Below are 70,456 nucleotides of genomic sequence, written 5' to 3'. Positions count from 1 at the left end.
ATTATGGATGTGCCTCCTTTATCTACCTAAGGCCTAAGTCCAACTACTCCTCAAGCCAGGATGCGCTGATATCAGTGTCCTACACTATCCTAACCCCACTATTCAACCCAGTCATCTACAGCTTAAGAAACAAGGAATTCAGATCAGCTCTTCATAGGGTTATAGGAAGAACGGTTAGCCTAAGACAGTGTTGATCTGGATAAGGTTCTCTTTTTTTTTTTTTTTTTTTCTCTCAAATAACTAAGAATAACGGACTGAGAGGGAAATTCTCAGAATGGGAATAAGTAAGCAATCGAGCCTCATGGTCAGAATAGAGAATTTTAAGTTACAATTTTAATGAACTAATTGAACAAAACTACCAGTATACAAAATTTGGTGTATCTGATATCGCCAGTTAATGCTCTCATGAGAAAGTCAGGAAACATCTACCTTGGTGTTTCTTTTTTAATTAATTATTTTTAAGTTTTTATTCAGCTATACTGTATGCTGATAATATCAGGGTATCTGATGAATACGACTGTCTCATGCACTGGGACAAATATAAGTTTAAAGCCTATTTTACTCAACATTCACCATGTGGAAAAGTCTGCATCTGACCTTCATGTGACTCGGGAGTCCACACGTGTTTCGGGCCAGAGCTAGAGAGAGCCGCTCTGTTTGTCTCTTTAGGAATGACTAGGAAACAAATGGAACACTGCAGTCCAGACGCCTGCCCATGGTTCCTCCCAGGATCTGCCTGTGAATTACAGTTTCTGAATTCAATTTTTAATTCTTCTTTTCCTTTTCTTCCACACATTACTTCTTTATTGATGAACACTGGCAGAATAGACCTTCCAGGGACTGAAATAAGAGAAAAAGAAGAGGGATCTCCCATCCTGACACCTGCTTGTTTTACAGAGTAAAGCCCATCCGTAACTCTGGTTCTAGCAGGCTCAATGCCCTAGCCTGACTCCCTCGGGTGCTGGGCACGCATACTCATAACATAAAATAAATAAAACTTAGAGTGTCAGTCTACTTCATTTCTTCCGTAGCTTTAGAGCTTGAGGCATTATGGGGATGGGGCTTGAAGAAAACTAAATATTAAAGCAAACCCGGTTTCATTTATGTAGCCACTCGATTACGTTTTTCATTTGCCTGACAATTACCTCAGTCTTCTGGCCTATCAGGTTGACTCATGAAAAGGAAATGGACTCATAGGCCCTAATATGAATCTGTTTAATGTCAATTGCTTAAGTCTGTACTGCATGGTATTTCTTTAAAATGTTGCTTCGTGTATACCATAAAGCAGCCGTGAGAAGTTGCATCTTGTAGATGACAAACTGATACTAAGAATTGAGATGGTTTCCCTACTGATACACAGAACTGTGTTGGCTGAACAGCACCCTCCTGCGACCCTCATCGCACTGACTGCTCTCACTAACAGGGTAGAACACGTAAGTATGGCACCTTAACTGTAAGGGCAAGTCCCCTGACGTCTGTAGAAGACACATCAGCCTTGGTAAGTAGCCTTCAAACCTTGTTCTTTTCCAAGGATACTGGACATGATCAGCTTGGGGTCAGATTGCAGAGGACTAACAAGCAGAAAGATCATTGGGTATCGAAAGGTCACGAGTATAAAAGTCAGCAAGGCGACTCGGCAGGCACAGGTGCGAGCTGCCAAGCCTGGACCCCTGAGTGTGAGCCCTAGAACAAGCATGGTGGAAAGGGAATCATCATTTGACCTCCACAAGCATACAATGACATGTCCACGCCAACGTGCATGTGCACACATACACACACAATTGATAAATAATATAAAAACCTTAAAATAGAAAATGAACAGTGCCCCGTCCAACTCAAACAATCAAAAAGGTCATGAATCTTGGGTTGCATTTCCAAGCATTTGATTCTTCCTCTTACGTTTTTTTCCATATGACTAAAGAGTTAATATATCTCTGTCTCTCAAGTTTAAACTGAAGGTCTTGGTCATTCCAGTCACACACGCATGCGCACGCACACACACACACCTTGATAACTTTATCTCTAAACCCTAAATCTGACTTGAAGTGGTCCAGTTCTGAGATTTGAAGTTTGCTTTTGAAGAGTCCAGAATCCTGCAGGCCTCTGCCTAGGCTACAAATTACAGCTGAGTGTCCTGAGACCCCAGCCTTTGAGTTTCTGGCATAAACTCAACTCGTAGTAATAATGTGTGGAATTATGGTGACACAGAGAGGAAATGGCTAGGGAGGAAGGAAGTTCGGCTCCCAGCTGATACACTTTTACTGCTGAATAAGACGAGGCAACAGACTCCATGGGAAACAGCCTAATGGTTCACCAACACAGTATGTGTTTCCTAAAAGACATCCTGGAAAAGGCACTAAGTAAACCAATGTCACAGGATGATGCACCCAAGAAATACCTCCATCAAGAATGCCAAAGGCAGGCTGGAGAGATGGCTCAGAGGTTAAGAGCACTGTCTGCTCTTCCAGAGGTCCTGAGTTCAAATCCCAGCAACCACATGGTGGCTTACAACCACCTATAATCAGGTCTGGTGCCTTCTTCTGGCCTGTAGTTGCATACATGCAGGCAGAAAGCTGTATGATGTATACATAATAAATAAATAAATGTTTAAAAAAAAAAAAAGAATGCCAAAGGCAATAGCCTGGGCTTATGTAAGCACTAAGTAATGAGCTAGGATTCCAGTACCAGGCCTGGTTTCCCTCTCACTGAGGGTCATAAGGCCAATTGGAGAGCTGTTGGTGACTGCTAAGGCACGTGTGTCACTACTGCGCCCTTGGGGTTCTCGTGCCCTGTTGGTCACTGATGTGGTTCGTAGGCATCATAGCTGGGGACGACTGTTGGTTCTTTCCCTCCTTTGTACCATGAAAGCTAGTCCGCTGGGAGGAGTATTCAGGTCAGTTCCAGCTCGGGGCCTCCCGGGCCTGTTTATGAAGTGCATGGTGTCTTCAGCAGTAAGGACTAACCTTCCCCCTGTGGGAGGCAGCAGCTACAGGCTGTGTGTTTTAGTGGTCTCCTGAGCAACCCTGGCCAACAACTCAAAACAGGGGGTTTCTCATGCCTGGTATTTGGGTTTGTTTGTTTGTTTGTTTGTTTGTTTGTTTTAAGGTGGTACGTTGAATAGTTTTATGTCACCTTGACACAAGTTAAAGTCATCTGAGAGGAAAGAACTTCAATTAAGGAGATCCCTCCACAAGAACAGGTTGTAGACAGGCCTATAAGGCATTTTCTTAGTTAGTGATTGATTGATGGGGGAAGGCACAGCATATGGTGAGTGATGGTTCTGGGTTCAAGTAAAAAGCAGACTGAACAAGTCATAAGGAGCAAGCCAGGTAGCAGGAACAATCCCATGGCTTCTGTGTCAACTCCTGACACCAGGTTGCTGCCCTGTTTGAGTCCTTGAGCTGACTTACTTCAATGCTGAACAGTGATATGGAAGCATAAGTTAAACAAACCCTTTCCTCCCCAACTTGCTTTTTAGTCATGGTGTTTCATCACAGCAATAAAAACCCTAATCAATCACACACCTATAATCCTTCTGGCTGTAATACAGACACACCTTTATTAGATACCTTTAATCCAAACAATGAAGATAAAGTTAGTTTGTAGAAGGAAGCAGCCATGCTTGAAGTGAAATCTAACTGAGGGGCAGACAAAGTGATGAATCAGGGAAAGATTTGACAGAATGAGTCAGAGATAGGATATGCCCAACTCTTACAAAAACAGACAGGAAAGAGAGGCAACGTAGGAAGGGCGGAGAGAAAGAGGCAACAGTTTTACCAGGACCGTTTCACAGAGACAGGTTGCAGATGAAGACAGGACAAGCCAGAAAATGAGAAGCTCAAAGATTAGAACAGATTGCCAGAGTTAATTTTAGGCCAAGCAGACCAATTCAGGCCAGAGGCCAAGAGAAGCCAGTTTGAAAGGATCAGTTTGGAGCAGAGTTTTGGACCAGAACAGCTAAGTGGTAACAGCCAGCTAGAATTCAGAAAGAACTAGAAAGGGTGAGCTTATTCATCGGTAAACCCCCAAGATGACAATTAATTACATCAGGCAAATAAACATTATATTTATGAAAGACAGCCCAAATGTCTGCTAATAAAGTACAAAACTGTTAAGATGTTATAACAGGCTTCTTCTTCTGGAAAACACCCAATGACAGATGACACTTGCAGCAGGAGAGCCAGGAGGACCAGTATTAGGAGGCCACAGCAACTTCTACGGAGGATTTGGTAGCAGTCATAGGCACTTCTATCATGGTCAAGGCCGTGGCCACGGTCGAAGCTGTCATCTCCGTCTCTGTCCCGCAGAAAGGAGCGACACCACGACTTTCTTCTCAAAGCAGTTTATTCAGGAACCTTTCTCTCTGCATGCAAGCAGCAATCTCTTACCCCCAAGCACACTCCCTCCTAAAAAACCCGTAACCGGGGCTGGGGATTTAGCTCAGTGGTAGAGCGCTTACCTAGGAAGCGCAAGGCCCTGGGTTCGGTCCCCAGCTCTGAAAAAAAGAACCAAAAAAAAAAAAAAAAACCCGTAACCACACCCCATCAGTCCAGTCTACGTAGTCTCAGTTCATAGGTCCATGCCAAATGGCCTGATCTTGTGTCACGGTGCGCCTGTGCAGCTCTCACGATGGGCGTGGCTTACTTTTGGGCATATGAGGAAGTCAGGTGCTAGTCATAAGACTTGGCAGCGGTCCCGGGCGCCATCTTGGGATTGCCGCCACACCCGCTCCCCACACGAAGCCACAGGGATGGTGGAGGAAAAGCGGAAGACATGTGTAACTTTAATTTTTTTCAAACCTTATTTTTAATGACGCTTCTTAAGCAATTTAACCTCCCTTGTAGCCCACCACCCACCAGAGGTAGTGGAGAAGAAAGGATACAGGCGGAGGAGGGAACCTGTTTAGAAAGGGTCTTTGGAGCCATCCTGTCTGTGTGTCGGCACTTCGGTTCAGAGGTCAGCAGGCCGTGGCAGCTCTGTCCACTCACAGATACTTCACATAGCAGCCCAGTCCAGTAGAGGAGAGTTAGCAACAGCAGCGGCATCACCTAGCAGAGACAGCCAGGCCTCAGCCTTAGCTCAAGTCAACAGGAGGGACCGACAGGAACACCAAGACAAGTTCTCGGCTGTGCCTATCTAAGGAAGCAAAGACTCGAGACCCACGCGCGATGCACAGCTAGCTGTGTCAGCAAGCCAAGCTCTGTCTTCGTCACTCCAGACATCATGCGTCCTCCATGTGCCTGGCCTCAGCACGTGCATCCAGTCAGCATGAGGCCCTGGGAGAGGCATGAGGCTGCAGCACACCCCCAGAGGCTTTTTTGGTGTGCGTCCCTCTCTATGGAAACCCAACAAATGTTCAACTACGCAGTGTGAGGCAGACCAATACATGCATGTTGTTAGCAAAGAACCTTTTTACGTGCTTACGTTAGCAGAGCATCCTCGCTCCTGTGCTTCAGCGAAACGTTCCTTCATGAGTCGGCCTTAGCCTTTCACAGCTGCGTCCACTTTAATGAAACATCCATTCACATGTTTCTCCCAGCAAAACACCATCCAATGGACTTTTTTTTTTTTTTTTTTTCATATATAACTAAACTTTAGCTGTCTTCAGACACACCAGAAGAGGGTGTTGTAGAGAGCGGCGCGGCGGAACATAGATGGCGCCGACATCCAGCCTCGTCTGGATGTCGACAACTTACCGCGCATGTGCAGGCTTGTCCCTTTGCTAGGGCGGCCATACGATAATGAGATGTAGGGCGCCCTCCAGTGGTGAACAACGGTACTGCACATTGCGTTTTTTGCACCTGGTGTCAGTTGGCCGTTAATATGCTAATGAGGGGCGGTACCATGCTAGTGGGGTGATTCATTCTCCGCCAATCCCTGGAGAACAAGTAGTGGGGTGATAGTGGGGTGATCTGTGCCCCACCAATCCCTGAGAGATTATTAGCATACTGTTGTGTATATAAGGCGAGCGACTTTGCCGCTCGGGGTCCCTGTTCAAGAGAGCTGTACCACAGTAAAGGTTTGTTCGCAGAAGAATCCTGTTGCCGCGCGTCGTTCTTGCTGGCGGGACGTTGGGTGCGCGACAGGGTGTCAGATATCGTTACAGATGATTGTGAGCCACCATGTGGTTGCTGGGATTTGAACTCAGGACCTCTGGGAGAGCAGGCAGTGCTCTTAACCACTGAGCCATCTCTCCAGCCCCCCCCAATAGACTTTCTACAGAACCCTTAAAGTTTCTGCTTCAGACAGGGAATGTGGATTCATTGCTTGTGATTACAGGTGTGTGAAGACAAGGTGATTGATCCCCATCACTAAGCTGGGCCGCCTGTTTAGGGACATGAAGATCAAGTCCCTGCAGGAGATCTACCTGTTCTCCCTGCCCATTATGGAGTCTGAGATTATTGACTTTTTCCTGGATGCATCTAAAGGATGAGGTTCTGAAGGTCCTGCCAGTGCAGCTGGACAAAGGACCAGATTCAAGACTTTTGTCAATATTGGGGACTACAGTGGTCACGTTGGTGTTGTGTTAAGTGCCCCAAGCAGGTAACCACTGCCATCTGAGGGGCCAAGAGTTCCATGGTCCGGGGTTGGGGATTTAGCTCAGTGGTAGAGAGCTTGCCTAGGAAGCGCAAGGCCCTGGGTTCGGTCCCCAGCTCCGAAAAAAAGAAAAAAGAAAAAAAAAAAAAAAGAGTTCCATGGTCCCTGTGCAGACAGACTACTGAGGGAACAAGACTGGCAAGTCCCACACTGTGCCATGCAAGGTGACAGGCCACTGTGGCTCTGTGCTGGTGCGTCTCATCCCTGCACCCAGAGGCACTGGCATTGTCTCTGCTCCTGTGCCCAAGAAGCTGCTGCTGCTGGCCGGTATAGATGACTGCTACACTTCAGCCAGAGGCTACACTGCCACCCTGAGCAACTTGGCCGAGGCCAGCATTGATGCCACCTCCAAGACCCACAGATACCTGACCCCTGACCTCTGGAAAGAGACTGTTAACCAAGTCTTCCTATCAGGAATTCATGACCATACTGTGAAAACCCACACTAGCCTGATCAGAGGAGCCAGGCTCCGGCTGTGGCTACCATATAAGGGTAAAAATAAAGCAAATTAAGTCTGTTTTTTAAAAGATGTAATGGTATTTTAAATAAAGCTTTCTGTATTTTTATTACAGAGCAAATTCATCTTAAGAAGATGTTTACCGGGTGCTGGAGAAACGACGTGGTGGGTGGAGAGAGTACTTGCTACTCTTTCACCAGATGAGGGTTTACTTTCCAATGCTCATACTGATAACGACATCACATGTTCTCCAGTTCCAGATATCATCACGCCCTCTTCCATCACACCCTCCTCCATCACACCCTCCTCCATCACACCCTCCTCCATCACACCCTCCTCCACACCTCCCTCTCATCACACCCTCCTCCATCACACCCTCCTCCATCACACCTTCCTCCATCACACCCTCCTCCATCACACCCTCCACCATCCTCACACCCTCCTCCATCACACCCTCCTCCATCATCACACCCTCCTCCATCACACCTTCCTCCATCACACCCTCCATCCATCACACCCTCCACCATCCTCACACCCTCCTCCATCACACCCTCCTCCATCATCACACCCTCCTCCATCACACCCTCCTCCATCATCACACCCTCCTCCATCACACCCTCCTCCATCATCACACCCTCCTCCATCATCACACCCTCCTCCATCCATCACACCCTCCTCATCACACCCTCCTCCATCATCACACCCTCCTCCATCATCACACCCTCCTCCATCATCACACCCTCCTCCATCATCACACCCTCCTCCATCATCACACCCTCCTCCATCACACCTTCCTCCATCACACCCTCCTCCATCACACCCTCCTCCATCACACCCTCCTCCAATACCCTCCACCATCATCACCCCCTCCTCCATCACACCCTCCTCCATCACCCCCTCCTCCATCACACCCTCCTCCATCATCACACCCTCCTATCACACCCTCCTCCATCACACCCTCCTCCATCACACCTTCCTCCATCACACCCTCCTCCATCACACCCTCCACCATCCTCACGCCCCCTCCATCCACCTTCCTTATCACACCTCCTCCATCACACCTTCCTTATCACACCCTCCTCCATCACACCTTCCTCCATCACACCCTCCTCCATCACACCTTCCTCCATCACACCCCCTCCATCCTCCTCATCACACCCTCCTCCATCATCAAACCCTCCTCCATCACACCCTCCTTCATCACACCCTCCTCCATCACACCCTCCTCCATCACACCCTCCTCCATCATCACACCCTCCTCATCACACCCTCCTCCATCACACCCTCCTCCATCACACCCTCCTCCATCACACCCTCCACTCGTCTCTGTAGACATCTACAGTCATGCCACAATACCCACACAAGTAAATGATAAATGGGAAAATCAGCATGCAGGAGGCTGGCCAATTCCCAAGGGATAGTGGACTTCAGCTCCATGAATGGCTGCTCTTAGAACTATGCTCAAGGTTCCCCATAACATCTGCACCCAAATGATGTTGATGTGCAATAATTATGTTCATTTGCAGTCTATGAGAAATGACAAGGACAACTGTCATAGAAGTTCAGATGGCCATGACATGTGAACAGCAATGCAAAGAGAACAGGTATCATTCTTGAAGTAGAGTGTCATGGTTATCCCTGATATCTGGCATGTGTTCTCAGTCTTCCAGTACTTAGCACTCAAATTAAATCTATATCAGATTTTGATTTGTGCCTTAATGGCTTGTTGTGACCCTCATGACTCCTGGGGACCTCCTGGTGTTAAAAGCCCTGCCTGACATTTGGGGCATAAACTTTATGACAGGGCATAACAATTTGTTGCATGATTTATTGATTGTTTTGATATCCTGATTCATGATACCTTTCATCTAGAATTCCCTCAAGTAATGATCCTGTGTGCTCTTGGCTTCCCATTTTTTCCCATGGCTCCCTTAGAGAAGTTGAGACTGTTAAAAGATATTAATCTTCATATGTGAGAACATCTCCTAGAATAAGTGCAGAAACAAGGAAAGTAAAAAGGGACCAAATTGGGGTAGGAGACCAATAAAGAAGCTGAGACTTTTTAAAAAGAATTTGATTTGGGGGGATTATAATGGAATTACATCATTTCTTCCCTTCCTTCTCCTCCTTCCAAACCTTCCCAAGTACTCACATACACTTTCTTTCAAATTCAAGACTTCTTTTTCTTTAATGGATGACACACACACACACACACACACACACACACACACACACACACACTCCTAAAACTATACATGGAGCCTGCTCAGTGTGTGTAATATTGCTTGTATGTTGTTTTCAATGTTGACCCTTTGGTGTTGAGTAACCAGTTAGCAAGCTCTCCCCTGGGGCAGACTAGTGCCCCCTGTTTCAGCAGATACACAATTTTGTTTTGCATTTGGCTTGTTCAGAAAGTCCATTCATTTTTCTTTCTTAAGATTTATTTGTTTGTTTATAAGATTTATTTATTTATAAGTACATACCAGAAGAGAGCATCAGATCTCACTACAGATGGTTGTGAGCCCCCATGTGGTTGCTGGGATTTGAACTCAGGACCTCTGGAAGAGCAGTCAGTGCTCTTAACCACTGAGCCATCTCTCCAGCCCATCCATTCATTTCTTTGTTAAGTTACAGAATTTGGTTTTGCCTGGCTGGAGGGCTCTGTGGAAAAGAACTCCTCAGGAGGTGTGGTGTGGAGCTCTGTGCCTAGCACCCGTGACATCCTGTTTAGATATTCATCGTCTTCCACTATGGATATATCACTTTTATATATAGAACATGAAAAGAAAGGGCTAAACTGAGGTAGAATTATGGCACTTCTGTTACTTTGGCCACAAAGTTAATCAGACAAGTAAATGTATGTGCCCTATCATGCAGGCCTTATGTCCTAGGGGAGATTGTTAGGACACCATTTAACCCTGAGCACAGTGATTACAGGAGTTGTCATGGGAGAGACCCAGAGCAAATGTGTCGTGTGTTTTGATCAGCAAGCAAGTCCTACTTTAAGCTGTGAAAACAGCTGGTGTTTAGTTACCACCAGGTCCCTATAAACCCAATGTTTGTGTCACCAAAGAAATATTTATTTAAAAACCACTGGATAAGAACAAGACCCAGTAACAATAACACACAATATATTATATGTGGAAATAATTTATCTCCTATAAATATTACTTCACATATTTCTTCATTTCTTTATAGACAACCAGTCTCTGATCTCTCGGCCTAACGTGAGTTTATTTTCTCGATAAATCCCTACATTTACCGCTCACATTGCCTTAGAGTGAGTCTTTTATCTGTCTCGTAAGATGGGAGAAATCTCAAATATTTACTCAAGTGTCCATGTAGTGTTATCTTCTGGTATGTTGTTGGCTGTTATAATCAGAATTCAGCTAAGAAAGCCACGCGTTCCGAGCAGCTACTTGGAACAAACAGTTGGTTCTGGGAAATGCTTGTGTGGCTGTGCAGGAACAAGGAAGAGCTGTGTTATTTACATCAAAAAGATCCCCCGTGATGCTCACACTTGCAATGTGGAAATGAGGGTTAGAAACTCATAGTTCAGAGGAAAGACTCTAGACTAGAAGATTCCCACAAGGGGAAAGAGCTTGGAAATTGACCAAGTTGATTAAATGATAAATGGGGTATACCCAGTGGGGTCAGGAATGGGCGTAATTGCCTAGAAGAATGGTGTGGGTGTAGTTTTTACCTCTGAGGAGATACAGAAAGGCTATGTTGACACAAACACAGCTCTCACTGCAGAAGAATGAAATAGTTTATCCTGGAGCAACTACAAGTCAGCATAGCCCAGGAACACAGATTTACAGATCTGTGTTTTCAGTTTTAGATATACCAGATATACGATATTCACAAAATTTAAATATCAAAACAATAAAAAACCCAGAAAAATGAGCTATGGAGAAGAACAGAACGTTCTCAAAAGATGAAAACTAAATGGCTAAATAACATCTTTTTAAAGTGTTCAACATCTTTAGCCATCAGGGAAACCCAGGTTAAAATTATACTGAGATTTAATCTAAACTAATCAGACTGCTCATCACTGGGAATACAAATGGTAACGTACTGGGGTGGATCTGAGGACATGGCCGTGTTTCACGCTGCTGGGGAGAAATGTACACTAGTGTAGACACTTTGGAAATCGATCTGTGTTTCCCCAAAAACTAGAGAAAAAAAACCTGCCACAGGACCATACACCACCCCTGGGCACATAGAGGAAGCACTTTAGATCATACTAAGAAAAAGAAATTTATTTTTAAGAGATATTAAAGGGCCTCTTCTACACCCAATCTGTCCACCTGGCCAGATCTCACATCCTTCTGAAGAGTCTAGCCTGGACTCCCTGATGCTCTCCTATCCATCCCTTCTGCCAAACCCACATCTACCTCAGATCCCACACCAAATGCCCCAGTCTAGTTTGGTTACCCAGTCAATCACTAGCTACCTGCCACCACCCGCAAGTCCCTTCTGAAGCACACCAAACACTCCACCCAGCCAGATCTCCCATGTAACTCTCAAGGATCTAGGCTTGTGAGACTTAACACCCACACTTTCTCTCCAACCCTCCAGATCTACCCTGGAACCCATATTTAGTGTTCGAGCCTTGCGTTGTCATCCTTGTGTACTGCAACCTACCTTTTGCCAAGACCCTCCCTCTCTCTCCAAAACATCAGGCCAATCCCATGACACATCTGACCTGTCCACCTAGCCAGGTCCACTCCACACTACAGGCTTGGACAAGGAAGCACATCAGCCCTGTCCCCTCTGTCCACCTGACTTCATGCCACCCAAGTTACTTCCAACAGTTAGGCCCAACCCACCCTCACATCCTCATTTCTGTCTCAACCAGCTCCATCTATATCAGACTGAGAACAAAAAAAAAAGTCCTCGTGCCCTATCTCATCGCAATAATATAATACCAACAAGATGAAAGATCAAGTCAGTATCTTCTGCTAAAATCCACCAGTCCTGTAGAAAAGCATCACAGTGAGAATTCCTAGTTGAACCCCAAGACACAAAATGTAATAGAACAATTATTAAAAATTTGTCATTTTAAAAAGACAAAAAAAAAAAGTGGGTGGAATTAAGGAGAAAGACATTAAGGAGAATAATCCCCAGAGTGACGCCCACAAAAACACAAGCGTGAAGTGGGTGGACGTGACAGCGACAAGCTAAGCCTTGAGAACAGAATTCACGCAGGAGACATAAATGCTGACGAGGACTCCAGATCAAACAAAGATGTGATTTAAAAACCCGATGGCTCAACTCTAAAACCCAAAGGAAACCTTACAAGTAAAATCAATCAGGCTAAAGACTGAATGTCACGACTTGAACATAAAGTAGACCAAATAAGTAAGGAATATAAAACACATTTAAACACACGAAGTGAATATATAGGAACTGTAGAACACTGTGGAAAAAAGACAAACCTTCAAATTATTGCCACAAATTACGGAGAATTATCCCAAGCCAATGGCATAGACCAGATCTTCAATAAGATCATAGGAGAAACGTCCCCAAACTAGGGAAGGACACACCACACCAATACAAAAGGCACACAGGGCACCAAATAGACAAGACTGGATTAAAAAGTCCCCATGGCATGTCACGGTGAAAACATGAAGTATGCATAACACATACAGTGAATGGGAATTTTTTAAAAAGACACCCGAAAGATAGCTGACTTCTCAATGGAAACTCTGAAAGCCAGAAGATACTGGAGCAGTTCTCAAGGCCTAAGGACCACCTGAAACACCAGACCCAAAAAAGCACCCGCCATAATTGAAAGAGAAGGAAAAGCTTTCCACTCTATAAACAGTCTAAAAAATTATATCCAAAAACATCAAACCTGAAGGGAAATAAGAAGCACTGTTCCAAGCTGGAGAGAGAATGTGCAGACGCCATGGAAAGAATCATGGTTATCAAACCATACGTGCTACTGTGAACACAAGCAACACCAGAAGTGGTGACATGATGGCTACAACCGCACTTCAATCATAACACTAAATGTCAATGACCTCGGTTCTCCAATCAAAAGGCTCCGGTTCACTGAATGGATCAAAAAAACAAAATCCATCCCGCTGTTGTCTATGAAAGACACATCTTAGCTTTACATATAGGTACCTCCTTGATACCAAATGATGCTCAAAAACACTCCAATCAAATGGGACCTGCAGGCAAGCAGGCATCATTGATCTAATATCCGGGGAGAAATAGACTTTGAACTAAAAGTAATCAGGAGAAATAGGAAGGATACGTCATTCTAATCAGGACAACAGTTAACCAAGAAAGCATTACTCTCTAAACATACATGCACAAAACTCTGGCGCACTCCATTTCATAAAAAAATCTTCTACTAGATTTAAAGACACAGATCAACACCAAGCCATTTATTGATGATTTCAATAAGTCAGTTTCTCCAATGGGTATGTCATCTGCATGAAAAATAAACCAGTAAACATAAAAAACAATTGGCATCATACTTGAAATGGATTCAAAAGAGAGCTACAGAGTACTATGCCCAAACACCAAAAAATGCTATTTTAGCTTTTCTAAAATAGACCATGTTTTGGAATACAAAACAAATCTTTAAAAATTAAAAAGATGGGGGTTAGGGATTTAGCTCAGCGGTAGAGCGCTTGCCTAGCAAGCACAAGGCCCTGGGTTTGGTCCTCAGCTCCGGAAAAAAAAAAAATTAAAAAGATGGGCTGAGAGAGATGGCTTAGTGGTTAAGAGCACTGGCTGCTCTTCTGAAGACCCTGAGTTCAATTCCCCTTCTGGCTGTACAGGCAGAACATTTTATACCTAATAAATAAATAAAAACAATCTAATTTGAAAAGATTGAAATCACTCCTTGTATCTTACCTGTCCACAATTGAATAAAACTTTAAATTGACACTAAATGAATCTCTAGTAAGTACACAAACTCACAGAGATTAAACAACTTATTACTGAATGATGAATAAGTCAAAGGAAAAATAAAAAATAAAATAAAGTTTTAAAAAATTTCTGGAACTAAATGAAAATGAAAACAAGACAATAGAACCCCTGAGATGCATAGAAAGCAACCCTGCCAGGGGAATTTACAGCTCCAAGGACAAGAAATAACTGTCTTATGATGCAAAACAAAAGCTCAGAAAAACAAGAACAAACCAAATTCAAACCCAGTTGATGGAAAGAAATCATGAAAATCAGAATAGAAATTACAGAAGAGAAACAAAGAAAACAATACAAAGAATCTTCTAATCTAAGAGCTTGTTCTTAGAGAAGATAAAAGAAATCGAAGGACCCTTGATCCAACTAACCAAAACAGAGAGAGGACCCAAATTAAAAGACTCATGTAAGCTTAGATTTTTCAAGACCTACTTCATTTAGGGTTCTTAAATGCTCCAATCTCCCTTCTAGCCCACCGGCCAGAGGTAGGGGAGAAAAGGGTTAATAGGAAAAGGGGTTGTGGACCTGTTTAGAAGTAGTTCTTTGAGGCGATTTCATTCTTCGTTATCAGAATGCCAGCGGTTCAATAGCAAACACCCAACACAGATCAGCGATGCCGGCTCCATCCAACAGAAACAGCAAGGCTACACAGACTCTGCATAACTAAGTGGGAGTGGTCAGAATCAGCCAGATTACCACAAGAAGCTCTGGCGCATCTCTCTCTATGAAGTGAAAACAAATGGCTATTAGCAGAGACCAGAAGAATTAAGACTGTGAAGACAGTAATGAAGCGAACCTTGAAGGGCGTATCGATGCAAAAGCTTCCTCTCACTGCTTGTGGGGTTCCATTTATACTCTTTCTAAGGGTCATGTGCCCTCTCACAAGACAGCTTCCAGAAAAACATCACGTGGCACAGCTGACTTGTTAAAGACACCAGAAACTTCCACTTCGGGTCCCCCTTTCTGTTAAAAAAAAAAAAAAAAAAAAAAGCTTTTATTTCTCTAACATTAACAATCTCCACAAAATAAAAATAATTATGAGAGCCATAAAACTGGGACTTTATATCACATTTTAAATAAACTGCTTGTGTACAACATATCAAATAAAAGTCAAACAAAACAACCTTACATTTCTATCAAGATATATTAATCTATGCCAAAGGAAAATATGCAAGACTAGTATTCTTATTTATCATTGTTTATTTGTTGTTATTATTAGTCCCTTTTTCCCTCTTCTCCCCCATTATTAGAGGAGGAAGATCCCTGATTTAAACTTTGTTTTGTTTTCTCCCTGACCATAGTCAATAACAGCCAACCACTTCAGACGATAACAGTCATAACCAAAACCATCCATCCCACCTTTCGGGAATGCGGGAGTCATGTTCTTCCTTGTCTTTTTGGGTACCCTGTGAAAATTGTGATATTGGCCAAATCCCGGGAGAGCTAGCTGTATGTTTTCCGTCCAGACTCTGCATTGTCTGTCCAGTCTCTGTGTTGTCCAGTCTCTGTGTGCTTGATCATTAGGGCTGGCCCTTTTGAAGTTGATTTGCATGCATGTTTTGGGAGAGATCAGTAACTGAGGCAGTCTGAGAGTGAATCACCTGGGCTATTTGCTTTGTGAAGACATTCATGTCTCAGCCCATAAGAAGTTTTCCCTGGTCAGATCTAATCTTTATAAGTTTTGTTGGGGGCTATATTTTTTATTCCCTGTAGATGCATAAGCATAGCCATGTCCCCATCTTAAAACTACGGCCAGTTTCCCTTCTCTTGTCAACACATCCGTAGGGCATATTGGCTGGCCTAGTTCCTCAGTTGTTTCAATAACCCAGTGTCTCTCAACTGCTGTTGTTCCTTTGTCACCAAAATTAAGAAAATTTAGAGTTAACAAAGCATTATTTAGTAAAAACCTAGGGACTTTTTTACTCTTCCTTTTTGTTTAATAAGCGTCTACTTTGAGGAACAATTGGCTCTTTCTACAGTTGCTTGTCCTGGGGGATTGTGTGGTATATCAGTAATATATTGTATGTTGTAATATGCAAAGAATTGCTTCATCCTATTGAACACGTGTGCTGGGGGGTTGTTGGTTTAAATTTGCACAGGCATCCCCATCATGGCCATTATTCCCAATAACTGTGTTGTTACATATTCAGCCTTTTCAGAACCTAAGCCCTGCGTATGTATCAATAGCATGATACATGCCAGGAGCCATCTAGGAGAAGCTATCAGCTAGCAGGTGATCTTCCTGAGATTGTTCCGCCATGGATTAAAATCTACAATGGATTTGCTCCTTTAGGCAAGGCTGAGGAGAAATCCATTTTAGGAAAGATTCCTGCAATTAATATTCTTTTTCTGTTATTATTAAATATATATAACAACCACTATGCATTAGTCCACCGTTTTGAGCAGATCTCTGCAGAACCACAAAGATGTGCTGTCTTGTGGTGATGCTATACAGACAAATAGGTGATTTCTTAATCTTAATGATGATCGTGTAAGAATTCCTAAAATTCTATGGATAATCATTAAGCTCCTTTATAATAGGACTGCTGTTAAATCCTTTGTGATGGCAAAGCTGCAATGAGAACTCTGCCAGTCTTCAAAGGTCACCAGTTAATGGCTTCTAAGATAGCAAGCGGCATCTGCATCTTAAGAGCCGTTCCAAGAGTTTGTAAAACCATTAACCAACGGCCAGAAAAAGGGAATGAACAATTTACTATAGATACAAGGACAGAAGATAAACTATTTACTGGGTTTATCCATACAAAACTTCACTAATACCTTAGTCACAAAAGTTATGGTTTTTAACTGTCCATAAACTTGTAGAAACCGGTGACAGATAATGTTTAGCCAGATAATTACTCTTAATGGATATGCATGTAAACACTCTGCGTTGTAAACTTCTTATTCAATTTGTATTTGAACTTTCAGTGAATTTTTATAAAAGAAAAAAAGGGAGGGATGCTTGGAAAACCAATGTGATCTCTTCTCTAAGAAAAAGTACAAAAGACTAGAAAAAAATCACATTGGAAGATAGAACATTGGAGAGAAAGCGTTGGGAACATAGCATCTGGAGTAAAGGCTTTGGGAGTAAAGCATTGTTACATCAGAGCAGGAGGAGAGAGCAAGATTAGAAGGAGAATGCAGAGTGGTATAACTTAGAAACTATAAGGCAACTAAAAATATTAAGAGAGCAACGTGCAGAATGCATAGGGGAAGAGAAAATAAAAAAGAGCTGCAGAGAGAGCGGAAGGAGCAGAAAGGTCTCTCCTCACCATGGGACAGAACAGATCGTTCCTTAATAACAAGGCAGGCCTAGTCGCTTTCTTCTTACAGACTTGGTTTTAATTCATTTAGCAATAAAGGTAGAAGCGTTTTCTTTCTCTATGCAATAAAGATTGGAGTTCATTTTTCATCCAGAATGAGTGAGTTCTTTCTGCACTGGTGCTTGGTCTTTTGCTCCATATACATATGTAAAGATACTGGGCCCAACTAGTGTAAATGGAGATTTATGAATATGTATGCATGAATCTGTATAAAATTTATGAGTTGAATCCGTATTTGCTTGTGTAAAGGTTTTTCCTTCGCAAGCATGATTCTCTTCTTCTGGTTCAATAGAAGTTTATTGCTCCAAACTTCCCCTGACAAGGAGAGGCATTTGACAAGAGGGAGAAGGCTCTAGTTTAATCCTTTACTTAATTCCCTGCTGTTTTATGATGAGGTGCCAATTACCAGAGGCTGCAGTTTCTGGCCCAAAAGGAACTCAGGCTGGTCACCTATAAAGTGACTTAGACTTAAAAATGGGTAAATGTTTTGTTATTAAACAGTAACCCTAAATATCTCACCCCTGCTGATGCTCTTCCTTACTTTCAAGAGAGAACCCTGCTCCTCCTCCTCCTTCTTCTTCTTCTTCCTTCTCCTCCTCCTCCTCCTTCTTCCTTCTTCTCCTTCTCTCTTTCCCTCTCCCTCTCCTTCTTCCTTCTCCTTCTCTTCTCCTCCTTCTTCCTTCTCCTCTTCCTCCTCCTCCTCCTTCTTCCTTCTTCTCCTTCTCTCTCTCCCTCTCCCTCTCCTTCTTCCTTCTCCTTCTCCTTCTCCTCCTTCTTCCTTCTCCTCTTCCTCCTCCCCCTCCTCCTCCTCCTCCTCCTCCTCCTCCTCTTCCTTCTTCTCTTCTTCTTCTGGAAAACACCAAATGCAGGTGATGCCCATGCAGTGGCCCTGGGGGCCCAGGATTAGGAGGCTGCAGAGCTTCCGAGGAGGATTTGGCAGGGCAGCTGTCTTAAGGGGCTGTAGTCGTAGCCGAGGCCGCGGTGGTGGAGGTAAAGCTGAAGACAAGGAGTGGATCTCTGTCACCAATCTGGGCCGCCTGGTTAAGGACATGAAGATCAAGTCCTTGGAGGAGATCTACCTGTTCTCCCTGCCCATTAAGGCGTCTGAGATTATTGACTTTTTCCTGGGTGCATCTCTAAAGGATGAGGTTCTGAAAATCATGCCAGTGCAGAAGCAGGCTCGGGCTGGCCAGCGAACCAGATTCAAGGCTTTTGTCACTATTGGGGACTACAACGGCCACGTTGGTCTTGGTGTTAAGAGCTCCAAGGAGGTAGCCACTGCCATCCGAGGGGCCATCATCCTGGCCAAGCTTTCAATCGTCCCAGTGCGGAGAGGCTACTGGGGGAACAAGATTGGCAAGCCCTACACTGTGCCATGCAAGGTGACAGGCCGCTGTGGCTCTGTGCTGGTGCGTCTCATCCCCGCCCCCAGAGGCACTGGCATTGTCTCTGCTCCTGTGCTCAAGAAGCTACTGATGATGGCTGGTATGGATGACTGCTACATTTCATCCAGGGGCTGCAATACCACCCTGGGCAACTTTGCCAAGACCACGTTTGATGAGATCTCCAAGACCTCTAGCTACTTGACCCCTGACTTCTGGAAAGAAACTGTGTTCACCAAGTCTCCTTATCAGGAATTCACTGACCCTCTGTGAAAACCCATACCAGAGTCTCTGTTCAGAGGACCCATGCTCCAGCTGTGGTTACAACATATGGGTTTTTATACAAGAAAAATAAATGAATTAAGTCTGTTTGAGAGAGAGAGAGAGAGAGAGAGAGAGAGAGAGAGAGCGCCAAGAAGGGAGAAAAACTGGAGCATGCCCCTCCCCTGCTGCAGATATAAATACCTTTGTTTTCCAAATTCTGCAAAATGAAAAACATCCATCTTCCAGATGCCATTTCTTTTGGTAACTCTAGGGTTACTACCAGCAGGAAACAGAGTTTGGTTGTATAGAGAGCACATAGAACATTTTTTATTATTTCTTTGGCTTGTTGCCAAGTGATCGATTTTTTTTTTCCTCAAACCTTTCCTGTTAGTATGATGTTTCTCATGAAACTTTGAGGCTTCTAATCCATTTCTTATTAGTAATTGATAAACTTCCCCATCTCCTTGAACTAATGGAGCTGGGAAACCTGTATGAGATCAAATATGAGTAATATATAATGGATAGTTTCTATTTCTGATAACCTGTTGCAACTGTATAAATAACAAAGTTAATTCTGTTATCAGGTACATATTCAGTAGTCTCTACATGCAAAACAACTCTTTCTGCTTTTAAAGAATCAGTAATTAATTAGGAAATTCAGGATAACCCAATAATACCATAAGTTGCATACAACTCTAATTTTTAAACTGAGGTATATGGACTTTTGATCACCTTGCTTATTTTATCTGACTTATAACATGCCATCCCCATCTTGTTTGCAACTGTGGTGCCTCTGGAATTGGTGTTCTCTTTACTGTATATGGAAGGATTGATTAGTTCTTTTTATAAACTGTTACATTTGCTTTTCAGGTTTGTTAGTAGCTTCTCACAAGTAGTTACTACAAGATCCTTGCCAATATTCATTGATCATAATCTCAGCATTGGTCAGAGGTATTACAATTTCAGCCAGATCTGCCCCTAACCAATGATGTAATCTTATTCCACCTTTTATAATTAATTCAGAAATCTTTTCTATTTTTTACTTTGTTTATGAGCTAAGAAAATCCATTCCATGATACTATTTTCCCTTTGCATAATGAGCCCAGTAGGAGAATGAGTCGAGGGTAAAATGACCAAAATACAATCAAGTCTAGGATCGATTCTACCCATGCATGCTTCTTGCAGTCTTTGTTCTACAGGAGTTAATCTTCTTGGGGTTGGGGATTTAGCTCAGTGGTAGAGCACTTGCCTAGCAAGCGCAAGGTCCTGGGTTCAGTCCCCAGCTCCAAAAAAAAAATCTTAAAAAAAAAATGTTAATCTTCTTGTAATGTTGAAACAAATTTTTTAACTCATATGTACTCCAACTGTAGGCCTCAGTCAGTTAAAATCTCCCATTAACTTTTGAAAATCCTTAAGAGTTTGCAATTGGTCCCTATGACTCTTTATATTTTGTGGTTGACTCTGTTGACTGATTTTATAATCCAGATAACTAAGTGAATCTCCTCTTTGCATTTTTTCTAGAGCAATCTGTAACCCCTAGCATGGCAGAATTTTTCGATTTCTTAAATATTTCATCTAAAATGTCTAGAATCAGCCAACAAAATGTCATCCATGACATTGAGGAAATTGCCATTTTAATTGTTTCTAATGGTTGTTGCTCAAAATATTGACATAAAGTTGGACTATTTAACATTCCCTGTGGTAGTACCTTCCAATGGTGTAACTTTATTTTTTTTCAAAGCCTACTTTTAAAGATGGTTCTTAACCTCCCTTCTAGCCCACCAGAGGTAGTGGAAAAGAAAGGTTATTGGGTTATGAGGAAAGTGGACCTGTTTAGAAAGGGTTCTTTGGAGCAAATCCCATCTGTGTTGGAAGGGGATCAGCAGTTTAGTTCACAAGTCAGCAGCAGCAGCTCAATCCACTTGCAAACACTTCATGGATCACCATCAGTCCAGTTCAGTAGTGTCAGGATAGACGCAATGGTAGTGCGACCTAGCAGGGACAGCCAGGTCTCAGTCAAATCAGCATGAGTCAGCAGGAGAGAAGAGGGTCAACAGGAATGCCAGGAGAAGTTCTTTGCTGTGCCTCTCTGAGCCAAGTGAAGATCAGCAAAAACAGGAGACCAAGAAGTATTGCAGAGATAGCTTTACCAGCAAGCAATCCAAGACTCCATCACTGCCCATTGAGTCCTATTTACCCTCCCTCCAATCATCATGTATCCTCCACAGGCCTTGCCTCACCACATGAGTCTGACTCAGCTGACATCACTCTGTCATGACTCCATGGAAACACCAAGGAGCCACGACATACCACTAGAAGTTTCTATGGAGACACAACAAATGGAGCTCAACTGTACAATATAAGGTGGACGAGTACATGTGTGTCACTAGCACAGAACCCTTCATCACGTGTCCTTTCATGCGCTTGCTTTAGCGAAACAGCCTTTCATCTGAGTCTGCTTCAGGGAAACATTCCTTCACCTGTTCGCCCCAGCAAAACACCATCCAACACAAGTGACTTTCCAAAGAACCCTTAAGCTTCCACTTCACAATGGTATCTTTTTATTGGGCCACTGTTGTTCAGAGTGGGTACTGAGAAAGCAAACCTTTCCCTATTCTGCTCATGCAAGGGTATTGTGAAAAGGCAATCTTTCATGTCAATTATTAATATAGGCCATGATCTAGGTAACAAAAAAGTAAAGCAAGTCCAGGCTGTAAAGGACCCATTGGTTGAATTACTCTACTAACTGCTCTTAAATCTGTTATCATTCTCCATTTTCCTGATTTCTTTTTTACAACACACACAGGGGAATCCCATGGACTGGTGGACTCTTCTGCTTGTTGAACTCCAGCTGCTATTGTACCAGTTGTTCAAGTGCCTACAATTTGATTTGGTTATGGGTGACTGCTCTTTCCACACAGGTCTGTTTGATAACCATTTCATGAGCAAAGCTGTTGGTACGTCAGCAGTGGCCCCTTTTATAAATTTGGAAACTCAGTCCCTGCGATGTCCTGTTTGTCAACCATGGACACGGCTTGTGATTGTTCTCTATCTCCTGCATCAATACCTTCCTGAGGAGCATCTACCATATCACCTCCATTGCCTCATTTCCTGTTCCTGGAACTGCAGGAATATTAATTTCATTACCCATTGTTGTAAAAGATCCCCTCCCCATAAGTTTATAGGTAGGTCAGTCACATAAGGTCTCAATTTCCCTGTTTGCCCTTCTCTTCCCACACAGTTAATCCATTGACCACTTTGTCTTATTTGTGATAACTTACCAATTCCTATTAACTGTGAGTAAATCTTCTGAAGTGACCAATCTGGACTTCCAAGACTTTTGGCAAAGTATACTAACACCAGATCCTGGATCCACCATTCATTTGTACCATTAATTGTGTCTCTGATCATTAACCACTCTTTGCCAGAACACCCTTTTTCCAGTACTCCCAGAAGCTCCTGTCCTTTCTACCAGAGCAGCCTTGCCCTTGATGTAAGGGAACAACAACAGTTGAGCGATTCTATCCCCTGCATCAATTTGCATCTCCTTTTTCACACATGCCATAATTTTTATTTCTTCCTCGCTATTCCCTTGCTATTATACCTGGATGCACAATAAATCCTTGAGAAGTTAATCCAATTCTTCCCAAGATTATTCCCACTGTCCCTGAAGGTAAAGGACCATAAACACCAGTGGTTAACTTATAGCATTCAACGTTTAGGAAGAAGGTAAGAGGTATATCTGTGGTCAGATTCAAAGCTGCACTCCCTTCTGTAGCATGTATAAGATCAGAAAAATGTTTAAGATCTTGTATTTTATTTTCTGGCCTTTGTTTCTGGGTAACTAGAAAAGCTAGTGGAAATGTTTTGCCTTTCCTCAATGTCATTGAGATGTGGGAACACAGGTACTGTCTATCTTGAGTCTCAATTTCATTAGGTACAATAGATTCACAATGAGGCCATTCCTGTTCTCTTACTTCCTTTGTCTCTTGTCAGTGAAGTCTTCGTACTACCATAGCTATCTTTTCTTATTGTATGGTTATTTTTTTTCTTATTGTACAACTAATTTTAGTTGTTGTACAGTTATTTTTCAACCTTTTTTGAGAGAAAATATATAAAGACTGTACTTGAAAATAGGGAGGTGTTTACTCCAGTGGTTTTCTTTTTTTCAAGTAACATTCCTATCCCCTTAATCCCTACCCTTGGTCTTAAGGGATATGAAATTGGGTTTTCCATTTTTTTAATGCAGAAAAAGTCAAAAAGTCTATCTATTTAATTAAAATTGCCTTTGGGGGGGTGGCTTGCTATAATTCACTGTCTCAAAGGCTCCTGTGTAGTTCCTGGCTCTGGGCTTGAAGTTCCCATCACTTTGGAGTCTCCTGAGTCTCTCTGGGCATCCAGCCAAACTCGAAGAACTGATGCTTCCTCTAGTGATGCTCCCAGGAGAATTTCTCTTCTGCTGCTTTCCGTTACATGTCTCCTGTCCTCTGCAACGTTTCTGCCAGATGTCCTCTGCTTCTGCAACATTGGTGGCCTTTCTTCTTCTCCAACAATGTTGGGCACCAGGTGTAAAAATAACTTTTATTCACCAGATGTAATTGTTGTCTTGGAGGCTTACTGCTGAATGAGCTCACCCTTTCTAGCTCTTTCTGAGCTACGGCTGGCTGGTTCAATTTATCTGTTCTGGTTTAGATTCCTCTCTAAGCTGACTGATTCAAATCAGCTTCTCTTGACTTCTGACTGAATTGCTTTGCTTGGAAAAACTGCTTCTGAACTCCATGAACTGAACTGCACTGACTGCCTGAACCAAACAGAAATACAATAACTCAATTGTACTGCACCAAACTGAACTGTCTCTCTCTGCACTGCTCTCAAGTAGCCTCTCTTTCCTGTCTGCCCTCATGAGACTTGGGTATATCCTGTCACTGACTCATTCTGTCAAATCTTTCTCTGACTCAACACTTTTTTCTGCCCTACAGTCAGATGCTATTGTCTAGGATTAAAGGGATGTACTAAAGATGTGCCTACATTCCAGACAGAGGGATTAAAGGTGTATACATTCTAATGCCAGCAAGGGAATACCTCACAAACAGGGCAGATAAATGTGCCAGCCTGAGTAAGAGTAATCAGGCAAAAACCAAAAGCTCCTTTCCTCCATATTCTTTCACATGGGCTTCCACCAAAACATTGCCTCAAATGATCAATCAGGAAAAACCCCTCACATTCTCATCTGCATGGGTTTTAGCTGATTCCAGTTGTGATGTAGCTGACAACTAAGATGGACCATTAAAGACTTTGTGTGTGACAGAGAGAGAGAGAGAGAGAGAGAGAGAGAGAGAGAGAGAGAGAGAGGAGCTTGAGTGTATGTGAGACACAGAAAGAGTTAGAAAGTGTGTGTGTCAGAGAGACAGTGTAATACAGAGACCAGGGGAATGTGTTCGTGTGTGACAGAGAGAAGTGCGTCTGTGACTGAGAGAGTGTACATGTGACAAAAAGAAGCAAAGACACACAGGGAGAGTCAAAGAGAGTGTGTGTGTCATGGAGGAATAAAGTGTGTAAGTGTCACTGAGAGAGACAGGGAGCAAGGTATGTGACAGAGAGAGACAGAGTGTGTAACACTGAGGGATAGGCAGAGGAAGATAGAAAGTAAGTGTGTTTAAATGTGACAGAGGCAGAGTATATGTGAGAGGGTGTGTGCGTGTGTGCATGTATGAGAGGGTGTGTTTATGTGTGCATGTGTGCATGTGTGTGTGCCTATGTGAGAGGGTTTGTGCATGTGTGCATGTGTGCATGTATGAGAGGGTGTGTTTATGTGTGCATGTGTGCATGTGCGTGTACCTGTGTGAGAGGGTTGTGTGTGTGTCCATGTGAGTATCTGTGTGGGTGAGACAAAAAGACAGTATATCTATGTGAGACACAGAGACATGTGGGAGACAAAAAGAGACAGAGAAGTGTGTGGACACAGACAGACAGTGTATTTGTGTGTGATAAGAGACAAAGAGACAGTGTGTATAACAGAGAGAAATAATGGCAGAGAGTATATACATGAGACATGGAGAGAGAGACAGAGTGCGTGTGACACAGACGGACAGACAGAAGTAGGCAGAGACACAGGAAGAGTGGGTGTTTGAGAGACAGAGTAACCTGGGCAGAGACAGAGAGTGTGTGTGACACAGAGACAGACAGACAGTCAGGAGAGAGACAGAGACAGAGAGACAGAGAGATGGAAAATTAGTGTATATTTGTGTGAGGCGCGGAGATGCAGACATTGGAAGAGACAGAGACAAGGAGATACAAAGAGGGGGTGTGTGTGACAGAGAGATGGTGTGCATGACACAGACACAGACAGAGGAAACCCTACTTCTGAAAACACGCACTTCAAACACAGAACGGGAGAAATGGAGCTAGAGACGGCGTGAGGTGTCTTCCCTGAGGACTCTCTCCCTTGTACCTAGAGAGGCTGTGTAAGCTCACAAGCCAGAGGAGCAGAGAATGGCTGCCGTCCAGCTGGAAAGCCTGTGAGGCACAGCACCATCCTGACAAGAATCACGCTATACCGTGGGGGTGACCAACAGCCGTCTAATGGACGTTAGGTGTGCTCAGTAGGAGGGAATCCATGTCTTGTAGACCTGGCCCCCACCCACAGAGGAGAACCTACCACTGAGAGTTTCCTAAGCTAGTACAATGTTAACTGCATCTTAAATACTTGTCCTAAGGTGAGTTAAGCTCTCGCCCCTCAGCAGTGCTTGTTCTTGAAGCAGACAGAGACCATTACGGTCAACATGCAGAGAACACCTGACTGCAGGATGCCCAATCTAAACGGATGCATCTACCATGCAACCTGTATACCTGAGGCTCAGGGAACACTGTGGAAGAGATGGACAAAGGTGTGCGAGAGCCAGAGATGGTGTCTCCTGCATATGACAAGGAAGCTACACACGAGACCTGCACAACAACACTAGTTAGTACCTGGTAGAGGGAAATCACACAAGGCCTCAACCCTACACAAAGAACTACAGGCAACTGAGAAATCTGAGGGCGGGAGAGGCGGCCTTCCCCTGGGAGGAGCTCACTGACTGGTTGTCTACAGGCAAAAAGTCAGCCCTGAAAACAGACAGACAAGTAACATTATACAGACTGAGCAGGCTATATTTAGGAATATATATGTATATGCATATATGCTTGCAATAATAATAATGAAAAAAAGAGACCATTGATTTGAAATACAGCATGGAAGAGTATATGGAAGGATTTAGAGGGAGAAAGGAAAGGAAGAAATGTAATTATATTATAAACTCAGAAATTAAAAAGACCTAGGAGGTGGGCTGGAGAGATGGCTTAGTGGTTAAGAGCACTGACTGCTCTTCCAGAGGTCCTGAGTTCAATTCCCAGACACCATATGGCAGCTCACAATCATCTGTAATGAGATCTGATGCCCTCTTCTGGTGTGTCTGAGGACAGCTACAGTGTGCTTAATAAATCCTTAAAAAAAAAATAAGAAGAAGCTGGCAGGTAGTGTCACACCCCTTTAATCCCAGCACTCAGGAGGCAGAGGCGGGCAGATGTCTAAGTTTGAGCCAGGCTGGTCTGCAGAGTGAGTTCCAGGACAGCCAAAGCTACACAGAGAAACCCTGTCTTGAAGGAAAAAAAAACCTAACTAAAAAAAAAAAGGAAGGGAGAACATAGAGATACAAAAAGATTGTAGGGGGGAAGCAGAGAGAGACTGGGAGGAGGGGTCAGAGACTGGAGGATAGACAGAGTGTGTATATGTGTGACATGTTCAGACAGACAGAGTGTGAATAAGTATGTGTGGGACACAGAAAGTGTATGTGTGAAGCAGAAACAGTGTATGTGACAGTGACAGAATGAGACATGGGGTGTGTGTGAGAGAGAAACTGAGAAAGACAGAGTTTTGTGTATTAGACATAGAGAGGCAGACACATGAGTTGTGTGTGATGCACATGGAGACAGAGAAACAGAGACAATACACAATGTGTTGTGAGACAGAGACACAGAGTACATGTTTGATACAAAGGCATAGGCAAGAAACAGACGGGGGTCTCTTCTGGTTCCAGGTGCTGCGGGAGCCACGCTTACCGTGCAGACATGGCCAAGTCCAAGAACCACCACACCTCACACAACAAGTCCCTCAAATGGCACAGAAATGGCATCAAGAAACCCTGGTCACAAAGATACGAATCTCTTAAGGGGTCAACCTCAAGATCACGCACTTTGCCAAGAAGCACAACAGGAAAGGCCTGAGGAAGACGCAGGCCAACAACGCCAAGGCCGTGAGCGCACGCGCAGAGGCCACCAAGGCCCTCGTGAAGCCTCAGGCCGTCAAGCCCAAGATACCAAAGGGCTCCAGCCGCAAACTCAGCGTCTGGCTTTCACCGCTCACCCCAAGCTCGGGAAGAGGATTCGAAGCTACATGGCCAAGGGTCGTAGGCTCTGCCAACCAAAGCCCAAGGTTCAAACCAAGGCAGAGGCCAAAGCTCCAGCCCGGGCTCCCAAGGTGCCCAGGCCCCTGTGCAGGCCCCATAGAAAAGGCGCCTGTCAGTGTGAAGGCAGACGGACCGCTGTGCACACCGACCTACACACTATTGCAGATGACAGTGTCCTGCGCTGTTTTTACAAACTTGAGACAAGAAAAAAAAAAAGAAACAGACAGGGAGAAAGACAACGTGTATGTGAAACAGACACAGAATATATGAGACACAGAGAAAAATACAGACTGTGTGTGACACAGCTAAGGGAGGAAGAGAGAGACAGAGTATCTGTGTGAGCCACAGAAACACAATGTATGTGTGACACAGGAAGAGAAACAGTATGTGTATGAGCAAGAATACAAACACAGAGAGAGAAAACATGGGACACTCAGAGTGAGAGAGAGCGAGAGAGAGAGAGAGAGAGAGAGAGAGAGAGAGAGAGAGAGAGAGAGAGAAAAAGAGAGAGAGGGAGAGAGAGCAAGAGAGAGAGAGAGTGAGAGAGAGAGCACGAACAAGAGCAAGAGAGTGAGAGAGAGAGAGAAAGAGAGGAGAGAGCGAAAGATAGAGAGAGTGAGAGAGAGCAAGAGACAGAGAGAGAAAGAGTGAGAGAGAGAGCAAGAGAGAGAGGAAGAAAGAAAGCGAAAGAGAGAGTGAAAGAGAGCGTGAGAGAGAAAGTGTGTGTGTGAGAGAGAGAGAGAGAGCAAGAGCGAGAGAGTGAGAGAGAGCAAGAGAGAGAGGAAGAAAGAGAGAGCGAAAGAGAGAGAGAGAGGAAGAGAGAGAGAGAGAGAGAGAGAGAGAGAGCAAGAGAGAGAGCGAGCTCAGTGTGGTGGTTTGAATAGGTTTGTCCCCCATGTGTTTGAATGCTTGGCCCACAGGGAGTAGCACTTAGGTGTGGCCTTTCTGGAGGAAGTGTGTCACTGTGTACACAGACTTTGCGGTCTCCTATGCTCAAGCTCTGCCCACCTCCTGGCTGCCTTCAGATCAAGATGCAGAGATCTCAGCTCCTCGTCCAGCACCTCGTCCTGCACGCCGCCTTGCTTCCCACCATGACGATAACAGACTGAACCTCTGAAACGTAAGCCAGCCCCAGTTAAATGTTTGCTTTGTTTCTTCCCAGCAGGGAAGCCCTAAGAGACTCAGTTTTAAAGTACTATCTTGCAAACACAAGGACCTATGCTTGAACTCCAGAAGCCATACTGGGCTACCTGGCTTTTATGTGAACTTGACACGAGTTAGAGTCATTTTGGAACAGAGAACCTCAATTGAGAGAACACCCCCACCAGACTGGCCAATGGGCAAGCCTGGAGGACATTTTCTTATTTAGTGGCTGATATGGGACAGCCCAACCCACTGCATGTGGTGTCACCCCTGAGGTGGTGGCCATGGGAACTAAAAGAAAGCAGTCTAAGAAAGCCAGTAAGCAGCACCCTCCAGTGGCCCCTGTGTCGGTTCTCGCCTCCAGGTTTTTGCCCTGTCTGTGTTCCTGTCCTGACTTCCCTGGATGATGTATTAAAAACTGTAAAATAAAACACTTCCTTCCCCAAATTGCTGCTGGTGGTATTTCATCACAGCAATGGAAACCCTAAATACTACGTAAAACACGTGCTGGGCATGGAGGAGGAAAGACGAGAGATCCCTGGGGATTCCAGACCAGCCAGCCTGGGGGAGCTCTGAACAGAGAGGCTTCCCTGGTTGAGGACTTCACTTTAGTCTGAGTCAAATAAGCTGCCCTGGATGAGAGGAGAGAACAAGCCAAGGGAAGACACACCCTGACAGATACTTAGGAACAAGGATGAGAGCGGTTCCTTCACAAGCTCTGGGAAGATCCTGGACCAAAAACTTCCAAAACCAACAGGTTGGATCCACCCTCTCTGGTCAGGATTTGGCCCTAAGGGTGGACTTCAGTAAAGCATTCATTTACCATGTTCTAGCCCAGGATCACAAAGGTATTAATTTTAGAAGAACTACTGGGAGGAGGGCTCAGTCATTACTGTGTTTGCTTTACAAACATAAACAAATAAATTCAGTCCCCAAACCCCACGTAAGAAAAATCCTGGTGTGGTAACACATGCTTGTAATTCCAGAGCCACAGACAGGGTGCTCGGTTAAATCTCTCGGACCTCCTGGACAGCCGGCCTTGCCAATGGGAGACGGTGTCTCAAACAAGATGGACAGTGCCACAATAATGACCCCCCAAAATGACTTTGACCACCAAACAGACTCATACACACCTACACATGTGCATGCACACCGACAAACCTAAGGAAAGTGTTTGGAGGTTGGAGAGTTGAAAGTGGCAGTGTATATCCGTGGGAGAGCACTTATCTACCATGTGCTAGGCCTTGGGTGTCTATCCCAACGCCATTTATTATTATTATTATTATTATTATTATTATTATTATTATTATTATTATTATTATTTTAGAAGAAAGGAGGGGAAGGGGGAGGAACGTGGGAGATGGTTCAGTTTGTAAAATGCCTGCCATGCGATCATGCTAGTCAGTGTCCACAGTACCCATGTAAACAGCAGGCTTGGTGGCACACATTTGTAATCCTAGGACTGGGCAGAGCATAGGGAACGCCCCCTGCAGATCCCTGGCCTGCCTGGCTTTCTAGCCAACTGGCGTTCGCCGCAGCCGCCCTGTCTCCTCCACGCCACCAAGAGGTGCCAGCGGGCCAGGAAATCTTCCGCCGTTCGTCTCTATGACCCCCGCTGCGGGCTAGATGACCCGGAAGTCACTGAAGGGGCAGTGCTTCCAGGTGGGAGCGAGGTGACCCCGGCTGCTAAAGAAAGGTAGGGCAGAGTAGCCATGGGGGCGCACCTGACCCGGCGCTATCTGTGGGATGCCTCGGTGGAGCCTGACCCTGAGAAGATGCCCAGCTTCCCGCCGAACTACGGTCTTCCGGAGCGCAAGGAGCGAGGTGAGTTTGCGCAGGCGCGACCGCCGATCCCTCGGAACTCGGCTGCAGAGGGGTCGGGTCGCGAGGGCGCCTGAGATAAGGCTGGGACAGACAGCAGAGAACGGGGAAGACGAGACTGCCCCGGTGCACTTCGTCCTGGACACAGCGCGGAGCCTAGGGACATGTTCTTTGCATCTCCATACTGTGTCACTCGTATTTGGTTATGTACAATAATACAAGGTCGGCGGGGGGTGGGGCGGTCCTGCAGTGCACTTGTCCTGTCTAGTGTGATGGTGCTGGGGATGGAACCCAAGGCCTGTGTGTACTCGCACGGTTCTTGTTCTTCCCGTGTAGGAAAATCACAGGCTTACAGGCTTACAGAGTGACGGCTCTGGACAAAGTCCTAGTTTGGCACTTGAGATGCCCCAGGGTATCAGAGGACACTGGCACTGTCTTCAGGGAGCCCATTGAACAAAGCAGCGTTTCCAGGAAGATCTAGGAAGCAAATTTAAGAGTGTGGAAGCAAAGGCTAAAAGAGGCGGAAATGATGAGACCGATCATACTGGTTCCAAGGAAGGATAGAGCCCCGCTTGTAAGCAGGGGAGAGACAAATTTCTTGCTTTACCAAAAGGTTATAGTGTAGGCCAAAAGATGGCTCAGTCGCTACTGAACCTGCAGTCATTTGCATATTGGAAATACAGCACTCCCTGGCCCTCTCTCTTGCTTGGCTAAACCAGAACCTTGGTAAGACTCAGCGAGCCCTGCTGACTTGGTCTCCAAGTTGCTTTCTCACTGGACCCCTTCTTATTTTGGAGTCAGACTAGTCTCTAACTCGCAATCCTTCCCCTTTGGCCTGTGGAGCACAGAAATCACAGATCCAGTGTGCTCAGGGATGCTAGCTTGCATGTTACAGGCCCAGTGTGCTCACAGATGCTAGCCTGCATGTTCCTTCTGTAGTTCTTCGCTTCCTCTCCCTACATCTTAGACAAGCTCTTGTGAGAGAGCAGCAGCAGCTTCTGCTTCCACTCCCATGCATCTTCAAACTCCTTCCAAATGACTTGTCCCTAGCCTAGCAGAGTCCCCATTCCAGGTGAGCCCCCCTTATATACTCCATTCACCCTCTACAATGAAAGAACTCTGCTTCAGAACCTCTCCTCAGGCTCCTGTCTGTAGACGGACAGACTGCACCCCAACAGGGACATCATGGGTTCCTGGGATGCACAGATCCTGTCTCAGAAACAAGTATAAAAGCCCATCTGGCCTCACCTTCCCAACTAACCCTTCCCTGAAGGGCTTCTCTCAAAGCTCCCAACCCAGCCCAGCTCTGTTTGCCATTCCTCAGTTCTGTCTTGCTCACTTCCGTTTCACTGGGCGCTCTTACTGATTCCTCAGCTCCCTTGAAACTGAGGCCTGCTCTGTTCTGCCCTGGGGGCAGCTCACAACTGCCTGGTATACACAAGTGCTGTTCAGTTTATCTCCAAGGGAAGCCTTAACCTTGAACCTATGAATGACATTGCTGACTTGTTTTCATATAGTTTTGGGGCTTTATTAGTGGTGTGCGCGCACGAGTATGCATGTGTTGACCAGAAGTCTGCACTCAGAGTGTCTTCCTCAAGTCACTCCCCTTTTCTCTCCCAGGAACCACCACCACCCTCCGCTACCACCTTAATTTTTGAGACAGGGTTTCACTCTGTAGCATAGGCTGGCCAGCCTCTGAGTTATGAGATCACAGGAGTAAGCCAACAGGCCCAGCCTGGGTTTTATTTTCCTTTTGAGACAAGATCTTGTTGTGTAGCACAGGCTAGCCTCAAACTTAAAACCCTCTTACCTCAGCCTCCTGAGTGCCGAGATTGTTGGCTTGTACCCCTCTGCCTTCCATGTCTGCCTTGTACCCTTGAGTCTCAGCTCTGCCCGCCACTTAAGCCTACAGTCCTTACCTTCCTAGTCACTGTAAAGAACTGTCTACCTTGTACTTAGGTCAAAACCCAGGAGGCAGGAAAGGTGCCTGTTGCCTCAAGGCTTCAGCCCTGTTCAACCTGCAATGTTCTTGCCACAGGCATCTACCCGGCTCACCCCTTGCCTCTTCATGACCCTGTTTCCAGCACTTCTTAACCCTAGTTTTGGTTAGGTTTGGGTTTGGTTTGCCCTCTGCAGTCAGTAAGGCTACCAGCCACTCAATGACAGTGTTCAGTCTGCTTTGTGTCCCTCTGAAGATGGGGACCATCTATCCGCCTGGCTCCCTGCTACATTCCTGCAACTTAGCAGGCAGCAGTGTGCTGGAGGCTTGCCGCCCACCTCTTGTAAACTGGACATAAGAGGCCAGAGCCTGAGTTGCTAACCTGAGCTCTTGCTGAGCCTGCCTGTGAAGTGAGCCATGGGCCTGGAGTGCAAAGCCGAAGGACCGAGTTGGCCTCATCAGCATATTGGGGCAACAGCAGTCAGAAGTATGGTCAAGGCTGTAGGGAAGTAGGTGGGCTCAGGAGATCCAGGGAGAGTGCAACACAGGAGGCAGAGAAAGCCTATCTGGGTGACATGCAGCCCTGGTGAGTCACATCTGGACACCAGGACCTAAGACCATGTGAGAAAGGACAGTAGCCAAGAGAGGAAGGCCAGCAGATGGTTGGACATGCAGTACTAAAGTTTTCCCAAGGCCTCACACAAGTAACACTACAACCGGTTTCTGTATATTTTAAGGTTTTTTTTTTTTTTTTTTTTTTTTTTTTTTTAACTGTATAGACATTTGGACACAAGGGTTCAGGTACCAGGTAAGGCCAGAGAGGTCACTGGGTCACTGGAATGGGAGTTATAGGCAGTGGTTGTGAGCTGCCCAACCTGGGGGTTGGGAACCACTGAGCCATCTCTAGCCAACTTGTCTGGTTTTTCGAGACAGGGTTTCTGTGTAGTCCTTGTTGTCCTGTAGACCTGGCTGGCCTTGAACTCGGAGATCTGCCTCCTAAGTGCTGAGATCAAAGGTGTATACCACCACCATCTCTAATGAAATGTTTTAATGCACTGAAATAGGGTTAGGACTGAGGCCCAGATGGAGAGGTAGGCCTACAGACCCAGCAAGGCCAGATATGTGATTGGGAGCCACAGTGGGTCCAGGCTGGGGAGTTTCTATTCCTAACCACCTCCTGAAGGGTCAGGTTTGCCAGTGATGGGACATCCCAGCCCAGAGCTAGGTCATCCAGCCAAGGCTTACTTAACACCCACATGCTACATAGTGGCCTTATGTCAACATCAGACTTCATACAGTAACAGTTGCAAAGTCCTATAAGCTAGTGATGAACCTGTCTGAGTTTGTGTAAGCACGTGCTGTGCTGGTCCCACTGGCTTAGCTGACAGCCTGGCCCTCCATACTGGGACTGGCATCTCTGCTGTGGGGAGCCAAGGCTGAGAGGTCCCAGTACCCACTGAAGAGCTGAAATTCAGGTCCTGTGTGGCATAGGGGCTGGGGAAGGTGAGCTGGGCTTTCTGGAAGAAGGGATGTGAGGTCTTTGTTGCTATTTAGGACAAAGGGGACAAGGAGTCACCCTTCCTGTCAGGGTGAGGCCATAAACCCAGTGGGTTCTGCTAAGCCATACTCTGTGGCTTCTGTTTGCCATGTGCACACTGTGGGTCAGTGGATTGGGGCTGGCTGCAATGTTGAGCCTCACCACTCCCCACAGTGATGGTGGCCACACAGCAGGAGATGATGGATGCCCAGCTGACACTACAGCAACGTGACTACTGTGCGCACTACCTCATCCGGCTGCTGAAGTGCAAACGCGACAGCTTTCCCAACTTTGTGGCCTGCAAGCATGAGCAGCATGACTGGGACTACTGCGAGCACCAGGAGTGAGCCTACCCCGCCCCGCCCACACCCACACCCACAGGGCAGAGGGGCTGAGCCAGAATTCCTGGGGGAGGCTCACCCCTAGCAAGGGCTTCCTAGTGGCTGGGAATGGAACCAAGCCAGAGCCCGTGGCACTGAGACCCTCTGTGTGTTCTGCCCACAGCTACGTGAAGCGCATGAAGGAGTTTGAACGTGAGCGGCGACTGCTCCGAAGGAAGAAGCGGAGGGAACAGAGGGAGAAACGGGTAGCCCAAGGCCAGGGAGAAGGAGAGGTGGGCCCTGAGATGGCCCTGTAGGGATTGACCGCCAGCCTCTGGACCATCAGTAAAATAAAAGCTTTAGGTCACCTGCCTAGCCTTCGTCTGTGCTCCTTCAAGGATGGGAAGAAATGGTGTGGCCCCTGAACCCCTAAAGAACACAAAGCCATTTGGGTAAGCAGGTTTTATTGTTGCTGCTGGAGAGCCTTGGCCAGCCACATCAGGACAGGGGTAGTAGGTGGAGGGCATTACTGGGCTGAGCTCGGGAGGAGCTGCTCAGAGCAGGAAGGGGATTATGGGCATGCGCAGGGGTGGGTAGTCACGGAACTCCTTCAGGTAGCTGCGATGCTTGCCCTTGGCCCAGATAGTCATCTGGGTGAAGCCCACCAGGGAGAAGAGGGCCACTGTGGGCAGAATGGGGTATCAGAATGAGGCTGCCTGGCTGGAAGGGCAGGGCACCACACAGGGACAAGAGACTCACCTGGGACACACTGTGTCATAATGGCAAAGCCAATCCAGGAGCCGACCTGCGAACAGCACAAGAAGGATGAGGGCACAGAGGGACGCCCAGCATCACATACATCCCCGGGAAGGAGGCAACTGCCTCACCAGGTCCAAGATCTCTTACTCCCCACAACCCACTCCTACACTTTACCACATGTAGGGCCTCAGACCTGGAGGAAAAATGCAGTCCCTCACCTCGTAAGTGTAGTTGGGACAGGACACCAACAGAAACAGCCAGGTGAAGGGGTTCTTGGTGGGGTATGGGATCTTCCTGGTTTTCGACCCTGGCATGCAGGACAAGAGTAAGTCAGACCCCTCACCCAGCTCACTCAACCCCGGCCCTGGCCCCGGCCCCGGCCCCGGCCCTAGCAAGCCACTCACTCACCCGCTGGCCGAAGATCCCGGAGAGCCATGTGGATAGAGAAGTTCCCAAGCTGACAGATCTATCAAGGAGAAAAGCATCAATCCACAGCCAGAGGCCTCACCCCACCCAGCCACCGCACCTCACCACATTTGGTTGCTGCCCCAGCCTCTTTACCACAAAAATGGCCAGTGCCAGCTTAACCTGCTGAACTCCATAGGCTGTAGAAAAAGCAGGAAAGAGAGCCCCGTAAGAAGGAGCCTCACACTGGGGTCACACAGGGTAAGGGCACCGTCTGGGCCCACTTACTAGGGGGTGTGTAGAGAGGGTGGTTGATGTAATAAGCCATCCACGCAGCAAAGCCCCAGTAGTAGGTGCAGTTCTGGAAGAGCAGATGAGTTAGCCTGGGGCAGGGGGGGCACTGCTGCTGGTGAGAGGGCAGGACAAGAATAAGGTGCTCACTTTGAAGATGTTTCGCAGAGGCATGGTTCCGTGAGAGAATCGGTGCACGAAGAGAGTCTCCAGCAGGCGCTTGATGTAGTGGAAGGAGTGGCACATGCAGGCGAGGCTGGTGGGGTAGCAGACTCAGCCAGGGCCAGTCCAGCCTCCCCCACCTCCCCCCCCCCACCTCCCCTTCCCCCGGGCCCACTCACTGCACCACCGTATGCCGACTGGATGTAAAGTCGTATTTGCGGCCATAAATGAAGGGCACCCGGAAGTAGAAGAGCAGGTAGATGAAAAGGGGCCCAGCATACTCCGTCAGGAAGACCTGGGAGTACCCAGAGACAGGTGAGTGGCCCGGGTGGCTGAAGGCAGAGACCAGGAAAGGAGTCAGAGCTCACCGTCACCCAGCTGATCTGGGCCCCGAGGTCCCGGAAGTAGAGCGTGGCTGTGGTGCCCACAGGAAGCTTCTGCAACACATCTTCATCTTTCAAGGACTTCCCCTCTACAGAGATAAGTCAGCATTTGGTTACTGCCCTGGTTTCCTGACCCCAAGAGCCCAAGGGATAGGCTGGTGGACAGCTGTACTCACTGGGGTCCAGGCGGAGGGACTGGCGGGCAGGATACCACTGCGGGTCTGCCAGGAGAAGGTCAGGGGTTGCAGCACCTAATCTGGCAAGGTTCAGCCTACCCACGCCCCAAACTTGGCCTGCCTCTCAAGGCTTCCAGAACTCTAGGACCCCCCAGCTCCTCCCACCCTGTGCAAGGACACACAGGATAGGCAGCAACAGATTTTCTTCCCCTTTGGATAGCACAAGAGCATTCCTGCTGGTGACCACACAGGGGCAGCCTGCCCAGTCAGCCGGGCCTCACTCACAGTTCCAGTGTGCTGAGAGGCTACAAGCCGATGAGGAAGAGGCATGCGGAGGCATGCGGGCCCAGGTCACATCCAAGGGGAGGCAGGAGTGGAGGTAGATGTGTCGGGAGCGGGGGTAATGTATCGGGAGCGTGGGGGTGGGGGGAGGATAGGTGTGTCAGGAGACTCACGTGTCTTGGTGAAAAGGGTCTTGATTTCAGAAATGGTGGCCTGAGGCTCTACCTGAGGGGAAAAACAGGGTATCAGTCCTGAGGGAGCCAGACCCAGGATTGGGGGAGAGGTTCCAGGTACGGGCAGGTCAGGATCAAGCTGGCTGACTTCATGGGGCACATCCATCCCCCACTCCTTTCCAGACACAGCTCTCCCAGGCTACCTTGTCCCTTCTCATACCAGGCTGCCTGCTGGCTTCCAGCCCCAAACAGGGGCCACAGCTGCTCACTCTAGCAGTGATTCTCAGCCTTCCTAAAGCTGCCACCCTTTAATACAGTTCCTCATGGTGTGCTGACCCCAACCATAAAATTATTTCATTTCTATGTCATACCTGTAATTTTGCTGTTATGAGTTATAATGTAAATATCTGATATGCAGGATGTCTGATAAGCAACCCCAATGGGGTCTCTGCCCACAGGTTGAGAACCGCTGCTCTAGATGAATACCCCTTGTATGTCCTCTGAAGGACAGGGAGGGCCATCAATGCCTACATAGCCCTACAGGAGCTATAAGGAACAGGGACCCAGACTTCCTGGCACTTCACTCCCAGGGGCGCAGTCCTACCTTGTCCAGGAAGCACAGCTTCTCCCTCGTCTTTGCATCCCGAATCTCCACCTCGAAGAAGAGAACCGCCTTTTTATGCTTCTTGGCTGCTTTGTGGGGCATGGGCATGGGAAGGCCATCGAGGCCTTGGTGGGCCTCTTTGGCTGCCATGCTCAAGCTTATATCCATGCCACCGCCGGCCCTCCTGCTCTGCCTTCCTGGCTGCAGTGCCCGCTGCCAGCCGCCAGCCCCAACCTCCGACCTCTCCTCACAAAGTTGCTCTGAGCTGGGCTAGGCATGATCAAATTCTGCCTCGGTGCTGGAAGGGAGCCCGTGTCTGACCAGGCCCAGCCAGCTTCAACGCCACATGTAACCTGAGTGGCACCAGGGCCTGGCCTGGCTAAATATAAAACCGTCTCAGCCCGAGTCCCCCCCAAAGGAGCCACAGTCCTCCCCTGAGAGCTACCCTCATACAGGCAATGGGTGGGCACAGGCCCTCAGAAGTGCCAGGGGCAAGAAGATCCCCCAGAGATGGAAAAAGCCCACAGCCATAGGTGTGGCTAGCCCGCCCCAGTGTGCAGCTCTAGCTGACAGGCTACTGAGCCTGGGGAAATGCCAGCTATCTGGAGAATCTGCGAGACAGATCATCCATTTCCACTTCTAAGCTGTAAGGGACACTGGATTATTTCCCTTGTGCATTTGTGTTCCCAGGGAGGTGACAAATTCCAGAGGTATTGATGCAGAGTACCCAAGGCTCTCCGCCTCCCTCTCTACCAGCCTCTCACTGGTTCCTACCACATCAGACCAGGCAATGTGCTCACACATGGATGAGCCTTCTAAAGCCCAACACACCCTGCCTGCAACCCTGGGGTCCACAGCCTCTGCCTGCACCCCTGGAGGCTGGGGCTGTCAGGTATGCACAGGGCCAGAGGAAGAAGGCAGGAGCCCCAAGGATCCGATCCATCAGGCCAAGAAGGTCAGAGAAGGCTACAGCATGATGCTTAACACTGCCCATGCTGGCTGGTAGAGGCCCAAGGGCTCTGTAGGGATCTGCCACCTTTTCTGCCAATGAAGGGGACATCACAGACCAGAGAAGCTGACTTGCCACCTGCATGCTCCCAACAGCAGAGGCCGTGGCACAATCCCAGAGCTGCTAGGGGTCCCTGAGAGGACATGGGTGAACCAACATGGTGCTAGCCCATGGTAAGTGTATGCATATATGTGTGCAGGTACAGGTCGGGAACCCCATGGAGGTGACCCTACAGCCCTGCAGGGCTTGAGTTCAGGGCAAGGCTCCTATGCCAGGCAGTGGCATCCAGGCCTACCTGCCCATATGTGCCAGAGCCTACATCATGGACACAGCATAGGAGAAAGCACAGATTATGTGGGTCAGCAGCGTGCTCTGCTTCACCCTGTGGCCTGGGGGCAGATGGCTGAACCCACACACAAGGACAATCAGTGCCAGACTGAGCAGTCATGCACTGGGACCCCTCCTGCTGAAGAGGGCTGAGAGGGATGGGCACAGAGAAATGTGCTAGAGGGCAGGGTGGCAGGGCTCTGGGCTGAGGGTGTATTAATAGTTGCTGGGCCCCATGAGCACTGTCCACATGCTCAGAGTCCATGTGGATCGCAGGAGGGCGGCACAGTGTGCACTGGGAGAGAAGGCCATGGAGTTCCTGCTGAACCACTCAATAGCTTAAAATACAACCAGCCCCTCTCCCTCCTGGGCCCGCTGCCGGGGAGGGCTGAAACCCTAGCCTCTCCCCGGGCTGGGGCTCTGCAGCCAGGCCAGGAGTCGTGGTGCACCAACTGGCTATGAGTGGGCAGCAAGCATGGAGAGGGGCCACAGCAAAGAGTGATCCCAAGCCACAAGGAGAGGAGCTGCCTGAACCAGAGGTAAGCCGGGGGCCTCCCACGGCCCGCCCGAGCCCCAAATCCCCACAGCCGTCAACCCCCAGGCAGAGGTCTAAAGAGGCCCAGTGGGCCAGAGGCCATTCTAGAATTATTTCAAAATCAAGTTCAGTGTTAAGTGTAGCAAGGAGGCTGGCTAGGTGAAAGAAACCAGACTTTCAGGTTCAGAGTGCCCAGGACGGGACCAGGACAGACAGACAGCAGCCCGCTGGTAACCAGGAGTGGGGTGGGGGTGGATGCTAAAAGACACATGCTCTTTGTGGGTAAGACAAAGGTGCCAGTGACAGAGGTGGGGGGCACCCCACTGAAAGGTGACGAAATCTACCAGGCTGTGTACCTTTTTGGGAGGAGGGGTACCACTCAGAGGTGAGACAGGGTCCGCCTGTCTCCATGCTCCAAGTGCTGAGGAGTGCAGCTGTCTGCAGCACGCAGCTGAACTGTGTGTGCACTTTATTTAGTCACAGGAACTGCACCGCAAAGCTCTGGCTTCGGGGGATTCTATACAGGGACTGTCACACTGCAAGGCAGATACCCATACCACCAAGTTACACCGCAGCCCCAACAGGGAACAAACAAACAAACAACAGGCAAAGTGTCCATCAAAAGAGCAAAGACAAAACAGCTCCAGGGAACAGGTGGGGTCTCCCCTCTCCAGGCTAAGGAGACTGAGGGGGATCAATTCGCATCTTAGACCTTGGTCCCCACCCCCCTCCTCAACCACTGCCACGCCTCATCCCATCCACACTGAAGCCAGCCCAAAGTACACCAGGAGGGGCACCTCGGTCAGGGGTCAGAGGGCACAGATAGCTACAGAAAGGTGCCCCAGCCAGGGTGAACCATGAGGGCGAGCAACCAGCAGGCTCTGCCCATCCTCAGGGGAAAGCACGGCTGAGCTAAGGAAGGGCCCCTACCGTGCCGTGAGATAGGTGTCTATCTATATAAGGGTGGCCCATGAGGGTAACCCGAACTCTGGGGGGTGGGGGAGTCCTGTTGAAAGCACAATAGACAGGGGTCAAACACAAGCACAAGGGCAGGAGCCCTGGCAGGGCACATGTGCTGCTTCTGCGATGACAGTCCCACTAGTCTGTGAAGAATTCTCACCCAGAGGTTGAGATAACAAGGCCTGGCCACAGCCAACAGCAACTCCAAGGTCAAGGACAGCAAAGCAGTCTAAGAAACGGAAGTCCACCCTCGGGCTGTACAGGGGTGCTGGCCTCGGCATGCCACTGTGTGGCGAGACCAGGGTTGGCCAACAGAGGTGCCTGCTCCTTGTCCTAAGACACAAAGGCAGCACTCTTGAGGCTGTCCCAGCCTGGCAGGGCAACAAAAAGACAGAGAGGCAGGCCCTGTGTCACTGTCACACAGGAGGCTCACACCTCCTGCCTCAGGCTCCCGGATACCTCCTCACAGCACCAATTACAACAGTCACCCACCTGGCAGGGTGGCATACGCTTGTGATCCCAGCAATCTGCAGTCAGTTCAGAGGCAATCCTAGCAACATACCAAGTTTGAGGCCAACCTGAGCTATATGAGACCCTGCCTCATGAAAGAAAAAAAAAAAAGACTCCAGGTAGCGGTCTCCTTACTGCCTGATCCCCTGCCCCTGGCTCACTAAGCTTTCCCTTAAAAAAAAAAAAAAAAAGAAGAAGAAGAAGAAAGACAGGAGACCTTCTACCTGTCCTGGGCCTGGCGGTTTTCTAACACCCAAAGTGGTCCCAGGTAGAGCCCAGCTCAGTATTACCCCTTGGGAAAAGGTCACCAGGATCTGGCCTGAGGTCCCCTCCCAATTTCCCCCACCCTTTCCTGCTGCTCCTAAACCACATCAAAGGCAGTCATCTGGTGCTCCTGGGAAACTTCAGAGCCTACCCCGCTCCCTAGGCTGCCAGGTCTCACAGCCCTGGTTCTGAAGCACCCACCCCATACTGAGAGAGTGGATCAGCTCACCAGGATCCAGCCCCGGAGAAACTGGGGTGTCCCTCAATGGTGACCAAAGCTGACAGGTTCTACAGGGCATAGTGGGGGAAACACACATTCCCTGGACACTAAGTTTAAAAAGACCTGTGTGGGGGGTGATGGGTTCTTCACCTCCTCAGCTGCCAGGGAGACTCTCCTACTGCAGCCTCTCTGCTTAGTGTAGGAATTAGACAACAAAAGGCAGAAAGCAAGCCACCTGAGCATTCCAACAGCGCCCATCTAGAATAAATGCTTAGCATGGGCCAGGCGGAGGAGTGCCATGTGCTGGGAACCCAGCTCTGGGAGTGAAGAAAGGCAGGTCAGAAAACAGGGAGGCCCACCTTGTCTTGGCCTTGGCTACGGACTAAGACTGTCTCAGAGGAGAGAGCACAGGACTATCACACACTGGCTGACTGTCTCAGAGGAGAGAGCACAGGACTATCACACACTGGCTGACTGTCTCAGAGGAGAGAGCACAGGACTATCACACACTGGCTGACTGTGGCAGAGGAGAGAGCACAGGACTATCACACACTGGCTGACTGTGGCAGAGGAGAGAGCACAGGACTATCACACACTGGCTGACTGTCTCAGAGGAGAGAGCACAGGACTATCACACACTGGCTGACTGTGGCAGAGGAGAGAGCACAGGACTATCACACACTGGCTGACTGTGGCAGAGGAGAGAGCACAGGACTATCACACACTGGCTGACTGTCTCAGAGGAGAGAGCACAGGACTATCACACACTGGCTGACTGTCTCAGAGGAGAGAGCACAGGACTATCACACACTGGCTGACTGTGGCAGAGGAGAGAGCACAGGACTATCACACACTGGCTGACTGTGGCAGAGGAGAGAGCACAGGACTATCACACACTGGCTGACTGTGGCAGAGGAGAGAGCACAGGACTATCACACACTGGCTGACTGTCTCAGAGGAGAGAGCACAGGACTATCACACACTGGCTGACTGTGGCAGAGGAGAGAGCACAGGACTATCACACACTGGCTGACTGTGGCAGAGGAGAGAGCACAGGACTATCACACACTGGCTGACTGTCTCAGAGGAGAGAGCACAGGACTATCACACACTGGCTGACTGTGGCAGAGGAGAGAGCACAGGACTATCACACACTGGCTGACTGTGGCAGAGGAGAGAGCACAGGACTATCACACACTGGCTGACTGTGGCAGAGGAGAGAGCACAGGACTATCACACACTGGCTGACTGTGGCAGAGGAGAGAGCACAGGACTATCACACACTGGCTGACTGTGGCAGAGGAGAGAGCACAGGACTATCACACACTGGCTGACTGTGGCAGAGGAGAGAGCACAGGAATATCACACACTGGCTGACTGTGGCAGAGGAGAGAGCACAGGACTATCACACACTGGCCTGACTGTGGCAGAGGAGAGAGCACAGGACTATCACACACTGGCTGACTGTGGCAGAGGAGAGAGCACAGATGTGCCAGGCCTTTGTCCTCCAACCTTGACTGCATCCATGAAGAGTCCCAAGGTCAGAGGGCTGACAGGATCCTGCCCCACCCACCTGGTAGCAGTGAGCCTGAACACAAGCAACAAGGGGCCGTGTGGGAGGAAGGGAAAGACGTGAGGACAGCCAATAGAGGCTGCAATACTTTCCATTGTCCCCTTGTGCCAAGAGGCAGGCGATGGCCGGCAGAGGCAGATGGTCCTAATGATAATGGGCAAGCACACGGCTGGGGTGCAGGATCAAGCCCTTCTCTCAATCCAAGCCTCTATCAAGGGAGCAGGTGCCAAGGGAAGGACAAACAGAAGCAACCTGTCACCCAGAGTTGAGGGAAACAGGCAAAGGACAGAGTGGCAGCTGGGTGTGGCAGCACAGGCCAGCAATCCTATCCCTCGGGAGTGCGGCAGGGAACACTCAAAGTTCAAGTCTGGTCAGGCCTACATAGCTCCAGACTGGTCAGAAAGACGGTAAAGGAATAAAGACCTCCCTGAGAGTGTCCAGGCAAAAGGCCCTGGGGGAAGGCCAGGGCCGTTCACCATCTAGGGAAAGAAGTTCCACATACAGCCAACAACAAACACCAAGGTCCTGGTGGGGTGCCCTGCATGCCAGAGGAGCAGGGAGGGAAAGACTGTGCAGGCCTGTCCGCCAGGGAGGGCCCTGGCTTTTGCCTGGGCTCAGACTGGAGTCACAGAGGGTTTCTGAGCAGAGAAGGGACACAGGTTCATTCAGGAATTCACAGGTGCCAGTGCTGGTGGGAAGGTCTGAGGGGGTGAGGCAGAGGCTAGGAGATCAAGATGGGGAGGAACAAGAGAGGAGGAACAATGGTTGAATTCTAGACAGAACGAGCAGAAGCTAGCAGACCCCAAGATGGCCTGCACCTGGAACTGAAGGAGCGAGTCTGATCCACCGAGCCTGGTAGGAAGGAGCAGCCCCATCAAGGCCGGGCTGGAAGTCGCATGTGTAATGTCTGCAGCACAGGACTCAAGCTACATATGCCTCTTCCTAAATGAGAGAGCCCTGCTGCTCCAAGGTCCTCTGCCTGTAAGCAAGACCATGGCTGCAGAGTTCCCTTCACAGGCTGGCTCGGTGCCTCCAACCTGCCTTCCATGTCAGTCACTAACTTACACACCTAGAACTGTGGGTATTCAACTATAGGTCCTGCCGTATGACTCTAGGCAGGGACACTGGCAAGCAGTTACAACCCTGCCCAGCTTCACAAGTGCCTCTTCTTTGTAATCCCCACACAGCCGGAACTGTGGGTGACTTAGTTACTTCTCTTAGTTCTGCTGTGCTAAGACACCATGACCAAGGCTTTCGTATAAAAGAAAGCATTTATTTGGGGCTCATGGTTCCGGGGGGTTAGAGTCCACAACCACAAGGGCACGGGCATGAAGCGGCAGGCAGGGAGGCAGGCAGGCAGGCAGGCAGGCAGGGCGCTGAAACACCATCTCACATCAAAGTTAGCTGGGAATGAGGTGGACTTGTAGATTCTCAGAACCACGCCTCCAACAAGGCCACACTCGCTAATCCTTCTAAAACAGTTCTACCAGCTAAGGACCGGGTATTAAAACATTAAGCCATGGGACCACTGTTATTCAAATCACCACAACAGGCTTCATGTGCCAGGATGAGGAAGTGAGGTCCACAGGCTGAGTCACCTAGGAGTGAAGAGAGCTAGGATGTCAGCCATGAGTCCACAGGGATTCAGAGAGCAAGACGCCACTGCATCAGGCTCTTGGCCCCGGCACAGGTCCCTGTACTGGACAGCCTAGCACAGCAAAGCCAGTCAGTCAGTATGCTCTCTCCACTCACTGCTACCGGAAACCCCAGGTGAAGCACTCCCGAGGTGTAAGGGCACGTGTATTCTTCTGAGGGACACTGCTGGGCCCAGAGGGCAGACAATGGGCACAAGCACAGTGCAGGCAGCTTAGCAGGTAGACACAGCCTCCCTGCCCGCCCGCCCGCGTTCATCTGAGACTCCAGCTCATCCGCTTTGGCTCCCACTCCCTTTTACTTTCCAGAAATACCCAGTAACCCTAATAATGTTGTGATAGCTGATGACCTGCTCTCTGCTGCCAGAAAGCCAGCACAGACCGCACCTGCTCCAGCCCAAATTTGTCCTTCCCCAGTGGCCTTGGCATCTGACTTCACGTCTCCCTGGTGCACCAGGAGCAAGGGAGCAGATCTTTCAGTAGCCAGCCTCTCTAGGAGCAGCAGTGGGAACAGGCTACCCAGGGCAGGGACAGCACAGACGCTGACCACCTATACTTGGCCTGTGACCAGGTTACTTCGGTCTCCAGGCCCTGTTGCACCTCGACAGAAGCCAGAATCTGAACACCATGTTCACAGGCGCTCAACCCAGCACTGACACCAAGTGTGGAGGCCACCGGGGGGGGACAGACGGACGGACAGACAACTGGGGAGAGGGAAGGAAAGGGGAGGAGAGAGGAAGAGTGGGGAGAGGAAGGAAGGGGTGGGAAGGAGTTGGGAGGGGAAGGGGAGGAAAGGGAAGCGACAGGGAGAGGGGGAGTGGTGGGGGAAAGACAGGGCTGGAGAGATAGCCCAGCATGTAGATGCTTGCCACCCAGGACTATCTATCCAAGGACTTACACGGTGAGAGAACAGATTCCTGTGCGTGTCCTCTGATGTTCACATGTATGCACACTACAGCATGCCCACACACACTATTTTGTTCTGTTTGGATTTCTGTCTGTCTGTCTGTGAGGCAGGATCTCACTATGCAACCTTAACTAACCCGGAACTCACTATTTCGACCAGGTTGGCCTTGAACTCAGAGATCTGCCTGCCTCTGCTTCTGCCCAGCAATGTAATTTTTTATTTAAAGTTAGTTTGTGCTGAATGTACACCTTTAAACCTAATATTCTGAAGACAGGGGGATATAGATCTCTCTGAGTCTGAGGCCAGCCTCATCTACAGAGTGAGTTCCAGGCCAGCAGGACTACACGGTGAGATCCTGTCTCAAAAAGCAACAAAAAGCTGCACTGACCTCCAACACCATAAAGGATTAAAGAAAGAAATATAATAAAACTGGGGTGTGGATTAATGGTAGGGCATTTGACTAGTGCACGCGAAGCTCTGTTACAAAGAAAGTGACACCTAAGATCCCATTATCCAGAGAACACACACACATACACACACACTCTCACACACACTCTCACACACACATACTCACTCACTCTCACACACACTCTCTCACACACACACTCTCACATGCACACACATACACTCTCTCTCACACACACACACACTCTCACATACACACACACTCTCACACACACACACTCTCTCTCACACACACACACAGAGACAGAGAGAGAGGAAGAGACAGAGAGAGACAGACAGAGACAGACAGAGAGACAGAGACAGAGAGGCTACAGCACATCTTTTAAAGGGCCAGCCTCCATTTTCAAATGCATACAGAATATATCCCTACATGGGGCATGTGCATGCTACAGAGGAGCCAAGGGCTAAACCACATTTCTTGACCCCAGAACCCTATGAACCCACCTCTGCTAGCCCAGTCTGGTGCAGTGGGCCACACCCAAGATACCTGCTAAATCCAGAGAGGCCAAGGCAGGATGGAACAACAAGTCCGGGTGAAGGCCCCCGCCACCAACCAGCCGGGAAAGCAGGGGTGTCTCCAACACCAGCTAAGGTCAGAAAGGCCATGTTCATGGGAGTCTAACCCTCGGGACTGCGTGCCAGTCACAATGGCTGTCATGGGCTAAGTGTGTTGGTACCAACAATAAGGCAGAGGATGCCATATGAAGAGTTAACCTGGGCTACACAGTAAAATCCTATCTCAAATACAAATAAAATATAACAGATTACTACAGCACCACCCAGTGGACTGGCAGGAAGAACCAACCCTGTCCTAGGTGCCAACATTAGAAACTCTAACTGCTGCCTGGCATATATAGCGTCAGAATTCCCACAGATAGAACCGAGACCTGGCTTAGCATTCATAAGGCCCTGAACTCAATTCCTAGCACCACACAATAAAAAAGAAAATAATTTTAAATAAGCTTCTTGGCTAGGCTATATCTCAGTGGGCAGCAGGTACTTAGTATGTACAAGGCCAAAGATTTCATCCTCAGCAAAAAAATAAAACATTTCCCAGGGCCGGATGGGACAGCCGTCTCCAAACACCCCTAACATGGCCCACCCCGAGGTCCTCGCCCTACTAACTCCCTCACCCTCCTTCTCTGCCCCAAGGGAGGGGGTAGGCCGCTTGCACCTGCTCTGCTGCTCTCTGGAGGGTGCTGGAGGGATGCTGTTACCCTACTTAATAACGAGAAACTGCAGCTGGGGAGCACAGGTCTCGAGCCTCAGGGCAAGGCCAGGAGCTCAGACGGCTGAACCTCGCCTGCCTCTGTTCCTCAGTGTATTTGAGGTCTCATTCTGGGATGCAGCCTGAGCCCCCTCCGCCCTCCTCCAGGGCTGCACCTGTGCTGTTCACAGGTCCTCCCACCCGCTGCCCGCTTCCAATTAGTAATCTAATGTGGGCCTCTCTCCATGTCTGGGCAGGAAGACTCTGGCAAACCAGGAAGCTTAAGGAAGCCAGACCTAAACCTGGAGGACGAACTGACTAGAGGTGTTCGTCGGACACTGTCCATTACGCCCACCCGACTCCACTCAAGCCAGCAGGCAGGTGAGTCTATGCACACACTCAGCTTGCCAGACAACCCTCTAGGATCCTCAATCACAGCTCATTCTTAAAGAAGAATTCCTACTTTACAAATAAACCCCTTTGTGGGAAAACCAAGGCACATTCCAGACACTGTGGAAATCTGGAAATCCAGCCATATTAGAAATATTAGAAAAAAACGCCTTTGCCAGGAGCTTGCTGGGCGTACCTAAGGTCTAGTTTCAACCCCCAGCATAAAGGAAGGGCAGTGAGAGAATGAGTAAAGCAAATGGTTCTACATGAGAAGGTGCCATGGCATCACAAAACACCGCATGGAACGGACAAAGGTGTGTGGCAGGCGCAGTTCATGCAGTTTTCTATACAAAGTGGTCAAGGACAACCACCCTAGCCATACTTCAGAAGGCAAAGTGGGTCTCTGTGAGTATGAGGCTGGACTGCCCTACGTGAGTGTCAGGCCAGCCTGGCCACAGAGTGCTTAGTGAAATCCTGTCAGGAGAGGCAGGTGAGGATGCGGCTCACTGAAGGGTCGCAAGTCCCGAAAGAGTAAAGGCGACCATCCACACGGGAAGAACAGCTGTGCAAAGGCCCTGAAGTGAAGCATAACAGGTGGTCGCACATTCGTGGTCTGGAGCCATGCACATGACAGGAAGGAGATGAGGTGGAAACACGGAGGTGACGTGGAGAAGGGCCCAAGGGCTGGGTGAGGAGAGGGAGCTATGGGGAGCTATGGGCAGAAGAGTTAAGGCCTGACTTGAGTTTAAATCCGCTTGCTTTGTTGTGACTGTTGACACAGGGACCTGGAGCTCACTGAATGTCTGTAGAGGTCTGCTGCCCCGAGTGCACGCCCCAGCTCCCGCAGCTGCAGCCTGAGTTCTTAAGAAATCCTTTGGAGAGCATTAGTAGTAGAGACCTGGAGGAGGCTGGGAAAATAATTCCCTCCAAACAGCGATGGCGCTAGGCATGGGAGCACACAGACTTGTACTGGTAGTACACTGGAAGGGTCAGGCTGAGACCATGTCTCAAAGATTCTTACATCTCCACTGAGGTCCTATCATGTGTGCTGTTAAACCACTCTGGAGCTTGGGTGTGGCTCAAGAGCAAAGCATGTGCTTACCAGGCACAGGGCTCTGGGCACCATTCCCAGCAACAACAAGAAAAGAAAACTAACAAAAATAGTTTTCTCTCAGTTTAGGAAAAAGCATAGTGGCTTTGATGAGGAAATAGGCTAGCTTGGGCTAACAGGCTAGCTCTGGCTAACAGGCCAGCTCTAGTCACTACTGGGGTCTTACTGATGCTTTTGTTTTGTCATGCTTTTGTTTCTGTGACAAAAATCTATCTAGCCCAGGCTAGCCTTAAATCTTCAATCCTTCAGCCTCAGCCTCGAATACTGGGATGTCAGGATCACTGCACCTGGTTTCAGTGATCTGGGAACAAAAAGCGAAAAAGCTGGTCACATGACATGGATGCAAATTGAATTCAAACCCCGGGGTCCATAAACCATGCTCTGCAACACCCAACCAGGTCTGCCCACGGTCGCGCCAGCTGCCCCTACACCTCAAGGGCCCAGCTGAGGGCGCTGCAGAGCCAGGCCCAAGAAACCTAGCAGGTTGCTCCTGGCTCTCCTCAGATGAAGTAGCCAGCCTGGCTCTGGCCTGCCCTGGTGGTAGCTGTAGCCTGATGGACAGAGGGAAGGGATCGCTCATGTCTGACACAAACTGAAACAGTGAAGTGGCTGAGGAGAGGGAGGCACAAAGGCACGGCCATCGAATGGGCTGCAAGGGCAGCAGGGACTTGGGTCTGACACTCTACTTTGTTTTCATTTGTGGTTGCTGAGTTTTGCTGTTGCTGCCCAATTTGAGAGTGGTGTGTGGTGTGTGTGTGTGTGTGTGTCCGTGTGTGTGTGTGTGTGTGTGTGTGTGTCCGTGTGTGTGTGTCCGTGTCCATTAAACACCTACCTGGAAGCTGGTCACCCCAACACTGAAAGGTTGAAACAAGAGGATGGCCTGAACTGTACATAGCAAAAACTTTATCTCAAAAATAAAAATACACCTGGATCTGGATGGGGCTCAGGACATGGCCCTCAGTGGGAGGGTGTTGCCTAAAGGACACAAGGCCCTGCTGTGATTCCAGTCACAGCAGCAAAAAATTAAATTACATTTTTTTTTCGGAGCTGGGGACCGAACCCAGGGCCTTGCGCCTGCTAGGCAAGCGCTCTACCACTGAGCTAAATCCCCAACCCCTAAATTACATTTTTAAAACACACACACACACACACACACACACACACACACACACACACACACTGTCCTGTTTATTATAGCTATTTCCTGCTTAAGGAATGATAGGAATCATGTCTACTATACTAAAAATCTTGTTGACATTGATGGGATTCTATTAGTCTATAACATCTGAACAGTAGTTAATAACAAAATACCATTTTTTTAAATTAAAATAAGAAAGGCAGGAATCAGTGTGATGTGCCTACTTCAGGGGCCAAGCCAGCAGCAGTTGTGGCTCCCAGAGAAGCTGCTCGCTGCTCTGACAGCAGGTACAGCACGTGACAGCTGTCTGTCTCTACCTGCTGCACACCACACCAAAGGCCAGCCAATCCCGCTGATGAAACGGAGACTTCCCGAGTGTGTGACAGGCCCGGCTTGCCTCAGGCTCTTGGTCCCTGCCTCTGTCGGCTGTGCTGAGATGACAGGGTGTTCCCACCATACCTGCCTCTTCTTCCCCAGTTCCACAGACCAGACTCCTGAGTCATCTGCAGAATGATAGGAAATGTTCACAGCCAGAGGTACTGCTATACCTGCTATTCCAGCACCTGGCACGTTGAGGCAGGAGGATTGCCAGGTTAGCCTAAGCTGAGACCTGATCTCAAAGAAAAAATAAGAGGCTGTTATGTACCAAGACCTTAATTTAACCCCAGAGGGAAAATGGCAGGAGTTGTGATTATGAATGAGGCTAGCACTGGGCTACAACAGTGAAAAGCTTAAAAAAAAAAAAAAAAAAAAAAACTAGAAGAAAGATGGATGGATGAAAGGATGGATGGGTGGGTGAGTAGATGAATGGATGGATGGATAGATGGATGGATGTATGGGTGGGTGGGTAGATGGATAGGTGGGTGGGTGGGTAGATGGATGGATGGATGGATGGGTGGGTGAGTGATTGGATGGATGATGGATGGATGATGGATGGATGGACGACATCCTTCAGCCATGGTGGGCAATCTAGAGCAGCCTGCAGGGCTTAGCCAAGTCATGGAGCCAGTGCTTGTTGCTTCCCAGCTTAACACTAAAAGCTGAGGTGGACAGGGACAGCTCAGTAGTCAAGAGTGCTTGCTGTGAGGCAGGTGTGGCAGGAAGGAGGCAGAGGCAGGCAGATCCCTGTGCACTTGAGGCCAGCCTGGTTTACAAAGCCAGTTCCATGACAGCCAGGGTTCCACACAGAAAGACACGTCTCAAAAAAAGAAACAAAGAAAGAAAGAAAGAGGGGGGAGAGGGAGGGAGGGAGGGAGGGAAAAAGAAAAAGAAAACAAAGACAGAAAAGAAAAGAATGCTTGTAGCTGCTGCAGAGTGTGGTGTGGCTGCCGATGGAACTTGCCCTGTAGGTTTTGCTCTGTAGGTCAATGGCCAGAAACAGATTCTCACATCATCAATAGATCTGCAAGCTCTGACTGAGATCAGCTGGAAACCAGGAAGGAGCCAGACCGGACACAAACACAAAAGCGTGCTCTCGAGCGCTCCCCCCCCTCCCCAGAGAGAGAGAAAGAGGAGAAAAAGAGCATAGAGAGAGAAAACAAAGGGAAAAGCTCTAAGCCATGACACATTTGAGCTGACGTCATGTGGCTGGCTCTGCAGGGCTGCTAGCGAGTGTAGCACAAAGCCAGGGTTCCATCTTCAGCAGCAAAGGAATTCTGCACGATGACTCACAAGGTACTGGCAGGAGGATCAGAACTTCAAGGTCACCCTCGGCTACAAAGTGAATTCAAAGCTAGCCTGGGCTACAACAAAGCCTGTGTCCAAAGGTGTGTAGCAGACATAACTCAGCACTCGGAAGCCTGAGGAAGACAAAGGGTCACGAGTTCAAGGGCATGAACTAGCAAGATCCTAGATTTCAAGAAAGAAAACAAAGTCAAGCATCCACAATGAACTCGGACATTTCCCTGTCCTGACTCCCTGACATTTCACAAGGCCCGCATACTCCTTCTGGGAAGATCACACAAGCAGCCTGGCAGTGGTGGAGCAAGCCTTTAATCCCAGCACTTGGGAGGCAGAGGATGGTGGTGCTCAGAGCCAGCCTGGTCTACAGTCTGAGTTTCAAGAACACCAGCCACAGTTATACAGAGAAACCCTGTCTTGAAAAACCGAAATCACAACAGCTTAGAAGGGACTTGAGAATGCTTGTTGTCCTTCATCCTCAGGGGTGCTGGAACCAATCCCCCAGAATACCAACTGACCAAGAAATGCTTCTGCTCTGCCTCCTAAGGATTCTGATACTGTTCTGAAAGCACCCCCTAAAGTGCTTCCCCAGTCCCCCCTAACTAGATCTCCACCTACATAAACATGCACACATGGGTCACTCTAGCAGGGTCCTCCAGCCCTAGCGGCCTCCTGATGCCCCTGGCTGGGGTAAGAGGATTTGGGAGGTGGCAGGAGGGATACAGGCCCTTGAACTCCCCAGGGCTGACTGCACAAGGCCATGAGCTCCACTCGCATCAAAAACTACGCCCAGCTTCTAAGCTATTTACAGCAGTTTTCTCTCTTGCCAATGAAACAGAGAGGGTGGGAGGCTGAAAATAAGGAGCAGTGGCCCTGGGGCTGGGGATTTAGCTCAGTGGTAGAGCGCTTGCCTAGCAAGCACAAGGCCCTGGGTTCAGTCCCCAGCTCCGAAAAAAAAAAAAGGAGCAGTGGCCCTGCCTTCCCAAACACAGTGGCTCTGTGAGGGCCCTGGAGGACTTAACCTGCCCTCTGACAGTTACACATTAGGCAAGATCAACAGGTAGGAGAATTTCATCATCCCCGGCAATAAAGTCCACAGGTCCCAGGGAAACTACAAATCATGCCCTGCCTAGACATGGAACTCCCACAAGGAAGGTCAACCTGGTCTTCCCAGTGACTTCCTGGCCAGACAAGGCTGTAACGACAATCTGCCTTTAAGAAAAAAAAAAAAAAAAAAGGGGGGGGTTGGGACTGGAGAGGTGGCCCCGTGATTGAGAACAGCTGCTGGTCAATCGTACTACTTATCAATAGTTGATTAGGATCCCACGCCCATGTCAGGCAGCTCACCTTTGTGAGCTGTAACTCCAGCTCCAAGGGATAGGATGGCTCCTCTTCCGGCACCCGGACACACATGTACATGCAACATTCATACAGATACATGTATACTAACATACATAAAGTAAGCTTTCTTTAATTTTTTGATCTTAAAGTGTCAAACGGTGGCACATGCCTTTAGTCCCGGCACTGGGGAGAGAGGTGACTTTTATGAGCTCAAGGCCAAACTAGTCTACTACAGATCGAGTTCCAGAACAGCCAGGGCTACACAGATATGCAGGTAAAACACTCGTACATGCAGAGTAAATAACTGACCAGTGTGTTTTTTAAAAGGACAGGGTACAGCTGGATGGTAGAGCCTTCATGGCCCATGAAGTTCCAGGACCCGAGTTTGCTCCCCAACATCACAAAGGGGTGGGGGCCACAGGTAGGCTGCGCTCCAGGCAGCAGACAGGGATGCAGATTTGCCTTTACCTGATGATTTAGAACTGAGATCCTGGCTACAGCCAGGCAGAGCCCAGCACCTCAGCCTCCCTGGCAGTCCCGGGGACTGCTACCCTTATCCTGGTCCCCTACCTGAGAGAGATCAAAACGGTAAGGTAATCGTGCAGAGGGACAGGCAGGTGGCCCCGAAGGCCGAAGGCCGTGTCCAGCACAGTCACATACCCACCCCTTCCTCAGTACATGATCCCCAGCGCTTACCTGGATTCTGCCACCTGCCGCTATGGACATGAAGTTTTACTGTTCTGTGCCTCTGTGTCCCCACATGTAAGTGGGGATAGGAACCATACCTACTTCCATGTATTAAAAGGCTAGACCACAGGCCAAGTATTGTAAGGCTAGACCACAGGCAAATAGTATAAGGCTAGACCACAGGCAAGTAGTATAAGGCTAGACCACAGGCAAGTAGTATAAGGCTAGACCACAGGCAAGTAGTATAAGGCTAGACCACAGGCAAGTAGTATAAGGCTAGACCACAGGCAAGTAGTATAAGGCTAGACCACAGGCAAGTATGGGCAGACGACTAGAGGTGGGAGACAGTGAAAGAGTAGGCTCATCCCCAGTAACAAGAACAAAAGCAAGCCAGGTATCGTGGTGCCGGCCTTTAATCACAGTACTTAGCAGGCAAACAGAGCTCTGTGAGTTCAAGGCCAGACTGGTCTATACAGTAAGTTCCAGTTAACCAGGGCTGCATAGTGAGACCTTGTCTATTACAAAAAAATAAATAAATAAATAAAATGGGGGGAGGAGAGGAAACTAAAGGCAATGAGCTCTCAGCTTCATTATGATTGTGATGGCTAGCTACACTCTCACAGCTGAGGTAAGTGTCCCCAGCTGTTGAAACATTCTCATCTGTCACTATCAATAGCACCAGGAAGGTGCTAAGACCTGAACTTGACCAAACAGATTTCCCACCCAGCCAGACCTGCCAGTCAAAGGGCACGGCGCCCAACCAAGGCCAACAAAGTTATCACAACTAGAAGTCTCTTTCTGGCCCTGTCCAGGCCACTCACTCCTCTCTCCACTTGGAGTCAGTGAAGCAAGGCTCTGCCGTACTCTGTGGCCACTAAGTTGTCCCTGGCATAACTGACCTAACACATTGGGGCCATCAGCTCAGCCTCTCCCGGGACCCTTTGGTCTCAGCTTCCCTCCTCCACAGAGAGGCACCTTCTCTTCAGGTCTTCCCTGCTCTGCCTGACTCCCAAGCACTGAGGAGCGGAAATGTATCTCGGTGCTCATCCCAGCTGCTGTGCGCTGCCTGGCACTGAGCTAAGGCTCAGTGTGAGCACCTAATGCTCACCCGAGCGTGCTCACCCGAGGACCAAGCTTGGAAGAAGCAGCCCTATGACACAGATACGGTTGTCGCTGGTACTCGTCAGTGTGCAATCAGGAGCAGGCTGTGCGGGAGGGAGCTGCCTGCAGCTCCAGCCCCTTTTCAAGGTGGGAACGCCCCACAGTGGCCAGCCGAGCTGTCCACCTGACATCGCTGAAAACAGAATGCGAGTCAATGCGCACTACTCTTGCACACCCAGCACTACTCTTGCACGCCCAGTGTGTCACTGCAGGGGTGCAAGTCTACAGAGTTAAGCCCGTGAGGGCTAGCCAAAGAGTTAGCTGGGTTTAGTCCAGGCATGGTGGTGCATGCCTTTAATCCCAGCACTTGTGGGGGGGCAGAGACAAGCAGATCTCTGAGTTCAAAGACAGCCTTGTCTACAGAGCGAGTTCTAGGATAGCCAAGATTACACAGAGAAACCCTGTCTTGGAAAAACAACCCCCCCCCCCAAAAAAAAAAAGAGAGAGAAAGAAAGAATACTAGCTGAGTTTAGAGCACGGGATGCTCCTCCAGAGTTCAATTCCCAGAACCCACACGTCCCCACACAACTCTAACTCCAAGTACAGGGAATCTGATGACGTCTTCTGGCCTCCAAAGACACCAGAAACTCAGATGGTGCGTGTGTGTGTGTGTGTGTGTGTGTGTGTGTGTGTGTGTGTGTGTGTGTGTGTGTGTGTATGTGTGTGTGTGTGTGTGTACATGCAGGCAAAACACCCATGCCTATATGCATTAAATACAATAAAAGTAAAAGATTGTGCCACCCCTGCCAGTGGTGGAGAAGGATCCCATTCTGCTGCAAACCCTGCAAACCTTGCTGTATTCCTAGGACGGGGAATTGGTGCAAACACAGAGAGTGAAAGCGAGGGACTGGCTTTGGGCGAGGAGCCCTGGGCCAGGGTCACCTCCCATCTGCACAGTGCAGATGTTAAGGCTGAAACCTCTGCCCCAGTGTGCCGATGCACCTTAAGGATTCTGCAGGGAAAGGTGCAAACTGAGCCTCCACTCGCCCAGGGCACAAGCCAGAAGCCATGATCATGGTCTGAAGCGTGCGGTCAGGAGAGGTGTGGAATGCTCAGAGCAGCCAGATCCAGTGCACGCACCTGCACCAGCACATAAAAAGAACCTAGAGAGAAGTTGGCCAGGCGTGGCAGCTCATGACTTTAATCCTAGCATTTGAAAGGCAGGAGCAGGGCAGATCTCTCTTGAGTTCTAGGACAGGGCTCTCTAAAAACTTTCTCCAAAAAAAAAAAAACAACCTAAACTGAACTAAAAGTATCACAGCCAGACGTCTCCTGCACACAGCCTTGACAGTGTTATCGAGCCTCATTGGGATGCTCCCTAACCTTCATGGTCCTTTCACAACCAAGCAGGTTTCGTTCCAAGGAGCGAGCACAGACAAGCTGAGGGGTTGGCCAATCCACCGAATCAAACCACCAGAACTCAGTCTGAGGCCCGCCTTGGTGCCTGCACACAGGTCTTTCTTCTTACCTATCACCTACCGGTGTTCTGCCTCTAAGCAATTGCCTCCAAGCACCAACCATGATGACACATGGCTGCACCGCCAATAACCAAAGCCGAGGCAGGAAGAAGGAAGATCTGCCTGGTTACCTGGTGAGACCCTGTCCACAAATCCAAGGGGGAGCTGAGCTTGGGAGCGCACGCCTTTGATCCCAGTGCTCCAGAGGCAGAGCCAAGTGCGCCTGAGTCTGAAGCTAGCCCGGTCTAAGCAGCCAAATTCCAGGTCAGCCAGGGCTACACCGTGAGACCCTGCAACAGCAACAACCACAACCACAACAGCAACCACAACCACAACCACAACCACAACCACCAGGGTGCTGGAGTGAGAAGCTCGGGTTTTATAGACACTGAGTTTGGATCCCAGAACCCATGTAACACCTTAGTGATAATAATAACATGATGTTTTAATCAAGGCCTCTGGATGCAGCTTAGTGGCAGAGGACCTGGTCAGCACATGTAAGAAAGGGCCTGGCTCTAATGCCTAACGTTAAAAAAAAAAAACCAGAAATTTTCTTAAACGTCTCTTGACCAAAACTTTCAGAACTTGCACACTAAGTCCTTAGAGAGAGCCAGCCAGGCAGGAAGTTGCCTGAGATGAGGTACTAAGTTGGTCTGTAATGATCTATCTGCAAGATAGGCATCAAAACTTTACACCCTGCATGGTGAATTCTCACTATTCCATGGGCGTTAAGGGCAGCGTAGGCTACAGAGGCGCTCTTCATGGACTGACTCTAGTGCGATTTACAGGCAGATTTACGAGACACGGTAGCTGTCTCAAGCTACCACAGGCATGCTCTCCAAGCCTGGGCTCCAGGGGCAAGAACACTAATAAAAAATAAAAATAAGTAAATAAATAAAAACCTGAGCCGAGGACAAGCCATTTTCACACCAACCCTGCTGATTTACAACAACCCCAAGGCCAACCTGTTCTAGAGGCTTCCCCTCCACTAGGCCTAGGCCACGAAAGAGATTCTCTTTCTTGGTAAACAAGCAGTGAGCTGATATGAAACTTATCAAAAAGCCACAACCTGTATTCCAGGTGGAATCCATTGTGCCTCGGGTCTTCCGTGTGAAAGTAACTGACCGTGTGACCATGAGGACACAGGTCCTGAACTTCTCTGAGCGAGACTTTTTTAGCGTTGTTTACCTGTGTGTACATGATGTGCCCCTGGCTTATGCAATGCCCACAGGACAGAAGAGGGAGCTGCAGCCCTAGACCTGGCGTTGCAGATGGGTTAGACGGATGTCAGTGGTATTGGGAATTGAGCCTGGGTTTCTAGGCCCATCTCTCCAGCCCGAGCACCAAGTCTGTCTGTCGGGTCAACTCACCTTCAGTCTGGGGGCGCAGCTTTTGTGGCAGAGAGCTTGATTAGCCTGCGCAAGGCCCTGGGTTCCAGCTCAGCACCACAACGTCCAAAAAAATTAACTGTACTTCGTAATCTCTGAGGTGTCTGCCTACGAGCAAAAACAGTCTTTCTCTTTCTTAAAATTCAGCGTATCCTAGAAGTTGGTTTTGTCCTGCTACCTTGTGGAGTGCAGGGATCAAACTTAGTAGGCCTTCAAAGAGGCCTCTCTGCCTAATCAGCTGTCTGAGTCTCCAAGGCTTTTGAGCCATGAGGTTTCCCAGTAGAATGGTGTGCCTGAGGGCAAAAGATGGACTCAGTCCTTCAAAGGTATCTATTATTTTGTTTTGTTTTTTTTAATTAAATTTTTAGCCTGTTGTGGTAGTACACGTCTATAAAGCCAGCACTGGAGGAGACAGGGAGATCTCTGAGTTCAAGGGCAGACTCAGACTATTCTACAAAGCAAGTTCCAGGCCACTCAGGGTCAGGCATAGGTGACTCAGCTTCTACCTCAAGAAAAATTACGGGGTTGGGAATTTAGCTCAGTGGTAGAGTGCTTGCCTAGCAAGCGCAAGGCCCTGGGTTCGGTCCCCAGCTCCGAAAAAAAAATACATTTTTATTTACTGTAATTGAATGCACACTGGTGCATGCTGGTGGGGGTCAGAGGGCAGCCCTGAGTGCTTTCCTTTCACCACGTGAGTTCCAGGACTAAATGCTTCAGGCTCAGCAGCAGACACCTTTACCTGCTGAGCCATCCTACCAGGTTGGCCTGAGATTCATGTAGTGAGGCAAGAATGACTGTGAAATTCTAATCCTAAGGCCTTCACCGCCCAAGCATGAACCTCCAGGCCTGGCTTTATCTAGACTAGGGCTGGAATTCAGGGTCTCCTGCATGCAGGCCCAACAGTCCAGAACTCTACTGTTTAATGTGGATAGCTGACACTTTTCCCCAAGATCTTAACTATGAAAGCATCTCCTTTCATTTTTATTGGTCTGTAACAACAGCTCGCCAACTGGGATAGAAGATACTAACTGCTTCTATCCCAAAACTATAGCTTCAGTGGGTACTGGACTAATGTCAACAGAGAATAGCAAAAAGATACAGGAAATAACTTATTTTTCACCAAGGTCACATTTGCTTTTGTTTTTTTTTTTCCCATTTATTCAATTTACATACCCATTACAGCCCCTTTCTCCTCCCTGCCCCCCTTGCCTTCTCCTCTGATAAAGAGACACTCCCCAACTCCCCACCCCCATCCCCACTCCCCACTCCCCAGGTACCAACCCACTCTGGCACACTGCAAGACCAGGAGCATTCTCTCCCACTGAGGCCAGGCGAGGTGAGGCGGCCCAGTTAGGGAAACAGAATCCACAGGCAGGCGACAGTCAGGGACTTGGTTCCTGCTCCAGCTGTTGGCCCATGAAGACCAAGCTGCACATCTGCTACACAGGTCCAGCCTTTGTATGCTCTTTGGTTGGTGGTTCAGTCTCTGGGAGCCCCATGGGTCCAGGTTAGTTGACTCTGTTGGTCTTCCTGTGGTGTCTTCTCTGGGTCTCTCTGGGTCCCTCCGGGTCCCTCAAACGTTTTTATTTTTTGTCTATTTGATTTGGTTTGGATTTTTGAGACAGGATCTCTAGCCCAGGCTGACGTAAAATTCACTATGTAAACCACATGATGCTTCTGCCTCCATGTCCCAAGAGCTGGGACAAAAGGCATGCATGTGCCAGCTTGCCTGGTTTTATTCAGTGCCAGGGATCCGACCCAGGGCTTCAGCCACCGTCCCTATTCCCCAGTTTGGTTCTTGCCTGCTTTTGTTGTGCAATGCTGATAGGAACCCAGAGCTTCGTGTGTGCATGCTAAACACTGCTCTGACACGTGGCTACATTGGCCCATCTAGGCCCTGGGAGACAGGAAATACACCAGAGTGTGTTTCCCAGGCCAAACCATGAGCCTCGGGCTGTGTTCCTGCTCCTTGAAACAAAGAACCCACCCCAAGTCTCAGAAGCCTACCTGGCCTGATTTTCCACTAGCAAATTAAAATGACTGACTGCAAATCCACCCTCCACCTGTATTTCTCAAACAGAACATGGCTTTTCCCCCAGGGCAAGAGAGGTGAGAAAGGAAAAGCACCCAGAAAAAAAGGGAAAGCACGTGAGGATCGCAGACTGATCTCCTGGTCCCTCTGACATGTTAAAAAAAAAAAAAAAAAAGACCCGAGGATTTCTAGATTAGTTCCAAGGGCTCTGGAAAAACTAACCAAGGAATAATCAGAACAATACAGAAGATGAATAGAAATATTAGTATCCAACTTGTGATAAAAACAGGATTACTGGGCTGGAGAGATGGCTCAGTGGTTAAGAGCACTGACTGTTCTTCCAGAGGTCCTGAGTTCAATTCCCAGCAACCACATGGTGGCTCCCAACCATCTGTAATGAGATCTGATGCCCTCTCCTGGTGTGTCTGAAGACAGCTACAGTGTACTCGTATACAATAAATAAATCTTTAAAAAGTTTAAAAAAAAAAACAGGATTACCCCCTATGTATTGGAGGCTCTTCAAGTATGCCAATTTCCAGAGATAAGTGGTGGTTGCCAGGGGCTGGGAAGAGTAGGAAATAGGAAGACATTGTACAATGCTGTAGAGTTTCAGTTTTATAGGATCAAAAAGGGTTTTTTTGTTTGTTTTTTTTTTTTTTTTGGAGTTCGGGACCGAACCCAGGGCCTTGCACTTGCTAGGCAAGCGCTCTACCACTGAGCTAAATCCCCAACTCCCTCAAAAAGGGTTTTTGAGAGCACTTGCCTAGCAGGAGAAAGGCCCTGAGTTCCAACCCTAGCAGTACTAATTGAGGGGAGCAGGCAGGAAAGGATCCCCCCCCCCCAAAAAAAAAAAAAAAAAAAAACCTAACCTAATTTCATCACAAATTTCCAATCTGAGGGGAGAAATAAAGCAATTCTCAACTTGTCAGCTCTCACTGACAGACTGCATTGCTAGTGGTTAGAAACTATGCCTTTGAAAGAAAATCTGCATTTCCACTCTGTACTGCAATTATAGCGGGAACCTTTAGACAACCCACTTGACATCTCTGACTTTCACCTACATAATTAGTAGGGAATTAAGTATCCCACCGCAGCAGGACTATGAGTTTAAGGACAAGATAACAAAATATCAACAATGCGGTAGTTAGCCCTTACTAATTGTATTCTTACTATGAATGTAAGCAATGAGTTACTGTTTGAGGAGAATTACTTAAAAGTCAGCAACAACGAAATTAGTATCATCAGTTGGGTCAAGAAGAGCATCAGAAGACTTGGTTTTAAGAAGAAAGGTGACCCAGGATACGGCAAGAAGACTTGAGCTTCCAGAATGGTCTTGTACATTCAGATTTTTTCCCTGGCGGTCACCGGTTGGTATGACCCCGGAACCAAATCCCTCGCCGCCCAGGCATCAGTGGCGAGGTGGGTGTGAAGATCGGAAGAGGAAAGCGGGCTGCAGAGCCCCTCCTGAGCCCGAGGCGCTGACACCATGCAAGGTTTGTGCAAGAGAATCGCTTGCACCAAAAACAAGTGCTCCGCACCGCACTCCTCCTGCATACCTGCCACTCAGGCCACCGAGGATGCTGCAAGAAAGCTGCAAGCTTCTCCTAGGCCCTGCAAGACCCTAAGAAAAGGCATCCCCAAACAACCTGCATGGCAGGTTTATAAATACCCCCCTGCACATGCGCAATGAGATTACACTGCGCCTGCGCCATGACAGAGAGTCGGACCATAAAAAAAGGTCCCGAGGCCCTGCAGGACACAACCGTCTGCGGTGGCCATTGCCTAGGGCCCCGCGCTGCTTACCTCGTAGTGCTTCATGGTTCTTCCACAGGATGGCACCTGCACTGCTGCAGCTGAGTAGCCGCCCTGCCGCACCAACCACCACCCAGCCCCACTCACACAAGGAGCAGCACTCCAGAGCTCCGGCTCCGCCCCTCTCTATGCGTGCGTCCCTTCTGCCAATCAGCGTGGGGTGCACCCACTGCTCGCGCCACACGACTGACCAATCAGCTTTCCAGATTCAACGAGCGCAGGGGACCCCCCCCCCTCCGTCTCTTGGCAGGCAAGATTAAAACCCGGCCACAACCAATCAAAAGGGAGCCTTGGCCCGGGGCGCCCTCTGGCCCCGCCCATTGCAGTACCGCGTTGGAAATCCAGTGACACCAGGCTGAGGTCAATGCGGCAAAAGCAGAACAAAGCGATGAGTGGCCCGGAGGGCAGTGCCTGAGGTGAATTCGAAGATGCAGAGAGGCTCAGTCGTCTAAGAGATGACACCTCAGATATCACCATAAGGAGCCTTGAAAGGACTCAAAATACCACGAGAAAGGAAAAGAAAGCCTGCACTGCATTCTGCAGGTGCCCCTTCCTAAAACAGCCTGTCAGTTGAGCAGGCCCTAGAAGTAAAACTACCTTTGTCTCTGTGTTATCCTGTACAGTATTGTTACTACTGGCCACATGTCGCTACTGAGCCCTTGAAATATACTGGAAAAAAATGGCAGGTACTGCCAGTCTAAAAATACATGACATCAAAGAATAGTGCAGAGAAAGACATTACAGATGAAGGCACTTGCTGTGGTACCTAATAAACGAAGTTCAGTCCCAGGGACACACATACTGTAAGGCCAGAATAGATTCTGCCAAATTATCTTCTGACCTCCAACAGGCACCAGGGTACATGTGCAACCACACATGTGCATACACAGTCATAGGTAAACATAAAATGTTAAAAGCATAGTGCAGCCAGATGTGGTGGCACACACCTTTAGTCCCCAGTACACAGGAGGCAGAGGTCAGCAAATTTCTGTAAGTTGCAGCCTTGGTCTACCTAGGCAGTCCCAGGACAGCCTACATAAAGAGGCCCTGGCTGGGGGAAAATAAATAAATAAATAAATAAATAAATAAATAAATAGTTCAAGGTTGGGAATGTGGTCACTTGGTATAGTGCTTGTCTAGCTTACACACACACAAGGCACAAAGCACAAGATATATGTTTAAAAGTAGAAAAAGCTTGCAACCTTTCTTACGGGTAAAACACAAGAATAACAGTGTGTTAAAATATGCTATTAAAACTAAGTTCCGGGGTTGGGGATTTAGCTCAGTGGTAGAGCGCTTGCCTAGCGAGCGCAAGGCCCTGGGTTCGGTCGCCAGCTCCGAAAAAAAAGAACAAAAAAAAAAAAAACTAAGTTCCCTGGTTATTTTTGTTGTGGTTCTGGAGACTGAATATGGGGCTCCACGCCATGCCGCACCTCTTGGGGGTTGAGGGTGGTGTTTTGAAGGGGTTTGTTTCTTTGTTTGATTGGTTGATTGATTGGTTGATTAATCGGTTGATTGATTGATTGATTTTGATTTGATTTGGTGTCCGTGTTCTGAATTTTGAGGGTCAATCAAAGAGAGTCACTGAAGGATGGGCTAAGGCCTTGCTGGCAGCAGGGAGACTGAATTGCAAACAGGCAGGCAAAAGCATAAGTATTGATTGTTACACAAAAGTTGGGTTTTGGGTAAAACAAGTCCCTCCTAACAAAGCCCCTAACCTAACCTATGTTTCCTGAAGGAAAACCTCACAGCCCTGCAACTTTAGTTCTTACTGTGCACTGTCCTCAGCATTCAGTAATGCAAGCTGTTCCAGATGTGCCAGGACTGCCCTGCGACCAAGGTCAAGCAAAGGTGTAAAACTCCTTCAAAAAAACAACTACGGCTAATAGAAAACATCACTGGTCTCTACGGTGATTTCTTCAAGGTCAAAGTACTTCTAGAAAACAACTGTTCATTCTGATGTCTACCCTAGATACAGTGGAAAACAACTATTTCATCTGTTTACCCTAGATATAATGATTCTACTACAATTCCTACTACAGTTTGGTTTTTTTTTTACTTTTTTTTTAGTGTGTGTGTGTGTATAAGATGACTTACAGAACTCATTCCTATTCTTTTTGTGGGCCTTAGGGATTGTTGTGTAGCCATTTCTCTAAGATTTAACATTCCATCTTTTAGGGACCCTCACTGAAACACAGGATGCTCCCTGGCATAATGGCATACACCCTTATCCCAGCATTTGGAAGCAAAAAGCATACAGGTAGATCTCTGTAGGTTTAAGGATAGCCTGGTCTCCAGAGTGAGTTCCAGGACAGTCAGAGCTATGTAGAGAGACAAAGTCATAGGACCATCTAATCCAAAGCAGAAAAATCATTTGACAAAATTCAACCTGCCTTCGTGACAAAAGTCCTCAGAGAGGGTAGGTCTGGAGGGAATATGCCTCAACATAATAAAGGCTGTGCATGACAAACCAGCGCCAATATCATCCTCGATGGAGAAAAGCACAAAGCAATCTCACTGAAGTCAGAGATGAGGCAGGGCCCCCCACTCCTTTCCAACACCCTGCTCAAAGCACTGGCTGGAGCAATAAGGCAAAGAAGGGAATTAGAGGATTACAAGCAGGAGAGGCCTCCAAACAGCTCTGTTAGCAGCTGACAGATTACCCATCAGAGAGCCCAAGTAACCCACCAGAAAACTTTCAGAAACAATCGACAATGTCAGAAAGACTTATGTATACTGCTGGCTTTATGCCAGCCTGAAGGGAAGGCACCCCGACTGAGAAAACGCCTCCATAAAATTGGGCTGTGGGGAACCTGTAGGACATTTTCTTAATTAGTGTCTGAGGTGGCCCATTAGGTTGGTGCCATCCCTGAGCTGGTGGTCCTGGGTTCTATAAGAAAGCAGACTAAGCAAGCCATGTGAGCAAGCCAGTAAGCAGCACCCCTCCATGGCCTCTGCCTCAGTCCCTGCCTCCAGGTTCCAGGCTGCTTGAGTTCCTGTCCTGACTTTCTTCAGTGAAGGACCATGATGTGGTAATGTAAGCCAAATTGTCCCTTCCTTCCTGTGGTGGTCTGAAATGGCCCCTATAAGTTCATAGAGTGAATGCTTGGTCACCAGGGAGTGACAGTGCTTGAAAGGATTAGGAGTTGTGGCTTTGTTGGGGTAGGTATGTCACTGGGGGAGGTGGGCTCTGAGCCCAGGTTCAGTGGCTTCTCTTTCTGCTGACTGTGCATCCAGATGGAAAACCACTCGGCTACCATGTCTGCCTGTGAGCTGCCTTCACGCTCCCTGCCACGAAGGTAGTGAACTTCTGAAACTGTGAGTAAGCCCCCATTAAATGCTTTCTTTTATAGGAGTTGCCATGGACACTGTGTCTCTTCACAGCAATAGAATGCTGGCTAAGACACCTCCCCAACTTGCTTTTGGTCATGGTGTTACCCTAGCTAGATTAAGGGGCAATACAGAAAACTGACTTTTACAAGAATCGGTAGCCTTGCTATACACTAACAACAGACGCACTGACAAAGAAATCATGGGCTGTCACGAAGACCAGTGGAGAACAGAAGACCCATGCATCATGAGCGCACAGCCATCTAATTGAAAACTATGCCAAAAGCATACACTGGGGGAAAGGTCACATTTTCAACGCCTGACACTGGGAAACCCAGATATCCACATGCACGCTGGCATTAGGCCGCATCTATTATCTGGCACAGAAATTACCTCCAACTTTATCAAAGACCGAAACACGGATGAGGCCTGGAACATTGAGACTGCTAGAAGATGGCGTAGTGAACCCTGTCCTACTCTTTTCTGATGCTACCATATTTTCTACAAGGCCAAACATTGACACTCGGGACCTCATAAAACGAAAAAGTGAAGGAAACAAGTGAAGAGGAACCCACAGAGTGAGGGAGATTCTTGGCCAGCTGTACACCTAACATAGGATTACTATCCAGAAAATACAAAGAACTCAAAAACAAAGAGTTTTTAAATAACTGGTTTAAAAATTGGGCTGTGGATCTGAACAGACACATTTTCAGTAGAAGAAATAAAAAAGGCTAACAGATAGCTCAAAGTATTCATCATTCTTTAGAGTTAGAATAACAGAAACTGGGGTTGGGGATTTAGCTCAGTGGTAGAGCGCTTGCCTAGGAAGCACAAGGCCCTGGGTTCGGTCCCCAGCTCCGAAAAAAAAAGAACCAAAAAAAAAAAAAAAAAAGAATAACAGAAACTAAACTTTGAGGTTTTCATCTCAGTTCTGTCAGAATGGATAAAACCAATAAAACAACCATTAACAGATTCTAGAAGGTGTGTGGGGAAAGGTGACCCCTCATTCACTGCTGGGTAGATGGCAAACTGGTGTAGCCCCTACAGAAATCAGTATGAGAATCCTCAAAAAAACCCAAAAAATAAACCTACTGTATAATCCAGCTACATTGCTCCTTGGCATATGACCAAAGGACAATCTTTTTTTTTTTTTCTTTTTTCTTTTTTTCGGAGCTGGGGACCGAACCCAGGGCCTTGCGCTCGCTAGGCAAGCGCTCTACCGCTGAGCTAAATCCCCAACCCCTAACCAAAGGACAATCTTATCCACAGACGCTCGCTCAGCCGTGTTGCAAACAATCTAAATGTTCCCTAACCGATGATTGGCTAATGACAAGGTGGTACAGATACTCTATGCAATACTATTCTGTTCTGCTGTGAAGATAACTGGAATTGTGAAATGTCCTGCCCTGACACTCAGGGACTGAGGTGGGGGGCAGACCAGAAGATGATGGCCTCTGGATATTAACCCTCTGTTCTGGGGACCAGGGCTGATGGCTTCTGGCAATTGACTCCTGCTGAAAGCAGTAGAGGATTAGAAAAGAAATTTAATTACTTGGACTCTTTACCCTTTAACTCAGGGGCCTCTCACTAACCTGCCGAAAGGCTTGTTAACTCTTTGTGAGGGCTGGGGAGATGACTCAGAGTTTAAGAGCACTGACTACTCTTCCAGAGGTCCAGAGTTCAATTCCCAGCAACCACATGGTGGTTGGTTCATTACTGTCTAAAATGAGATTTGGTGCCCTCTTCTGGCCTGCAGTATATATGCAGGTAGAACATATACAAAATGTATACAAAATTTATTTTGTGTACAAAATAAATAACTCTGACTCCACAGAGAAAGAAGGATAAAGAGAAACTCATACATACAGACAAACAGACATATATACACAATCATTTTTCGCTCCTCCCTTTTTTAGCTTCTTAGGCAAAAGGTATTTATAAAATCCTCACAGATAAAATATTAGACAAAAGGGAGTTACAGAAGGACGACAATAGTAAACTCGAAGGGTTGGGGATTTAGCTCAGTGGTAGATCTCTTGCCTAGCAAGCGCAAGGCCCTGGGTTCGGTCCCCAGCTCCGAAAAAAAGAAAAAAGAAAAAAAAATAGTAAACTCGAAGCAGTGTTTCATTCTGTAAGCTCATTATAAGTTTGAAGCCACAGTTTCACATGGCCTCGCTTTACCGTAGTGCACACCTGTGGCCTCATCCTTGGACCTGACCCAGGACAAATGTGTTTTTCCTTGATCGTTACTTTGTTTCCTAGTGCAGTCTACACGCCTTAACTCTATTTGCAGCTCTTTGTTTTTTACCAGGAGTTTAAAATTACTTGAATCAATTCAGGAGCTTTATTATATCATTATCAGGAATTATGAGATTATCAATTCATCTAAACAGCATTATTACATGATAGTACCCCTTCACATTCCTGTGCAGGAAGTTTGCCAAATAGGGTGAGCTAATGCCGGGATTCATCAGCCTATGCAAGGGTGGCCGGGAAGACACATCAGCAGCAAGAAGCAATCCTGGGGTGAAATCTCTGCGGTCCATGTCTCTCAAAGCACACCCATTGTTGCCATGCAAAACACTGGGGGCCATTCCAGAAAACTCACTTGCTTCCCATAACCTTTCCTACATGGCTTATGCCAATAAATTTGCAGGGAAATGAATGGAACGTGTAACTAAAATTGATTCTATTAAATGAAATGACATGAGTTTTAAAGAGAAATGCCATGAGTTTTCTCGAATTTGAGGCTCCTGGCCCCAAATCTTTAGATTTAGGTCCATAACCTGACCTGCAGAAACCAAGAAATTTAAAAAGAACCATGACAGGGGAGTGCCAGAGAGGGGAATAACAGGGAGGGGCCAAGTGATATGAAGGATGAGGTGGGGGATAGAGGTGGCTTTAATTTCAGAATGGAAGGAAAGTCAACACAGAATGAGACAGGGGAAAGGGAATGAATGACACTGAGGCTGCTTGAAAAAGCTGCAGAGAGTCACACTGTTTTATAATTTTTAAAGATTTATTTCTTATATATAAATACACTGTAACTGTCTTCAGACACACCAGAAGAGGGCATCAGATCCCATTACAGATGGCTGTGAGCCACTGTGTGTTGCTGGGATATGAACTCAGGGCCTCTGGAAGAGCAGTCAGCGCTCTTAACCACTGAGCCATCTCTCCAGCCCGTTTACTTATAATTATATACAATACAAGTGAACGTGCATATTGTTTCAGTGAAGCTGTGCCAGTCAGGGAACTAATGCACCCTCCAAGACCCCAACAGCTGTACTATCTGGCAGAAGCCGCAGTGCAGGCATGAGAAACCCTTTTTCAAGGCTCCCCTAAACAATACAGACTATTGCTGTTGCCCTTGGTTACCAGAGGTTACCAGAGGTTAAAGATGCTGAAGATACCACGTGGTTCAGACACAAGATTTAGAGATTTCAGCTGGATCTGACCTAAAGCCTCTTTCCTGAGGAAGCTTTCACAGTTCTAGAAGGTGCTATGCAAGCTGCCAACAGAGGGATGAAGTCAATCGTCTTACCCAGCTGTGATGCCTGTGAAGCACAATGGCCAGCACATCCCTAGAGGAGCAGAGCAGTACTTAGATCTTAGCAGTAACAAGCAGCTGTCTAATTGGATTGCAGGCCTGCTCGGCAAGTGGAAGTCACGCCTGGTACTATAAACCTAGCCAGTTACAGTGGCTGGTGAGGTCATGGATCTTAGAGGAGAACCTATTGTCTTTACTAACCCTGCTACCTTCTAGATTCTTATCTTTATACCCACAGGCAAGTGTAGCTCTGCTCCTCATCAAGAAGCAGATTTTCTCCGTGTGGTTGACATTATAGAAAGCCATGTCTGTTGAAAATGCAGAGAGTAACTGATCCTGGGGTGCCCAGACCCAGTGGAGACATCTAAAACACAACCCCTTTGTCTCAGTTAGGGTTTCTATCGCTGTGAAGAGACACCAATGACTATAGCCTTGTTAAAAGCAAGCCTTGACTTTCCTTCTTATAAAGGAAAACATTTCACTGGGCCTGGCTTACAGCGTCAGAGATTTAGTCCATGGTCATCATGGTGGGAGGCATGGCCATGGGCAGGCACGCATGGTGCTGGAGGAGCGGAGTTCTACATCAGGATCCGCAGAAGGAGACTGTGAGCCATACTGGGTGTAGCTTGAGCAGTATAGCCTCAAAGCCTGCCCACACAGTGACACACTTTCTCCAACAAGGACACACCTCCTAGTAGTACAACTCCTTATGGGCCAAGCATTCAAACACATGAGTCTATAGGAGCCATGCCTACCAAAACCACCACACCCCACATCGAAAAAGAGAGGCTGAAAAGTTTGTAAGGGTCAGAGGGGCAGGAAGTCTGCTGTGTGGTTCTGTGTCCTGGGAAATGACAGGGAAGCCCCACCTGTAGTACCTCAATAAGATGACTGATTAACTAAGATCTGAGTAATGAGATCACCAAAAGACGCAGTAATGTGGAAGAAGGAAATCTCACAGGGCCCCACTTTAGACAGAACTACAGGAAACTAAAAACTGCAGAGAGAGGGAGAATTGGTCTTCCCCAGGGATGAGTCCCCTAATTGATTATCCACTACTAAATGCTCACATATGCTGAAATCACATGTGTATAGATGGTCTCAGCCGTTTCTTCTTTAGAAAACACCACAGCAGGAGGCCCAGGATCAGCAGGTGACAGCTCCCACGGAGGATTCAGCAGCCATTTTAGGGGCCAAGGTAATGAGTGGTTGAAGATGTGGCTGTGGTCAAAGCCACTGGGCTTGTGGACGTAAAGCCAAAGACAAGGAGTGGATCCCTGTCACCAAGCTGGGCTGCCTGGACATGATCAAGTCCTTGCAGGAGATCTACCTGTTCTCCCTGCCCATTATGGAATCTGAGATTATTGACTTTTTCCTGGATTCATCTAAAGGATGAGGTTCTGAAGGTCCTGCCAGTGCAGCTGGACAAAGGACCAGATTCAAGACTTTTGTCAATATTGGGGACTACAGTGGTCACATTGGCCTTGATGTTAAGTGCCCCAAGCAGGTAGCCACCACCATCCGAAGGGCCATCATCTGGGCCAAGCTTTCCATGGTCCCTGTGCAGACAGGCTACTGAGGGAACAAGACTGGCAAGTCCCACACTGTGCCATGCAAGGTGACAGGCCGCTGTGGCTCTGTGCTGGTGCGTCTCATCCCTGCACCCAGAGGCACTGGCATTGTCTCTGCTCCTGTGCCCAAGAAGCTGATGCTGCTGGCCAGTATAGATGACTGCTACACTTCAGCCAGAGGCTGCACTGCCACCCTGGGCAACTTGGCCAAGGCCAGCATTGATGCCACCTCCAAGACCTACAGATACCTGACCCCTGACCTCTGGAAAGAGATTGTTCAGGTCTCCTTATCAGGAATTCACTGACCATCTTGTGAAAACCCACACTAGCCTGCCCAGAGGAGCCAGGGTTTGACTGTGGCTACCATATAAGGGTTTTTATACACGAAAAATAAATGAATTAAATCTGGTTTAAAAAAAAATGGCGGAACTGCCTTGAATCCCAGCATTCTGGAAGCAGAGGCAGGCAGATCTCTAAGTTCGAGACCATCCTGGTCTACAGAGCAAGATCCAGGACAACCAGGGCTACATAGAGAAGCCCTGCCTTACACCCCCAACCCCAAAATAAACGACTCAGCTGGTTATAACAGTAAAGGAAGAGAGACCATGAACTTGAGAAGTCGTGGTAGAGGGCTATGCCAGGTACTAGAATAGGGGAGCAGTTAGATGGAAATGAGGTAATACTTTTAGATTTTGCATTATGTCTCCAAATGCTTTAGCTGTATACATGTATGTGTACCACATATGAACCTGTTGGGTCCTTGAAACTGTGG

At 48.0% G+C, this 70,456-nt stretch overlaps 4 protein-coding genes and 2 pseudogenes across 5 annotated transcripts in view; 5 read left to right on the top strand and 1 right to left on the bottom strand.

The window, feature by feature from the left end:
• The window catches only part of LOC116886034 (olfactory receptor 10K2-like), a 945-nt gene extending 751 nt beyond the window's left edge, over positions 1-194 (top strand). Inside the window, exon 1 of the mRNA XM_032887327.1 lies at positions 1-194. This exon is cut by the window's left edge and continues 751 nt beyond it. Coding sequence (XP_032743218.1) covers positions 1-194 — 194 coding nt within the window.
• A 6,110-nt stretch (positions 195-6,304) lies between these two features.
• On the top strand, positions 6,305-7,032 carry LOC116886630 (annotated as a pseudogene).
• Positions 7,033-18,343: 11,311 nt separating this feature from the next.
• On the top strand, positions 18,344-18,992 carry LOC116886277 (40S ribosomal protein S2-like). The gene has a single exon (XM_032887698.1). The coding sequence runs from the start codon at positions 18,372-18,374 to the stop codon at positions 18,975-18,977; it is 606 nt and encodes a 201-aa protein (XP_032743589.1). The 5' UTR covers positions 18,344-18,371; the 3' UTR covers positions 18,978-18,992.
• Positions 18,993-30,187: 11,195 nt separating this feature from the next.
• Positions 30,188-34,547, top strand: Ndufb7 (NADH:ubiquinone oxidoreductase subunit B7). The gene is made up of 3 exons (XM_032887459.1): positions 30,188-30,379; positions 34,027-34,195; positions 34,357-34,547. The coding sequence occupies exons 1-3, from the start codon at positions 30,268-30,270 to the stop codon at positions 34,487-34,489; spliced, it is 414 nt and encodes a 137-aa protein (XP_032743350.1). The 5' UTR covers positions 30,188-30,267; the 3' UTR covers positions 34,490-34,547.
• A 72-nt stretch (positions 34,548-34,619) lies between these two features.
• On the bottom strand, positions 34,620-61,373 carry Tecr (trans-2,3-enoyl-CoA reductase). 2 transcript variants are annotated; one of them, XM_032887457.1, is made up of 13 exons: positions 61,225-61,373; positions 37,408-37,458; positions 36,804-36,855; positions 36,349-36,393; positions 36,158-36,261; positions 35,969-36,084; positions 35,778-35,883; positions 35,625-35,697; positions 35,493-35,536; positions 35,340-35,397; positions 35,150-35,238; positions 34,932-34,977; positions 34,620-34,854 (listed from the first exon to the last, which is right to left on the bottom strand). In XM_032887457.1, exons 1-13 carry the CDS (start codon positions 61,237-61,239, stop codon positions 34,727-34,729), a joined length of 927 nt encoding a protein of 308 aa, XP_032743348.1. In that variant the 5' UTR covers positions 61,240-61,373; the 3' UTR covers positions 34,620-34,726. The 2 variants fall into 2 exon arrangements, with proteins under 2 accessions (XP_032743348.1, XP_032743349.1); XM_032887458.1 differs by lacking the exon at positions 36,349-36,393 and having other exon boundaries at positions 61,225-61,365.
• A 6,743-nt stretch (positions 61,374-68,116) lies between these two features.
• On the top strand, positions 68,117-70,038 carry LOC116886629 (annotated as a pseudogene).
• The last annotated feature ends 418 nt before the right edge of the window (positions 70,039-70,456 follow it).

Source organism: Rattus rattus, chromosome 17 (assembly GCF_011064425.1).
Source record: "Rattus rattus isolate New Zealand chromosome 17, Rrattus_CSIRO_v1, whole genome shotgun sequence".
Classification (NCBI taxonomy): Eukaryota; Metazoa; Chordata; class Mammalia; order Rodentia; family Muridae; genus Rattus; species Rattus rattus.
The sequence above is the reverse complement of the archived record's forward strand: the minus strand, read 5'-3'. Positions and strand labels throughout refer to the sequence as shown.

Bases quoted from the DNA above. Each gene is read 5' to 3' on its own strand.
- LOC116886277 (XM_032887698.1), top strand. From the start codon at position 18,372: ATGAAGATCAAGTCCTTGGAGGAGATCTACCTGTTCTCCCTGCCCATT.
- Ndufb7 (XM_032887459.1), top strand. From the start codon at position 30,268: ATGGGGGCGCACCTGACCCGGCGCTATCTGTGGGATGCCTCGGTGGAG. The intron at 30,380-34,026 runs GTGAGTTTGCGC...CACTCCCCACAG, and splicing joins TCCGGAGCGCAAGGAGCGAG to TGATGGTGGCCACACAGCAG. The intron at 34,196-34,356 runs GTGAGCCTACCC...TTCTGCCCACAG, and splicing joins GACTACTGCGAGCACCAGGA to CTACGTGAAGCGCATGAAGG.
- Tecr (XM_032887457.1), bottom strand. The intron at 35,698-35,777 runs GTGAGCACCTTA...CTGCTCTTCCAG, and splicing joins CTCTGCGAAACATCTTCAAA to AACTGCACCTACTACTGGGG. The intron at 35,239-35,339 runs GTGAGTGAGTGG...CCTGCATGCCAG, and splicing joins CCGGGATCTTCGGCCAGCGG to GGTCGAAAACCAGGAAGATC.